At 37.7% G+C, this 72,089-nt stretch overlaps 1 protein-coding gene and 1 long non-coding RNA gene across 2 annotated transcripts; both read left to right on the top strand.

Annotated features, from left to right (window-relative positions):
- Positions 1–28,916: 28,916 nt before the first annotated feature.
- LOC149247434 (uncharacterized) lies at positions 28,917–67,683 on the top strand (the record flags this gene model as incomplete). Its single annotated transcript, XM_089444252.1, has 5 exons — positions 28,917–29,242; positions 30,138–30,492; positions 30,596–30,848; positions 31,204–31,248; positions 67,385–67,683. Coding segments are annotated over exons 2-5 (879 nt in total), but the record flags the coding sequence as incomplete, so codon positions are not given.
- On the top strand, positions 67,643–68,369 carry LOC149247433 (uncharacterized). The gene is made up of 2 exons (XR_016266627.1): positions 67,643–67,818; positions 67,957–68,369. It is a non-coding gene; the product is annotated as an uncharacterized LOC149247433 (long non-coding RNA).
- Positions 68,370–72,089: the final 3,720 nt, after the last annotated feature.

Here is a 72,089-nt window from a genome sequence, read left to right as displayed (position 1 = left end):
TTACCTTTTATACATGTAGCTGCAACTGTTGTTTCATCACCTAAGTCTGACCCCAAATCTTTCTGTATAGTAGCAGCAGTCTTCTTCTTCTTGCCATCAAACTTCTTGGGTTTCAGCTCTGGATGCAAAGACCAGTAGTGTTCATCATAGTGTCCACCCTTCTTGTAGTGAGTGCATGAAGGTTTGTCTTTCTGTACAGCGTTTGCCTTCCTCTCTTTCCATTTTTGCTTCCTCTTTTCCTTGTTCTTGCTTGCAATGGGTTTTGATGATCCCCCAATCTCTAGGTTCACATTCTTGCCTCTAAACTCCAGATGTGTAGCCTGAACGGGTACCTCATCTATGCTAGTAGGGTTAAACATGAGAATGGTGTGCCTCAAATAGCTGTGTAGACCACCTATATACTTCAACAAAGGTTCAGGTGAGTCTAGAGAAATGCCTAGAATTAAAGCTCTTTTTCTAAATTCCTGGGTATAGCTTTGTACACTTTTCCCCTTTAATTGGCAAAGAGTTTGCCAACTCATCATCGATTGCTGCATATAAGCTAGTGGATAAAACTGTTTTTTAATGGAATAAACAAATTCACTCTATGTAGAAATAATTTTACCATGCTTCTTCAAATCAGCATGTGTCCTGCCTTCCCACCACACTAGGGCAATTCCTCCAAGGTGAAGACTGGCCAGTTTAATCTTTCTCCTTTCTGAATTGATGTTCTGCACCCTGCAATATACATCAATCTATCTAATACAGCTATCTAGATTTTCTGCATTTAATTCTCCATAATATATTAGCAAATCAAATTTTACATCTAATTTAATCAAAGGGCTAGAAGGAGGTGTTGTTAGACGAGGCTCTTTTCCTTTCCCTTTGCCTTCAGAATGGCCATCTAGAAGAGGTTCCTTTGTCCCTTTGTCTTGTTTGGAGGTTGAAGAATCACTTCTACCTTTGTTAAATTCTTGATACATCTCTTCTACCATCCTCTCATGGTCATGAAACTGTCCATGAACTGAGAGTCTGATTCCAAGGGACTTTATTCTACCATTTTCCTCCTAGGATAGACTCTTTATATTTTGGGTTAGTCTCAACTAGTTCTCCTTCTCCTAATTTGAGTTTTGACCTGTTGGGTTGTGTTATTTCTTTCCATGACTAGCCCACGTAATTAACCAGGGAGTTAGAGGGGGGCAGCCCCCACCTTTGTTGTGCCGATTGGATAGCGGGGAGGTCGCAAGGGGTTTTAGGGGTGCAGGTAACCCCACTCTATGGGGTCTGGGGCAACGCCCCGGAAAATTTTGGTTTTTGAACCTATGTTAGGTTGGGCAGACCCACCTATGGTTTTGTGCATGTTTTCGCACATGTTTTTTGGACACGACGGTTTTTGGTCCATGGTTTTGGACGCGATGGTTTTCGGTTCATGGTATTGGACGCTTCGACATGTATAAATATGTATTATAACATTGAAAGGAACATAATGAAAAATCAAGTTGGTAGTCCCAGTTTTGGGATCCAGGGGAAAATCTCTATGTATATGTGTTTTATGTGTTATGCTCTTGCATTGTTTATTTTATGTGTTTTAGAATTTGTATGCAGGTAATTTATGTACGGGGTTAAAACCTACATTTGGTATCAAAGTTGTTTTGGCTTCAAAGGGATGCCTTTGTTGCGAAGGGGTTTTGCTTGGGCCTGTGGTAGACCCTGTTCAGTGGGAGACCTGCAAGATCGATTTTGGTGGTGAAAGAAGATGGCGAGCAGTGAAAAGATAGAGATAGAGAAATTTAATGGTCAGAGTTTTGAGTTGTGGAAACTCAAGATGGAGGATCTATTGGTGGATAAAGATCAGTGGATCACGGTAGATCCGGGTACTAAACCAACGAGAGTGTCCCATGAAGAATGGAAGAAGTTGGATCGGAAGGCAAAGAGCACAATACGATTTTGTGTCTCAGATTCAGTATTGCTAAATGTATCAGGGGAAGCTACGACGAAGGCTTTGTGGGACAAGTTAGGGACTTTGTACCAATCTAAGTCTTTGGTGAATAAACTGTCCTTACGGAAAAAGTTGTATAACCTGAAGATGAAAGATGGAGACTCAGTGACAGAGCATCTGAATGCATTTAATATTGTGGTAAGTCAGTTAGCGTCTGTTGATATTAAAATTTCAGATGAAGATAAGTGCATGAATTTGTTGTGTTCTCTACCAGATTCATGGGATAGTCTGGTTATTGCAATAGGTAGCAATGTAACTGCCTTGCAGTTTAATGAAATAGTCTCATCCTTGCTGACAGAGGAGATGAGACGGAAAAATATGGAGAGCCAGAATGGTGATGCCTTGTCTGTATGATGACGGTCCCAGAATAGAAACAAAAATAAGTCATCGAGTGGGAGATCTAAATCTAGATGGAGATCTAAATCTCTAGGAAAACCTATAAAAGTGGTGTGCTGGAAATGCGGAAATGAAGGGCACTACAAAAGGGACTATAAATCTAAAGCTCCTGATAAAGGAAAGGTATCTGATGATGCTCCTTCTGTAGAGGTGAAAACCACCTCAGATGAGGGTGGGAATGTGTACTTGGCTTCTTCAAGTACACATGTAGATCATGAGGCATGGTTCATTGACTCAGGTGCATCCTTTCACTTCACTCCCCATAGAGAGTGGTTCCGCGAGTATGAGAAATATGATGGTGGTGATGTCTTCTTAAGGAATGAGAGGAAGGCTATAATCGTTGGTCGTAGAAAAGTAAAGTTGAAGTTGCAAGGTGGAAAGGTTAGAACACTTCCAGGTGTTCTGCATATTCTTGCATTGGCCAGAAATCTGATTTCTATAAGCAAGTTGGATGATGCAGGTGTAAAAACAGTGTTTGAGAAAGATACCTACAAGATGGTTTGTGGAGCAGTAGTATTGATGCGGGAGTTCGGATTGGAACTCTGTACAATCTACAAGGTAGCACAGTTGTCGATGGGTGCAACAGTTTTGTGGTTCTTGAAATTGGAGCAGAAATTCTAGTGGTATCTGGAGAGAAGACCATGTTGTGGCATTAAAGGCTTGGACATATTGGAGAGAAGGGCCTTCGAATACTTCATGGTAAAGGTATGGTAGAAGGTATGAGTAATAGCTCTATGGATTTTGATTTCTGTGAAAATTTTGTATATGGGAAGCAAAATCAGGTGAGTTCCCTCTCTGGTGGTAAGAGGGCGAAACAGATATTAGAGCTTGTGCAAAGTGATGTGTTTGGACTTGTGAAGGTTCCATCACTGGGTAAGTCTATGTACTATGTATCATTTATAGATGACTTCCCAAGGAATACATGGATAAATTTCCTTAAGAAGAAATCTGAAGTCTTTGACAGGTTTAAAGAATTTAAGGCTCTGGTAGAAAACCAGACAGAGAAGAAGATAAAGGTGTTGAGGACAGATAACGGTGGAGAGTTTTCCAGTAAGGAATTTCAAGAATTCTGTAAGAAGTGTGGTATAGTACGACAGAAGACTAATCCATATACACCTCAGCAAAATGGAGTGCAGAAAGAATGAACAAGACGTTGATGGAAATGGCAAGAAGAATGCTCAGTGGTACCGAGTTAGGACTAGAATTCTGGGCAGAGGTGGTGGAGACAGCATGTTACCTGGTCAACAGATCACCTTCATCAGCGTTGGACGATAAAACTCCACAAGAGGTATGGACTAGTAAGAAACCCTCTCTTTCACATCTGAGGGTATTTGGATGTGATGCATATGTACATGTTCTGAAGGAGAAACGAACCAAGTTGGACAGTAAATCTGAAAAGTGCATCTTTATTGGGTATAAGGATGGTTTAAAGGGTTATAAGCTTTGGAACCCAGTAACAAGGAAGGTTGTATACAACCAAGATGTGGTGTTCAGAGAGGTGAAAGATGTTATTAAACATGAAGTTCAACCAAAGGAACCTGAGAAGATAGATTTTGAGCTAAAGGAGGAAGAATCAGACTCTACAGCAAAGGAGGAATTAGAAGATGAAGAGCCACAAACTTCGGGTGTGAGAAGATCAGTTCAAGAAAGAAGGCAACCAGAAAGGTATAGTCCATCTGCTTTCTATTCAAACTTTTCTTTATCTATTACTGATGATGATCCCAGAACTGTGAAGGAAGCAATAGATTCAGAGGATGGAAAACTCTAGAAAGAGGCCATGGTTGATGAAATGGCATCTTTGCACAAAAATGAGACTTGGGATCTGGTGGAGTTGCCGGCTAGAAGGAAACCCATTGGAAACAAATGGGTATTCATGAAGAAGGCAAATGCAGAAGGAAAGGTGGAGAAACACAAAGCTCGGTTGGTAGAAAAAGGTTATTCCCAGGTGTCGGGAATTGATTTTGGTGATATTTTTTCTCCTGTTGCCAAGATAACTTCTATTAGATTACTTTTATCTGTTTCTGCCACTTTTGATTTGAGGTAGAACAGATGGATGTGAAGAGAGCATTTCTTCACGAAGATTTGGAAGAGGAAATCTACATGAAGCAACCTAAAGGCTTTGCGGTGAAGGGTAAGAAAGAACTAGTATGCAAGTTAAAGAAGTCTATGTGTGGGTTAAAACAATCACCAAGGATGTGGTATTAGAAATTTGATACATTTATACGGGGACTTGGCTTCACGAGAAGCAAAGCAGATCAATGTGTGTATTTTAAATTAATTGATGACTGTGTTATTTATTTGGTCTTGTATGTGGATGATATGTTGTTGGTTGGAAATGACAAAGAAATTATCTAGGATTTGAAGACCCAATTGTCCTCCAAATTCGACATGAAAGATCTTGGTGCTACAAACTATATTTTGGTCATGGAAATTAAAAGAGATTGGGCAAAGACGAAGCTTTGGTTAAACCAGAGGAAGTATGTTGAGACAATATTGCATAGATTTAATATGCATGATAGTAAACCAGTGAAGGTTCCTATTGCTGTAGGTGTAAAGTTATCTGTTGAACATTGTCCCAAGACACAAGAAGAGGAAGAGGACATGTCCCGTGTTCCATATGTAAGTGCAGTCAGTAGCCTGATGTATGCAATGGTCTATACTAGACTAGATATTGCACATGCAATGAGAGTATTGAGCAGGTTAATGTCAAAACCAGGAAAGGAGCATTGGACAATAGTGAAGTGGGTTTTCAAGTATTTGCGTGCCACTAGTGATTATGGTTTGTGCTACCAAGGAAGACCAGGATTGGACAGAGTGTTGAATATTCATGGCTTTGTTGATGTAGACTGGGCTGGAGATTTGGATCAGAGAAGACCTACAAGTAGGTATGTGTTTAATCTATTTGGAGGTGCAGTCAGTTGGATGAGTAAGAAATAATCTGTAGTGGCACTATCAACTATAGAGGCAGAATACATGGCAGCCACTCATGCAAGCAAGGAAGCAGTTTGGTTGCAGAGATTGTGTTCAAGTATGGGGTTAGTACACGGAGCTATAAGGATAGACTGTGACAGCCAAAGTGCAATTTTCTTGGCAAAGAACCCTACATATCATTCAAAGACAAAGCACATTGATGTTCAATATCACTTTGTGAGGGATATGATAGAAGACAAAAAGTTGTTACTGGTAAAGGTGGACACTTTGAAGAATACTGCAGATGCATTGACAAAATCTGTGAGCTCTGAGAAGTTCTCTTGGCGTAGAGAAACAATGGGCATTGCAGGGCTGGATAAATGACTAAGCTCTCTTGTGGCCCCCTGTGGAAAGAAAACAACAAGTCGGAGAATGTTGGGTTGTGTTATATTCTTTCCATGACTATCCCACATAATTAACCGAGGGGTTAGAGGGGGGGGCGGAGCCCCCCCTTCATTGCGCCGATTGCGTAGCGGGGTGGTTGCAGGGGGTTTGATGGGTGCAGGTAACCCCACTCTATGGGTTCTAGGGCAGCGCTCGAAAAATTTTGGTTTTGGAATCTATGTTAGGTTGGGCGGACCCACCTATGGTTTTGTGCATGTTTTTCGCACATGTTTTTTGGACGCGATGTTTTTCGGTCCATGGTATCAGATGCTTCGGCATGTATAAATATGTATTATAACCTACTGAAAGTGTTGCTCATCGTCTGAGCAACTTAGTCCATCTCCTCATCTTTCATGGCCCTGGTGGCCTCCCTAGCATCCCATGCTTCTGATGTGGTCTCCTCTTCATTGTCATAGAATCCTGCCTTCCTATCTATCTCTTCCCACTGTTCTTGCTGCTCTTCTTCTCTTCTACCTTCCAGAATGCCTAGCAGTAGTGGGGGACTCAATTTGAGGCCAATCCAATTGACCTTAAGCCTTTGCATGGAGCACTTATACATGGGCACTCTCCTTAATGCCTCCTTCATCCTCATGGGAGAACGATATTCTCTTATCTGCAGACTGTGTGGTAAGGTGTTCCATCTCCTCATACATGCATGCACACATTCATCCCCAAGTAACCTTTCCACATCATCAAAGTGTGCTATGGCTTGTGCCTAGTCACTTATATATCTCGGGGAAATCTGAGGATTATTGGCAAGCAGGTTATGTGTGCTGATGAGTGCCATGGGGTCTGATGGCTCAGCTTTGATCATTAATGGCTCATTCTGCTCCTTTATCATCAACCTTCTTATTTTTTCTGCCCTTAACTCTTCATGGTTCTTCCATGAGGCCATGTCCATTAGTTGCAAATCCCCATTAAAAGGAACATAATGAAAAATCAAGTTGGTAGTCCTGGTTTTGGGATCTAGGGGAAAATCTTTGTGTATATGTGTTTTATGTGTTATGCTCTCACATTTTTGTTTTATGTGTTTTAGAATTCGTATGTAGGTAATTTCTATACGGGGTTAAAACCTACATGACCTAGTTATCATTCACCAATCCAACACAAGCTTGTCTAACCTTAGCAAACCTAAAGCTCTGATACCACTTGATCTGATAATGAGATCTAAGACAATTATTAAGGTATTACAGACTCATGTGCATGGATATGCCTATGTTACTTTGTGCAATGGATCGATCAGATTGCGAAATACATAGACAATGAAGCAGTAAAAGAAACATAATAGACAACACACATAAACACATCAAGTTTAATAAGGAGTTCACCCAACACTCCTGGGCTACATCTCCTGGTCTAGCCTTCAGTGGTGTCCTCTCTATTATTTCTTCAAAATAGAGTTTTATAACAGTGAACTCAATTTGAGCCTCACACAACAGATACAAAACAATAAGGCTTTACTTGGATCCCCCAAGTCCCTTTTGAGTACACAAACTCTCATCTCTGACTCTCTATCTCTGTTGCTCTGTCTCAGTACTACCTTCAATACTGCCTACCTTTGTTTCTGTCGGTCTATGGCTTTTAAACCTAATTTGCGTTGTCTGTTCATTCTCCTTCTCGGGCTCTCTGGCTTCCCGACCTCTGTCCGCTCAGATCCCCCTCTGAGCGTTAGCAATCATTGCTAAACGCTTTCAGGGATGGTGGCCACCTGTACTATAACGGAATGGGTCATCGAGCCTTTGAAATCCCAAAATTGGTCATTTTCTGTTAACACAGAGAAACGCTGCAAAAACACAGAAAATCCTCCAAAACACTATTCATCGGATTTGAAATATTATGAATCCGCTTTATAACTCCTATCAGATATGTCTTTGTAGCGATATCACATCTCCACTGTTGATCTGGGAGATCCAGATCCAACGGTTGTGGTCTATTTCAGGTGTCCCTTCCGTAAGGAGGTTAACCGCTCGATGAGGGTGGTTTTCTCTCTCCTCGGCCTGGACACGTGGCAACCAATGTATGGGCTCGGGCGGAGCCCGAACCAAACCACTTATCGCTTTGTTCCTCTAGAAATCCCATTTGTTTTGTGGATTTCCTTTACATTTGGAAAATACATTAAAACACTAAAAAATCCTGTAAAAATGGCTTTGGGCGAATTTGAAATATTATTCATTTTCATTCCCCAACCCTTTCGGGTCCACTTTTCATCACATCGACATTGCTATTGTATTTTCTTTAATAAACAAAATACATGAAAATAGATTAAGAATGTCATTTGATGGATCTCAAATCTTATGAAACAGCATTTATATTTTTATCGGGTCAAGTCTATGGTAGCCTTAGTCATAATCAGCCCTGCTCCTATGCATAGCTCCGATGCGATATTGCGATATCACAATCACATGTCGTTGATCCTCCAGGGCCGTGGTTAAGTCCATATGTATATATATATATATATATATATATATATATAGATATATATATATATATATATATATATATATATATATATATATATATATATATATATATATATATATATATATTAGCGATATGGATAGTACGATTGACTCTAGACCATTGATCTGCGTGCATAGATCAACGACTCTCGTTTGATCTCACTGCCTTCTATCGCACTTCGCATATAGCCGCCTCCGATAGCGTCCAATAGCCTTTGCCGATTGTGATTTTCCGATCAGATCTGGACCGTTTATTGGCCAGATCCGACGGCTCTTGTGCATCATTCCCTTGACTACCGATAAGCCTTTTTTCCATTGTTTTCTTGGTGTTTTTGCCTCCCGGTAGTGTAATCCAACTTTTCCATAGGTTTTCCTTATGCGATAGTTTTGATCTTTTGAATGATTTTTAAATAGTTAGAGAGTATTCTAGGATCCATTTGGATCAAGCTGACTCATGGTCTCTTCATATTGCAGTTTCTTCAACATCTAGCTTTGGCTATTTTTCAGGCAAATGTTTTTTGAGGATCAACTTGAGAACTTGGAAGATGGTTCCTTGTTCGTTTTGGATTTATCATTGAGGGGGAGAATGTTAGCCTCACTCTCTTAAAAATAAATAATAAATCTAATTATTAAATTAAATAAATAAAATCATGAGTATTCCTCAAACTAAGGAGTCTAGTTTGGATGAGAGATTCTCTCCAACTAGCTCTCCAAAATTAGTGTGTAAGTTGAGAAATTGTCTCAACCAAGTGAGTTTAAGATAAACGCACTATCTTAAGACCACTTGCTCATGTATTTAAATGTATTATTAAATTATTTGGATAAGAGAATTACATGAGCATGAGAGACCACATGATGGCTCTCTACCTTTTCCACCATGTTTGGTTTCTATATTTCTAAGTATTTATTTTATTGAGTTTATTTTATGTGTGTGAGTTTCCATCAAGGAGGGCCTTTTCGAATGGTCGTTTATGCCTTTCGGGTTGATGAATTCTCATACAACCTTCATGAGGCTGATGGATGACATCTTGCAGCCATTCACCAACTCATTTGTAGTGGTATACTTGGATGACATTGTGATCTTCAGCCAAAGTTAGGAAAAGCACCTCTACCACATCTGACAGGTTCTCCAAACACTGCAGCAATATAAGTTGTGTGCCATTTGGAGAAATGCACTTTTTGCATGACCCAAGTTCAATATCTGGGATACATTATTGATGAACTAGGGGTGCACATGGATCAAACCAAGATCCAATTCATTCGGGATTGGCTAGCCCCAACCACTATGACAGAGCTCTGCATCTTTCTAGGTCTTGCCAATTTCTACCACAGGTTCATGCTGGGGTTCTCACGTATCACTTGGACCTTGAGTCAAGTCACTAAGGGAGGAGCGAAAGACAAATTCTTTTGGTCTGAATCTCAATAGAAGGCATTCGCAGAGTTGAAACATGGCTTTTGCTATGCACTAGTGTTCACATTACCGGAATTGCAAAAACCATTTAAGATCGAGATAGATGCCTCTGACTATGCTATTGGGGTAGTCCTTACTCAAGTAGGGCATCCAGTCACATATCACAGTGAGACAGTTTTAGACACGGTCTGAAAGTATCCCACTTGTGACAAAGAGATGTATTCCATTGTGTGGGCCTGACGAAAATGGAAGCATTACATTTTGGGGAAGGAAACGGTCATCCACATAGACTACCAACCCCTTCAATTCATACAGATGCAAGGGAAGTTGCAGAATGATTGCCATCAGAAGTGGTCCACATACTTGCAGCAATTCTATTTGAATATCAAGTACAAGAAGGGTAGCACCAATAATGTTCTAGACTGCCTCAACCGAACACCAATCATGGCGTTAACCACCGTGCTCAACTCTTGTGGGCATGAGACTTCTGATTGGCCACTTCTCTACAAAAGCAACCTAGAATTTGGCCACACATACGAGACACTCTTGCATGGTCACCAAGTTCCATATTTTCACCTCCAAGATGCACTGTTATGCCACCTAGGACACCTTTGTGTTCCTTCAAGTGAGAGTGCCAATATGATTTGGGAAGCGAACTACAGTCGAGTCGATGAGCATTTGGGGTCAAGAAAATGGTGGCAATACTACAGAAGTATTTCTATTGGTTGAATATTCAATAGGATGTCAGGAAGTACATCAGATCCTGCTCTGGCTGTGCCATTTCCTAAATGACATCAAGAAGAAAGGCCTCTGTACTCCACTGCCTAACCTTAGTCGACCTTGGTAATCCATCTCCATGGATTACATGTCGAGCATTCCTTCTACTAAGCATGGAAAATACTGTGTTTTAGTGGTTTTTGACAAATTCTCGAAGATGGCCATTCTGGCAACCTGCAAGAAGAATATCACAGTAGAAGCCACTACTAAAATATTCTTTGAATGAGTGCGGGTACACTTTGGGATCCCAATGTCTATCATCTCATATCAGGACAACATGTTCCTCAGTACATTTTGGTCCATTCTCTACTCGATGCTGGATAGTAAGCTCACTATGTCCATAGCTTTCCATCCCCAAAACTGATGGTGAGACAAAGGTTTTCAACATGATGATCATACACATTCTACACATGTACAAATCAAAGCATCCATGCACATGGGATGAGAACCTCCCCTATGTCTAGCATAGTTATAACTGGACTCCCCACAACTCGAGTGGACACAACCCTTTTTAGGTTGGCATGGGATTCCAGCCACTATGTCCCATTTATGTGGCCACACCATTTGCAGGATCTTAGGCAGATTCAACTCATGTCCAGTCCAACGTCGACAAGATAAACAACTCCATTAAGCACATACAACATATCTACCAGCATGTCCACAACATTCTGGAGAAATCAAATGCCAAGTACAAGCAACGACATGATCAACATCGGGTACCACACAAGTTTTAGGTGGGCGACAAAGTTTGGTTGCGTTTGAAGAAGGAACTCCTTACCGAAACCTATCGGAAACTTAGACCACTCTGATATGGTCCTTACACCATCACCAAAATTGTGGGAGACAATGTATTTTAGCTCAACATTCACCCATTCCTTTGCCTGCGCCTAGTGTTCAATGTGGACTGCCTTCGATCATACTTTCAACCATTGATGGACACATCAGACATTGCATAATAGCTCACACCTACAGAGTTAAATCCAGACTGCTTGGAACAAGTCACAATTGATCGGATCATGGACATGCATATAAAAAATACCTAACAACAAAGGATCCAACTATATTGAGTTGTCAAAGCAGGCCAACTCCTTCACCAAGGCAAGTGGCTTCCTAGTGACGAAGTTCAACAGAAGTTTCCTCATCTCATGGAGGAACTCAATGCAATGGGGACCATTGCTTCCTAAGGGGGGAGGAATGATCCAGGAGGATATTGGTAGCCACCCACCTATTCCATTTGGACACCCACCATTGTTTCTTTCAGTTTTTTAGTTTCCTTATTTGTAGCACAATTTACTATTTTTGGTAGTTTTTCGGGTCCTAAACTTCCGAAGTCGTTTTGAGGCCCTAAACGACGTGGTTTTGGGAAAATGAGGGCCAACATGTGTGATAGACCAATGTTGGCTACTCAAAAGTGGTATTCCTCAGATAGATATTTCTAACGAGGTATTTTACGCTTCAAACAGAGATCGTATGCCAAAGTTATGACCACGAGAAGTTGATGTACCAATTTACCCAAACGGGGCCCATAGTTTGGCGCTTCATCTCCTAGGGTTAGGTATTTGAATGTTTTGGGTTTTCAATTGTTTATCAATAATAAATAGGCCTTTGAGCCTCATTGTAACAAAGTTCAGAAGCATGTAGCCACCACATCTCTTCTTATAGATAAGCTACCATCGCCCAAGCTAGTCTTACTTCCATTATGTTTGTAAGCATACTTCAGTATTTGATATTAGTGGAATGAAGTGTTATTTCTGCTGCATCTCTGTATTTATGGTTATATCTGTAATTTTTTTTGTTCCTGTTTAAATTCAGATCAAAGATATATATTTTCAAGGGTCTCTTTCTTTTTCAGACTGCATGAGAGTCTTCATATCTTCCATGGAGATATCCTAGTCAAATATTCTTGGTCTTTGGATGTTGATAGCCTTCTTTCATGGTTACATATACCATGATATCTTCCTTCCTTTCTTCCCACATTTCATTCTTAGGAGTTGTTGGGTTGTGTTATATTCTTTCCATGACTAGCTCCCCTAGTTAACCGGGGGGTTAGAGCGACAACGAAGCCCCCCCTTCGTTGTGTCGATTATGTAGTGAGGGGGTCACACGGGGTTTGAGGGGGGGAATTAGCCCCTTCTACGGGGTCCAAGGTAGCAGCCCAGGGAAACTTTTTTGGACCCTATATTAGGTGGGAGGACCTACCTATGGTTTTGTGCATGGTTTTCGCACATGGTTTTGGGTGCGATGGTTTTTGGTCCATGGTATTGGATGCTTCAGCATGTATATATATGTATTGTAACATTGAAAGAAACATAATGAAAAATCAATCTGGTAGCCCTGATTTTGGGATCCAAGGAAAAATCTCTACGTATATTTGTTTTATGTGTTATTCTCTCGCTATTGTTTATTTTTTGTATGTAGAATTTGTATGCAAGGTAATTCCTGTACGGGGTTAAAACCTACATTTGGGATCAAAGTTGTTTTGGCTTCAAGGGGATGCCTTTGTTGCTGAGGGGTTTCACTCAGGCCTGTGGTAGACCCTATTCAGTAGGAGATCTGCGCGATCGATTCTGGTGGTGAAAGAAGGTGGCAAGTAGTGGAAAGATAGAGATCGATAAATTTAATGGTCAGAGTTTTGAGAAACTTGAGATAGAGGCTCTGTTGGTATATAATGATTAGTCGACCGTGGTAGATGCAAGTATTAAACCAATGGAAGTGCCCAATGAAGAATGGAAGAAGCGGATAGGAAGGCAAAGAGCATGATACGATTATGTGTCTCATATTTAGTATTGTTGAATGTATCAGGGGAAGCTACGACTAAGGATTTGTGGGACAAGTTAGGAACTTTGTACCAATATAAGTCTCTGGTGAATAAACTATTCCTACGGAAAAAGCTGTATAACTTGAGGATGAAAGATGGAGACTCGGTAAAAGAGCATCTGAACACATTTAATATTGTGGTGAGTTAGTTATTATCTGTTGATATTAAAATTTTAGATGAAGATAAGTGCATCAGTTTGTTGTGTTTTCTACCAGATTCGTGGGATAGTTTGGTTATTGCAATAGGTAGCAATGCAATTGCCTTGCAGTTTGATGAAATAGTCTCATCCTTGCTAACGGGGGAGATGAGATGAAAAAATATGGAGAGCCAGAATGGTGATGCCTTGTTTGTACGAGGATGGTCACAGAATAGAAACAAAAATAAGTCATCAAGTGGGAGATCTAAATCTAGAGGGAGATCTAAATCTCCAGGAAAACATGTAAAGGTGTGTTGGAAATGTAGAAAGGAAGGGCACTACAAAAGAGACTGTAAATCTAAATCTCCTGACAAAGGAAAGGTATCTGATGATTCTCCTTCTGTACAAGCATAAACCACCTCAAATGAAGGTGGGAATGTGTACTTGGCTTCTTCAAGTACACATGTAGATCATGAGGCATGGTTGATTGACTTAGGTGCATCCTTTCACTTCACGCCGCATAGAGAGTGGTTCTGTGAGTATGATAAATATGATGGCGGTGATGTCTTCTTGGGGGATGACAGGAAGGCTAGAATCGTTGGTCGCGGAAAAGTAAAGTTGAAGTTGCAAGGTGGAAGGATTAGAACACTTCTAGGTGTTCTTCATATTCCTGCATTGGCTATAAATTTTATTTCTGTAAGCAGGCTGGATGATGCAGGTGTAAAAACAATGTTCGAGAAGGATACCTACAAGATGGTTCTAGGAGCACTGGTATTGATGTGGGGAGTTTGTATTGGAACTCTGTACAAGCTGCAAGGTAGCACTGTTGTTGATGGGTGCAACAGTTTTGTGGTTCCTGAAAGTGGATCAGAAAATCTAGTGGTCTCAGGAGAAAAGACCATGCTATGGCATCAAATGCTTAGACATGTTAGAGAGAAGCACCTTTGAATACTTCATGGTAAAGGTATGGTATAAGGTATGACTAATAGCTCTCTGGATTTTGATTTCTATGAAAATTGTGTATATGGTATGCAAAATCGGTTGAGTTTCCTCTCTGGTGGTAAGAGGGCGAAACAGATATTAGAGCTTGTGCATAGTGATGTCTTTGGACCTGTGAAGGTTCCATCACTGTGTAAGTATGTGTACTATGTATCATTTATATATGACTTTTCAAGGAATACGTGGATATATTTCCTTAACAAATCTTAAGTCTTTGACAAGTTTAAAGAATTTAAGGCTTTGGTGGAAAACCAGGCAGATAAGAAGATAAAGGTGCTCAGGATAGATAATGGTGGAGAGTTTTGCAAGAAGGAATTTGAAGAATTATGTAAGAAGTGTGGTATAGCACAGCAGAAGACTACTCCATACACACCTGGGAAAATTGAGTTGCAAAAAGAACGAACAAGACGTTGATGGAAAGAGAAAGAAGCATGCTCAGTGGTGTTGGGTTAAGATAGGAATTCTGGGCAGAGGGGGTGGAGACTGCATGATACTTGGTAAACAAATCATCTTCATCAATGTTGGAGGATAAGACTCCAAAAGAGGTATGGACTGGTAAGAAACCCTCTCTTTCACATCTAAGGGTATTTGGATGTGATGCATATGTACATGTTCCAAAGGAGAAAAGAACAAAGTTAGATAGTAAATCTAAACAATGCATCTTTATTGGGTATAAGGATTGTTTAAAGGGTTATAAGCTTTGGAGCCCAATAACAAGGAAGGTTGTGTACAGCCAAGATGTGGTGTTCAAAGAGGTGAAAGATGTTATTAAACATGAAGTCCAACCAAAGGAACCTGAGAAGATAGAGTTTGAGCTTAAGGAGGAAGAATCAAACTCTACAACAGAAGAGGAATCAGAATATGAAGAGCCACAAGCTCTGATTGTGAGAAGATCAGTTCGAGAAAGAAGGCAGCCAGAAAGGTATAGTCCATCTTCTTTCTATTCAAATTTTGCTTTATCTATTATTGATGATGATCCCAGAACTATGAAGGAAGCAATAAATTTAGAGGACAACAAAATATGGAAATAGGCCATGGTTAATGAAATGACATCTTTGCACAAAAATAAAGCTTGGGATCTGGTGGAGTTGCCGACTGGAAGGAAACGCATTGGAAGCAAATGGGTGTTCAAGAAGAAGACAAATGTAGAAGGAAAGGTGGAGAAATACAAAGCTCGGTTGGTAGCAAAAGGTTATTCCCAGGTGCGGGGAAATGATTTTGGTGATATTTTTTCTCCTATTGCCAAGGTAGCTTCTATTAGATTACTTTTATCTATTGTTGTTGCTTTTTATTTTGAGGTAGAACAGATGGATGTGAAGACAACATTTCTTCATGGGGATGTGGAAGAGGAGATCTACATGAAGCGACCTGAAGGCTTTGCGGTGAAGGGTAAGAAAGAACTGGTATGCATGTTAAAAAAGTCTTTGTATGGGTTAAAACAGTTACCGAGGATGTGGTATCATAAATTTGATACATTTATACGGGGACTTGGCTTCACCAGAAGCAAAGTAGATCACTATGTGCATTTTAAATTAATTGGTGACCATGTTATTTATCTGGTCTTTTATGTGGATGATATGTTGCTGGTTGGAAATGATAAAGAAATTATCATGGATTTTAAGACCCAATTGTCCTCCAAATTTGACATGAAATACCTTGGTGCTGCAAACTATATTTTGGGAATTGAAATTAAAAGAGATCGAGCAAAGAACAAGCTCTGGTTAAACTAGAGGAAGTATGTTGAGACAATATTGCAGAGGTTTAATATGTAGGATAATAAACTGGTGAAGGTTCATATTTCTATAGGTGTGAAGTTATCTGTTGAATAGTGTCCCAAGACACAAGAAGAGGAAGAGGACATGTCCCGTGTTCCATATGAAAGTGCAGTCAGTAGCCTAATGTATGTGATGGTCTGTACTAGACCAGACATTGCACATGTAGTTGGAGTATTGAGCAAGTTTATGTCAAAACCAGGGAAGGAGCACCGGACAACAGTGAAGGGAGTTTTCAGGTATTTTCTTGGCAATAGTGATTATGTTTTTGCTACCAAGGAATACCAGGATTAGACAGAGTGTTGGATATTTGTGGCTTCGTTGATGCAGGCTTGGCTGGATATCTGGATCAGAGAAGATCTACAAGTGGGTATGTGTTTAACCTATTTGAAGATGTAATCAGTTGGATGAGTAAGAAACAATCTGTAGTGGCACTATCAACTACATAGGTAGAATACATGGCAGCCACTCATGCAAGCAAGGAAGCAGTTTGGTTGCAGAGATTGTGTTCAAGTATGCGGTTAGTACAGGGAGCTATATGGATAGACTATGACAGCCAAAGTGCAATTTTCTTGGCAAAGAACCCTGCTTATCATTCAAAGACAAGGCACATTGATGTTCAATATCACTTTGTGAGGGATATGATAGGAGACAAAAAGGTGTTGCTGGTAAAGGTGGACACTTTGAAGAATACTGCAGATGCATTGACAAAATTTGTGAGTTCGCAGAAGTTCTCATGGTGTAGAAAAACAATGGGTATTGCAAGGGTGGATAGATGACTAAGCTCTCTTGTGGCCCCTTGGGGAAATAAAAAAACAAGTGGGAGAATGTTGGGTTGTGTTATATTCTTTCCATGACTAGCTCCCCTAGTTAATCGGGGGCGGAGCCCCCCCTTCATTGCATCGATTGTGCAGCGGGGGGGTCACAGGGGGTTTGAAGGGGGCGGTTAGCCCCCCTCTACGGGGTCTGAGGTAATGCCCCGAGGAAAAAAAATTGGACCCTATATTAGGTGGGCGCCTGTAGTTTTGTGCATGGTTTTCGCACATGGTTTTGGGCGCGATGGTTTTCGGTCCATGGTATTGGATGCTTCGACATGTATATATATGTATTGTAACATTGAAAGGAACATAATGAAAAATCAATTTGGAAATCTCGATTTTTGGATCCAGGGGAAAATCTCTGTGTATATTTGTTTTATGTGTTATGCTCTTGCTATTGTTTATTTTTCGTATCTAGAATTCGTATGCAAGTAATTGTAGCCACCACATCCGTAATTTTTTGTGTTCCTGTCTAAATTCGGATCAAAGATATATTTTTTCAAGGGTCTCGTTCTTTTTCAGACTCCATGAGAGTCTTCATATCTTCCATGGAGATATCCTAGTCAAATATTCTTGGTTTTTGGATGTTGATAGCCTTCTTCCATGGTTACATATACCATGCTATCTTCCTTCCTTTCTTCACACATTTCATTCCCAGGAGCTTCCAATCAGAATTCCTCAATTGTAGTCAACCACCTCATACTTCATATGAGGACATATTATGTTTATTTTATCTAGTGAATGTGTGACCCATGCATTTATGCATTCCTTCGAAGGATGAGATCCTTCCTTTGATTATGCTTTCAAGATAGAGCAGTGATCCATGTTACATGCAACCATACGACATGACTTATACAACATCAAATGTAAGCACACATACATCATTTTTCCTTTGGGTCATCTAGACTTCCTGCAACAACTTCCTTCATTGAAAGAGCTTCAATCCCTTGATTTGGTTCACTTTTATGTCATCATACCACCATCCCATGAATCCCACAAGTTTTGAATTCTTGATGAAACACTTGCTTCCCCCCGTGATTGATGAACCTTTCAATAAATATTCCATCAGAGAATATTGAGGATCTAAAGTATCCTCATTAGCAGATGTTTCCTTTTGAAAAATGTACGGTGAACCTTGAACTAGATGACTTTGCCACTTATGTTTCCAATGAGATTCCCAAGAACTATATCCTTGAATTCCATAGATTCTAACCATCTTTCATGCTCCTCTATGATGATGTCCCGAGCTTTTGCTTCCAATGCTTCTATGGTTCCTTGATACATCCATTTAGTGAATCATGATAGCCATATTTTACAACAAAAGGCTTAGGAACTTGAAAAGAACTTAGGCAAGGAAGACTATCTCAGTCATAGTAGAGATCTCTTACTTCCTCTATCTTGGACTTCTTTATTTTAGCTTCTTCCACTTCTTTGGTGATATGAGTTTCATCTCTTCCTCTTTTGTTATTTTTCTTCTTTACCTAAGGACAATATCTCGTGTAGTGTCCATATTCTTGACACACATAGCATTGGATCTTAGCCATGTTCCTTTTCCTTTTCCGAGAATTATACTTCCCAAATTTTCCTTTTCTTCTTATCATTGTAGCATAAGCTTGATTTTTTCACCTACTCCCACATTAGATTTGACCTTTATTCTAGATTCTTCAATCTTTCACAATGACCATAGATCTTGGAATGGAGTAGCTTCTTTATTCCCATAAATAATTGAAGTAAAGCTACCCCAGCCCTCCGACAGTGCATTTAATACAACTGTAGTCATTTCTCTATCATACATTACTTCTCCCAGATCTTGTAGTAGATCCCAGATCTAAGATATTCTCATAAATTATGAGGCTATTCCATCTTCCCTTGACATCTTCAATTTGTATAGTTCTTGCCTTAATGAGATTATTTCTCCAGCAGTGCTTATGGAATATAACTCTACCAGTTTGTTATAGATTTATTTTGAAGTTTCTAGTTTAGATAAATATGGGATGAGGGGATCCTTGATGGACTCTATGAGAATCCTTTGAGCCCTAACTTCCCCTTTAATATACTTGGAAAATAGCTTGAGAATCTTCCTTTATCAGTTTAGTGATAGAGCCTTTGACATGTTCCATATCCTCATTTTCAATGAGATTCATATTTGTCCTTTTCTTCCATGCAAGATAGTTTGAAACCCCAACCAATTTGTTTCTTTCCTTGAAAAAATACATTTTGATAGATTCATATGTGGACATAAATATACTTACTTAATAGGATTCTCCTTATTATTGTTTCTTCCTTGGATTTGATGATGATATAGAGGATAGAAAACTTCTCCTTGATGAAGGTATTTTTCTTCAAGAATGATCCTTGATCCCATAGGGAGTGAGATGACATTGCCTTTTGATCTAGCTTCCTTTGGATTAATAGTCTTCAAAACACTTTAACTTGAGTAGATGTAGGGTTTTGACCTTCTTTTCTTGATCGTGATCTCAATACTTCTTTGCAGACTTCTTTGATCTAAGATTAAGATTCTTCCTTTGACTTCAAGATGATCTTTGCTTTGATTCCTTCCATGAGATTTGATCCTTGAGTGTCCCTTGATAAGATTTCCTTCCTTGACTTAGTCACCTTATCTTTGAAACCATGTTGAGAAATCTAGGGCATAAGAATTAAGTGATTTCCCTTCTATTAGTAACTGCTTATGAGTTATTTTTACTTCTTTAGATTAGGATCTTATTTTACTTAAGTTATTAGTTTTCTTCTTCATCAAAAAACTACCAATACATAAACCATAAAGGGACAAGAGACACAAAATATAGGCTATAATCTAGGGCCAAAACCTCTCACTCTTGAGAGGAAAACAAAAACAAATTCTTCTTATAGAGATTCCATTTGACGAATACCAAGACCCTTGACCTATTTGCCACTCCAAGACCAAGTCACAAAGGCTTCCTTGTTTAACTTATGCTTCCTTGAGTCAATGATAGTCAAACTCCTTCCTCCTCCCACCTTCCTTGGCTAATCTTCAGATTTTGGCCCTTAGGTCAAAGCTGCTCCTTTCAACCATCCTTTAGAAACCCTAGTTGCAGTACTTGACATCGTTTTATATCTTGATCTCCTTTGCTTGGATAGAAGAACATTCTACTACAACTCGACATGACGATTGTCTTCTTTTCTTCCTTGATTCAGTATTGGAACACAACTGTAACAATTCGGCTTCCTTTTACTGTAGACTGTACTACTCTTCTTTGCACACATGGGAGGAATTATCTAAAACAGGTCCAAGATATTGCGGCTACTCTTCCTCCACTTCTTTGCTATAATATAGGTTGCTTCCTTCACATTTCTTGTATATTTCAGATGCTTGTTATGCTCTACTTGAAGTGAGGCAAAGCACCTCTATATATAGTGGTTAGTCCATGCATAATAGGTTGACTTACTTCAAGACTAGGCTGACATTACTTTCTAGAGCCATTTTCATTTCCTTATGCTGACCAACTTGGAGGAGGACTTGTGACAAGTCTTGGAGGGCTAATTATACTTATCTAATGACTCATACAAAATGTAACAAGCCCAAGAAGGGTACTTCATACATGACATAGACTCAAATTGACTTTTATGACTAGATGACAAAACCTAAAGGCTCACAATCGGAGCCATCACTAAAATAAAATTCCTTGCTCATGAAACCCATGAGACAAGCATTACAATAATATTTTTTTTTCTTCTTTTCATCAATTACATAAAATCACAATTACACATGTCATTATGAAGATCAAACCTCATTACACTTTTCAACAAGGAGTAAGTTTCATTGGTTGAGTTGCTTACATTAATGGGTATCATGAGTCACTAAGGATGAGTCTGTTTGAGGCACTATATGAGCGGAGTTATAATGCTCGCATCTGTTGGAGTGATCCAGTGAATAGGGTATTGATATGACCAGACATGTTGGCAGAGATGGAACAGGAAATGTGGGTTATCAAGAAGAATATGAAGGAAACACAAGACAAACATAAAATTTATGTTGATCTATAAACCGTCATGGATATTCCACTAGACAGTTTGTCACAACATATATGATAATATTATATTAAAAATATAAGATTCTACACTATTATAGTTTTATTAAACTTTAAGATCTATAGATTTAACTGTAATTAGTGCATGCATGCAAATGGAAATTATGCAGAAAAGTAGAGAACGACAAAATAAGCTTAGACACACACATAAGACACAAGATATTCTCTCTGGGAAACCCTTTTGGGAGAAAACCTAGCTGGAAGGTGAGGTCACTTCACTCTCTTTCTTTGTTTATAAATATGGATGCAGGTACAAATAAGTAATGCATGTGGCCCATGTGATCGAGGTGGATGTTGGTGGCCACCCATCTATTCCAATGGGACCCCCACCACTATCTATTTTAGTTTTTCAGTTTTCTTAATTGTAACACAGTTTAAAATTTTTAGCAGTTTTTTAGGTCCTGAACTTTCAGAGTCGTTTTGAGGCCCTAAACAACGTTTTTTGGGAAAATTGGGGCCAACAAGGGTCATTAATTGTTTTTGGTCACTCGAAAGTTATATTCCTCAGATAAATATTTCTAATGATGTATTATACATGTCAAAAGGAGATCATATGCCAAAGTTACGACCCTAGGAAGTTGATGTACCAATTTACCCAGACAGGGCCCATAGTTTTGGCGTTTCACCTCTTAGGGTTAGGTTTTTAGATGTTTAGGGTTTTCCATTATTTCTCAATAATAAATAGGCCTTCAAGCCTCATTGTAACATAGTTTAGAGGCATGTAGCTGCCACATCTCTTCTCAAAGATAAGCTACCATTGCTCGAGATAGTCTTATTTCCATATTATTTGTAAGCACATTTTAGTATTTTATATTCATGAAATGAAGTGTTATTTCTGTTGCATCTATGTATTTATGGTTATATATGTAATATGTTGCATTTCTGTTGAAGTTCGGATCAGTGGTATTAAAGTGGTCTGCTCTTTCTCTATTTTTCTTTGCATGTCCCCAACGAAGTCGGGATATAAGGAGTTAGGGCTTGAACTGGCGAACCTTTGCAAGACCAGCCTCGCAAATCCCAAAGACCTATGCCAGAAGAGAAGAAAGACGAGAGGGTAGGAGATCCTTTCAAAATCTTGCTTGAAGAAGCCCTCAAGCGACATAGGAACACGATGATGGACAAATTTGCTCCAATCCTTCAGTGGCTATCCAAGGGCGACACATCTCCTTCCAACAGCTATTCTGGAAGCGCCACACCCTTTAAGGTACAAGCTAAATTTGACATCCCCATATTTGAGGGTCAAATAGATGCAAACGTCGTAGATAAATGGTAAAATCTGTTAGAAGGATATTTTTTTTGTTCATGATTTTTCTAGCCGAAAAGAGATTACTTTTGCACTTCTCAAAGTCGCCCCCCATGTCAAGGATTGGTGGGAAACCTATTGTGAGAAGAAGGATGAAAGTACGCCCTCACTATTTTCATTTGCATCCTCTTGGAATTCGTTCTGGGATGCCATCAAGGAGCAGTACTACCTTGTTGGGAGCTATGAGGATAAATACATAAAGTGGACCATGTTGCGGCAATGAAGGGACCAAGACGTGTCGGATTTTACCAATATTTTTCATACCCTTCACACAAAGTTGGGTATCAAGGATTCTGAGTGGAATTTGGTACTCAAATACTACAGTTGCATATGCAGGTACATCCAGGATGAGATGGAGTTCCTAGACATCTCCTCACTCAGCACGACATACCGATACATTTTCAAGATTGAACAGAAGTTTAAACAAAAGAAGCGAGACTTTGGATCTATGAATCCAAAGCAAGGGAAAGGTGCCCCCAAACCAGAGAACAAAGGATAAATCCATGCCAGGGTAACCCAGGACAACCCATCAAAGCTGCAAGAAAAGAAAAACACCACAAAGTCAAAGAAGGACACTAGAAAGTGGGGTGAGTTTTATAAGAGCCCCAATCACAACACGAGTGTCGGGCCAAGCAGTTGCTGGTGGCCGAGGTGAAGGCTTGAGAATTAGATGCATGTTCTGACTCTAAGTCAGAACTCAATAAGAGGAATGAGAAAGGGAAGCAAATTATTGATGCAGAGCCCAACACCATTGTTCCCACCACCAAGATCCATAAGAATGAGCCTGAATATCCAAAGGAGAGGGAATGTCTCTTCCACTCATAGATGTGGGTGAAGGGTTCGCCGTTGCAATTCATTATTGACAGCGGGAGCCAAAAGAACCTCATTTCAGCAGAGGTCATGAAGCGTTTGGGCCTACAGACCACACCACACCCACAACCATTCAACATTGGGTGGCTTCACTAAGGACGAGGTCTCCGAGTCAACTAATAGTGTCGCCTTCCCTACAACATCAAGCCCTTCACAGATGATGTATTGTGTGATGTTTCTCCTCCTTACGTTTGTGATGTATTATTATTACAACCATACTTATGGAAGTGACATGTTGTATATGAGTTGAGACCTCGCTCTATTATTATTTCTTTGGGTAATACCTTATGTCGAATACTAGAGGTAGCTTCGCCTACCGCCATCTATTTCATCTCTACTAAGAAATGCAGTAAGATCGTCTCCCAGACTAGGAAAATTTGTTTCTTTTTTATTCTCTTGCAAAATAGGGGGAAGAGCGTAGCCACATCCATGAACCCCAAGAAAGGTTCCTCCATGCAGTAGAAGCAAGTGGATACGATCATGGAAGAATACATGAACATCTTCTCCTCACCCACAGGGATACCCTTAAACTGTTAGGTCAAACATTCATTTGATCTGATTCCCGAAGCACCTCTACCCAACGGGCCGACATATCACTGCTCCATTATGGAAAATGGCAAGTATAAGTAGCAACATGATAAACGTTGAGTGACGCACAAGTTTCAGGTGAGTGACAAAGTTTGGTTGCATTTATAGAAAGAACGCGTTATCGAAGCCCATCAAAATATTAGACCACCCCAATATGGTCGTTAAACCATTACCAAGGTTATGAGAGACAATGATTTTGACATCAACATTCCCCCATTCCTTGGACTACACTATGTGTTCAATGTGGACTGTTTTCGACCATACTTCCTACCAATTTTGAACACATAAGACATTTTAGAACTATTCACACCAACAAAGTTGAACCTAGACTGCATGGAACATGCCACAACTGATCAAATTATGGACACATAGGTCAAGAACACTCGCTAGTAGAATATCCAACTATATCGGGTTGTCAAATATGGACATCTCCTGTAGCAAGGCAAGTGGCTCACCAGGGACCAAGTTCAACATAAGTTTCCCCATCTCATGGAGGCACTCAACATAATGGGGACCATTGCTTACTAAGGGGGGAGGATTGATCCAGGTGGATGTTGGTGGCCACCCGCCTATTCCACCAGGACACCCACCATTGTCTCTTTCAGTTCTTTAGTTTCCTTAATTGTAGCACAATTTACTATTTTTGGAAATCTTTTAGGTCCTGGACTTACGGAGCCATTTTGAGGCCCTAAACGGCATTTTTTTGAAAAATTGGGGCCAACAGAAGTCCTCAATTGGTTTCGTCTACTTAGAGTTTATATTCCTTGGATAGAGCTTTCTAACGAGGTATTGTGCGCATCAAACGAAGATCGTATGCTGAAGTTATGACCCTGGGAAGTTAATGTACCAATTTACCCAAATGGGGCCCATAGTTTTGGCGCTTCATCTCCTAAGGTTAGGTTTTTGGATGTTTAGGGTTTTCCATTGTTTCTCAATAATAAATAGGCCTTTGAGCCTCATTGTAACACAATTCAGAGACATGTAGCTGCCACATCTCTTCTCAGAGATAAGCTACCATCGCCCGAGCTAGTCTTATTTCCATTATGTTTATAAGCATATTTCAATATTTGATATTAATGAAATGAAGTGTTATTTCTGTTGCATCTCTATATTTATGGTTATATCTATAATTTGTTGCATTCCTGTTTAAGTTCCGATCATCGTGGGATGCTACAGTTCACAAATCCTCTCTGTGTGCTCTACCTCCCATCTCTCTTGGCTATCTTTGCTTAGCTATGGAACAAAATGCACTTGAAAGAATGGAATGCCTCTTCCTCCTAGTGGCCTGGTTATAACAAAGCTCGATAGCCTACTAATGATTAATTTTTACTACATCAACTCTTAACTAGAGTTACAATATAGACTCTTCTATATTCTTTTACATCATAATCACATGGCTAGCTTTTCCATGAATAATGGGGGCTGATGTGGCTTCCTCCCGAACTATAGGTGTGAAAACAGGAAGGTCAACTTCTAAGTGTCATAACTTTTGCATGCAAACTCTAATTGACGGGCTTCTAGTGTCGTTGGAAATATCTTTGTGTGTAGAATAACATGAAATGGTGCTACATTAGAGCGAAAAAGTTTTACCCCCAAAAAACGTTCTTTGATGCCTCAAAACTCTCCTGGAAGATTTCACGCCCCGTTTTTCCAAATTGAGTCTTGCTGGTAGAAACAGTCCCATGAGCTAATTCCTCCAATTTTTCCACTCTGAATGCATCGAGATGGATGAAAAATAATATAATGATCCAATCCGGACCAAAACCTTAGAATAGGTGGAAGAGATTTTGAGAAACTCAATAATGGCTGAGTTCTCAAAATTGAACATTATGAGCTTTAAAGACATGAATCTCTTGAATTGGAAGGCCAACTTGCATATTGTAAGCTAAGGTGAATTTTTTTAATAAAATATAGGGAGCTAAGAATGTTCTTAAGGTCTTGGAACCCCTTGGATTTCAAGTCTACTTATGAGGGTTATATAGGCCCAAGCCTAGAGTTTGTATGAAATTAGTATATTACTCCCAAGCTTGATCAAATTTGAATTTAAATGCCCAAGGCTACTTTCCAACCTTGTAGAAGTCTAAGGGAAACCCTAAGGAAGTGGTTTTTCTTTAGATAAAACACTCAGTAAAACTCAAGAAAAATTTAGATTCTTTTTGTTTAAGGCAAGTTAAGTATATTTATTTCACGTGAAACAAGGCATATCACATGAATATTCCCTAGAAAGACTAAAAAAAGGACCTAGAACTATTGGAGGCGGGTTCTTTATCGTAAAAACAAAAAATTCCCAAGGTGTGATGTATTGCATCGAAATATTTTTGATGTGATATGTTGTACCCAAACTCTTTTTGGTGTGACTTTTAGTAGGGGCCAAGTTTTTTTTAGAGATGTGATCGGAAGAAGGAAGGAGAAGAAAAGAAGGATGAAAGAAAGGGAAAGGGAAGGAGATAAATATAAAGGAGGAGAAATAAAATGGTATGAAGATGCACATCACACCAAATGAAATATTTGTGCGACGTGACATACATCATGAAGATAAACTCCGTGTGATACACCACACAATTTCAAATAATGTGATAACCAAAGATGATTCCATTATATAGGAGAAAATTTTTGATGGCACAATGTGTTGTGTTATAAAATTCCTTGGCATGATATGTCACATGATAAACATGATCAAGGCATGACAAGAAGATTGTTGGAGGTGCAAAAATCACTCCAAATAACTTTTTCTAAGTTGTGATAAGTTGTAGAGAGAGTAAAATGCCTTGATAAACATGCATTGAGGGGACATTCATCCAATTGCTAAGGTGTCATTATATGTAGCCACATCAACTAGTACATGTGGAGCCACGTATGCATGATGACATGGTAGAAAAGTGAAATCCATCGGTATACTTTAGAAGGTCGTAACTTCTTACTTGGAGTTGAGAATTGAGCGAGAGTACAATCATTAGAAAGCTTTTGATGAGTAGAATGCCTTAGTAAGCGTAGAAGTGATCTTAGAATTTTGTTTAAGAGGAAAAAATTGAATACCCAACCTATTTAATATTGTCCAAGGGATTGGCTCTGTGTCAAAAACACCTAATTGAGGCCTTATGTGTTATTCCTTCCAAACCGATCAAGCTCACATCTAGACCAACTATCATTTGTACTAACCCTAGGTATCCCTAATACACTTCTTTTTCCATTTTTATGATCCCCACATAATCTCCTTTTCACTTGATAAGAATTTTCAACTTGAACTAACTTCCTTCTTATCAGTAGGGATCTCCTCCATGCTCCAAACCAATGTAGATAGCTTCTCATGACCTAGTCCATTTCTCACACTCATTGCCACATTATCAAAGTGAGGGTTTCCAATATGCTCAAATCCATAGCTTAATTAATCAAATCAAATGAGAAATGATGTATCCCTAATAGAATCATCTTGATAATTCTCTTTTTCCTCAAATGATGTTAGAGTTGCATCATTGTTTACCTTATTTTTCCCTTTGATTGAAGTTCTTAATTGGTGAATCCCATCCTTGGCTCTTCCTTCGAATGCATACCTTCCACTTAGTTGTTGACCAATATTTTATCCACCTCAATTGGAGATTAACCTTAATTCAGACATTTTATCCTTCCCCAAATCTCTACAAACTTCTAATGTGACTTGAAAACCAAGATATAGCTATAAACATTGTCTTCTCTTTAGTCAACCATCTCAAAAGTGTTCCTCCATAACCATTTAAAACAAAAAAAATCTTAAAAATTTAAATTAATTTTAAAATATCCTAAAATAAAATACAAATAAACCAACCACAAATTATTTATATGATTCATATAAAAAAAATTAAATTAATTTTAAAATATTCTAAAATAAGATACAAATAAACCAACCACAAATTATTTATATAATTCATATCCAAATTATTTGATATACGGCATAATAATGAGTAAAGACAACGACAAGCATCATTTCCATATCATTTGATGAGCGGCAAAACGAATCAATCACAATTAAAGGATTTCGTAAAAGACGGGAAGAAACACATAAAGTACAAATTATAAAAGTAGTTATTAGTTAAACTTTTAATGCTAATTATTAAATAATTTTTTAATAAGACGTAAAACTACTTTTACAAAGATACTATTTTATTTGTTTTAGTTTTTGAGTGTTTTTGTCCTATTTTCTGGTTTAATTTGTCTAACATTAAATTGGGATTTTTTTAATGGTAAGTTTGAGTAGTAAAATCTTTATAATTTTAGAAAATTTCATAATTTTAATGTTTTAGAATTTTTAGGGTGTTAAATGTATATATAATAAAAAAATTTATTTTAAATGATTAAAACTAAGATTTGGTTTAATAAATATTGTTGGATTTATTTAAAACTCCAAAATATAGTATGTTTAACGAATGCTTTTACAAATATGTAATGTTTTTAGTTTTTTTGTTTATTAGGTTGTGTGAGTCTTCAGATCACTAACACTTCTAACCTATGGGTTAAGTAGTTACCTCTTAAAGGCAATTAAGTAGTGAAAATCACCTAAAATAGCACCCTACTTAGACTATACGAGCCCTTAGCATAACTAGATTTTTGCTCAAAAAATTCAAACGAGTAACTGTGATATCACATTGTACTTTGACAAAAACACCTTATCTACTACCAAAAATAATTAATATTTAGATTCACAATGAAAAAATAAATAATCAAAACTGTGAATAGAATTTGGAATAATTTAAAACTAAAAAATAATTAAATATATGATTTTTCTTTTTAATATCATGTTTAAAATTGAGTTTGGTGCATTTGAATGTTGGTGTATTTTAAATTGTAAATTTTGAAAATCAAAAGCTTTAAATAAACATATTTTAATTTTTTAATTAAACAAAAAGTTCAAGATTCCCATACGGACAAAAAAAAGAATATCTAACTTTCCTTAAATGCAAATATAAATAGGATACATAACTTTCCTTAAATGTAAATATAAATTTTAAAGACAACCCTCATAAAGTTAGAACATATAAGGAAATTTTGACTAATTTGTCACGCAATGAATTATAGTTTTCTCATTAGTATATTTGATTGTGGAGCGATCGCTCACGACATGACAGGGTAATGGCAGGCATCCTTTTTACAGTAATCGAAGTTGCAATATATTATTATTTTTTAATAATAAACGACGGTGTCTATTTAAATCCGAGACGGGGAGGGTTCGATTGCTTGCTGCGTTCCACGTAGCGAAAACAATTAGAAGAGGTGTTAAAAGTGGAGAGGTAGGGCGTGGGAGCGACGAGTCATCAGGAATCGAAAGCGGAACCTTCTGGACAGTCGCGATGCTTCATCACATCAAACGAGACGAGGTGCTACGTTGAACCTTTTGAACAAAGGCGCTAACCCATCAAACGGCTGCTGTCGGAACAGGAAGAAAAACAAGATTGGGAGTGTGTTTTCTACGCCACAGGGAACTTTGTTTCGGTCGGACTCAAGATTTGCTGAAAGCACAATGTAAGAATCAAATTTCTGTGCCTGTTTTTGTTGCAGTTTTCCATCTTCTTCCTTTCCGAGTATTTCTTGAAGTTTTGGCTAAATATTGGACTGGAATCGGACTTTGGAAAAGCTGCTGGAAAAATTTGGTTCAGGATTTTTCGCCCTACCATGAAATTTCAAGTTTTAGGGAGTTTTACCTCAGTTTGATTAGATCGGTGTCATTTGGTTCAAATGTGCACAGTATACTGGTTTCTTTTATGGTTTTTGTTCCAAGATTGAGATTTGCTTCAAATATTTCTTAATAGAGGGCAATCTCTGTTTGAAACTTTATCCTTTTAACAAAGGCAATATTTGTTTAAAAATTATTATTTCCTCAGGCGTTTTATTTGGCACGATTTTGTTTAAAGTACGGAATGTCTCAATACCAGGAAATTTAAATTATGCCCGGGCAATGCATTGAGAATCCATTAAATAATCAAAATCTGGCAGATGTGGATCATTTAAATCTCCATAGAAATGCATTTAGAAAAAATGTTAAAGTATGCTCGGGGTATGTATTTTTTAAAATGACGAAGTAATAGAAAGTGAGGCAATGAAATATAGTTCATCTGGTAGAAGGCTCTCGCTTAAAAGTTAAAAGTCTAAAGATCTTGATAAAATGTCGCTCAGAATCTATTCCAGATTTCTGATGTCCTAACGAAATTCTAAATATTGTATGTTCAGTATACAAAATTCTTTGAACGAGTGAAAGCAAATAATTTTACAACGAAATGTATAAATTTATTATTTTGTAAATTCTCGAATTTCAGTCACAGGACGTTCATATGCTCGCCGAAAATAGGTTCATTTAAATAGCTCATATATTTCTTTTCTTGTATCGCAGGTTAAGTCATTTAATTATTTTTCTGTGCAGATTTCAAGGAGTTTTGACTCTTGTACTCGGCCGTTCCCCTCAAATTTATCTGTTGGAGTATCCGTCTTTTGAAATGTCCGAAACAACTGAAAAAAAATCGCCCGGCTGTTCCCCGTTTCAGGCCTTTGAAATGGAAAACAAAACTTCTATAAAGCTTGAGCAGATTCCATCCCATGCAGAAATGGAGGCCGGTACTACGATTCCAGCGCAAGGTAACGAAGTAGCCTCCATCAGGAAGCAGGTGAGGAGTAAAAAGAAAACTGCTGAAGCTGAGACCCCCGACTGGTTTCCTAAAGGATGGATAACGGAGATAAGATACCGAGAATCTGGCGCGACAGCAGGATCAAGTGATAAGGTATATTTTAGGGTTGTGATGCCTTTGTAAGAAAACCTAGCTTATAATGGATAAAAAAATGTCTTATTTTAATTTACACCAATTAAAAGGTTGTTTTCTGTAGTATTATGTCGAAGAAGCTACCGGCTATCGATTCCGATCTAAGCGGGAAGTTAAATCGTACCTAGAATCTGGCAAGAAGCCCAAGCCGAAGTCTAAGTTGCTGGGAAGTGTCAAAGATGAAGCATCTACTGCTCCACCGTCAACAAATTCACTGATTTTTAGAACTCCTGATTTAAATGCTCCTCCCCAAAGAGAGCCAGAATTGGAACATGTGAAAGCTCTAACGAAATCAAAGCAACAACGTCCTGCTTCAGGTATGGTCTCAAATCTAATGAACGTGGGATCTGTTCTTATCAATGTGTAAGATATTCTTGTGTTTGCTGCAATTTTAAATAACTTTTTTTTTGGCTCCAGATGAGGCTTGGTACTTCTTACATGTGTAGATGCTGCGTGTCAATATATATTAGTATTTAGGAGTATCTTGATAAGATTTTCAAGTTTAAAAAATGATGCTTGTTTCTTGGACAAGATTTGAGCATTTTTTTTCTTGGCGAGCACTGAACTTTAGTTGCGTAAAGAAGTTTCAAGCTGTATTTAGGCATAGCTATAATTAGTTCTAGATAGGAAATGGGATAGGCTTTTGACCTTTGATATGTTATCATGCCCTAGGTTTTACTACCCCTACTATAACTTTTGGAACATCCATAGATACTGGTAATTCATCTCCCCCTATCTCTTTTCTTGTACTCATGCCAATCTAACCTTCTTGTCTTTTCAGCTGGCATATACGTTTAATAAATTGAGTTAGATATGTTTAATACATTAAGTTAGATTAGCGAACTTTATTCGTCTGATTGATTTCCAGCTTTACGTTTAATAAATTGAGTTAGATATGTTTAATACATTAAGTTAGATTAGCGAACTTTATTCGTCTGATTGATTTCCAGCTTTTTTCAGATAAGTCACTAATAGACTAAACTGTAACCAGCTACTATATGTTTTTCGTGCTCGTAATGTATCTTGTGGGCAGTTAAAGTCACAAACAAAAACTATATGTTTTTGTGCTCGTAATGTATCTTCTGGGCAGTTAAAGTCACAAACAAAAAAATGTATCTTGTGGGCAGTTAAAGTCACCAACAAAAAAGGGACGACTGACAGACGAATCCAGCCATCACGCACTCATGGACAAGTATGGGTAGAGCCATCTTCCTGTGATCGCGTTTGTCTCTCAAAGAAGAATTAATGGAATAGAATGTGTCTGTCTTCAACACATTCCTGAGTAGTCTTATTTTTTGTGTTATTTTTGTTTTTGGCGCGCATCCCATTAGTGCTGTATCATATTGTATCAAACCGGTATGCCTTAGGCTTCCGTAGCCAATCAAGAAGAAAAAAGTATCCTACAGGCTTCCGCAGCCTTTCACAAACAAGCAATGGCTCCCTCTACATGGGTCAATGGTGATTTACTCCCTTTATAACCAATCAATAGGGATCTGCTCCATTTATAGGATTTCTTAACCCAGGAACCAGGGATTTATTCCCTCCCCTATAAGAATCTATAGCGTATCTCACGCTAGAATCCGGTCCCTTAGCCCAAATTTTATACAAGGGGTAGTGCTACTTTGTGAAATGAAAAGCAATATACCATATTAAACATTGACCCCATGCGGTGTTCCTGAACCCTTGAGAATTGAGACAAAACCAGATATACAGAGAATTAAATAGCAGTGACCACAAACAAGAGACAATAAAATGAAATATGTAAAGAGGCCCTTGTACATATATAATGCAAAGAAGAATACATGTTTACATGACTCTTAAGAGGACAAGCTGCTTCGAGTGAGGAGGAGAGCTCTAGATACACAAGGAGAGCTGCAAAGACACAATACTAAAAAAATTCCACAGTGTTGTATCTCTTTAAATAACTTTTCCATAGCAACACTAATGGTTAACAACTACATAGTGGATCTTATGGATCCTTCTACATTGAATAACCATCCACTACTATTCAATGGGCTTTATCTTTACAATGAATAACCATCCACTACTATTCAATGGGCTTTATCTTTACATTGAATAACCATCCACTACTATTCAATGGGCTTTATTCAAAGATGATAAATGATGATTTGCATACAACAATTAAGGAACTCCTATGTAGCTTGAAGTAGGGAGGGTAGGTTGAACCTTGACATACCCTTGCCTTTCAAATTAGTGTTGTCCTTAAGGTTGAATATGAGGAGATTGTTTCCTACCCTTGGAAGTCCCATTATAAAATCCATAATGATGTTAACCCATCTACCTATTGGGATTAGTAGTCGATGCAATGTCCTTGGTATCTTTACCATCTTCTCTTTCTTTCATTTGCACGTGTCAAATGTGGCCACATGTCAGTTTTCATCCCTTCCCAAAAGAACGGGTGTTAATTAGTACATATGTTTATGAAATCTAGAGTGACTTGTTGTAGGTGATGAAGGAGCTTCCTCTAAGATTGTTTGTTTCAAGGAAGTATTCTTTACTATAACAATGCAACCCTTTTAGCAATGTATCTAGCTACCATGTATACCCCTTGGGATCTTCCTTATGCTCATGGATGAGTTGAAGCATACTTTCGTTGGTAAACATTCTTGATGGGCTTCGTCAAGCCAACTAATAAAAAGTAAAGATAAGGTGAAAAGGTATCCATCCTCCTCAAATTGCCAAGATAAGGCATTCCAAAAAGAGACAATCTTTTTGAGCCATGAGGCTAAGGGAGTTACAATTTTTACATATTTTTTCACAAATGTGTGGTAGTATCCTATCCTCAGGATATATTCAAGCACTTTAGGGCTTTGGGATAGGGCCAACCATTCATAGTTGCGAAATCAAGTCATACTCTCTCATGGCTTACAATGTCAACCAAATATTCAACCTTTGAAGTACTAAAAGAACATTTGAAGTGTTTTATAGATTATTGGTGGTCCTATAGGAGTTTCAAGGATTATCAACGTTCTTAATGTGGCATATTGATATTTTGCCATAGATCAAAATATCATTAAAGAATCCTCACACAAGAATCCTAGAAAAAAAACGTAGAGGAATGGTTGAAAGATGTTGTTTATGAGGCTCTAGAAGGTTGATAAGGAATTACAAAAACCAAACTTGCATCATAAAAACTCATAATGAATGTCATATGTATGAAAAGTGATCTAAGGGATGTCTTCCTCTTTCATCTTTATCTAGTGGTTTTTAGAACAAAGGTAAAGTTTGGTGAAAAAATTGGTTGCATGAAGTTCATCCAATATGTCATCAATAATTGGGTTAAGGAATTTGTCCTTGATCATAACTTATTTAGAGCCCAAACTTTAGGACACAAAAGCCAAATATCTGCTTTAAATTCATGATCATTGGTGATCAATAAGGGCTAGTATTGGGATGACTCCAACAATTCCTTAATGATACTTCTAATTTCAGTTTTATGTGCAAAAGGGAGCCTATATGGACACACATTGGGTGGTTGACTAACTTTTTGGAATGAGGGGAATCCTATGGTCATACCTTCCATGCGAAGGTGGTAAATCTTGTGGCTTTTCAAAGACTTGTTGATTGTTAGAGAGAACTAATTGCAAATTAGGGTGAATCTTTGGTGGTGTGGTGTCAACTTCCTATATGGCATCAAATTGTGTAATAACAACCAAGTGGCCTTTATTTAATAACTTCTTCATATGATTAGAGGTTGAGGGAACCTAATGTAAGCCTTGAGGGTATGTTTTAGCACTTGTTGTGAAGCTCATGTTTAAAGTTTTGGAATCCATGGTGCTTGGTTGTAAAGTGCATAACCATTCTTCCAGAGGAACTATCAATTTTTTCCATTTCAATAGAAAACATGTGATTTTTGAGACATTTGTAGTTTTTCAATTTCGCATCTGCCCCTGCATTTCATCATGTCACCATTAGAAATCATAATTTGAAAATTAGATATGGGATGTACATAATAATGGGTGTCTTGTACCACCCTCCAATGAATAAAATTGCGTGTTTCAACTTTCCATTGTCAATTAACACAATCACTTTGTGGTGCTTGAAGTGGCCAATTAATTTCAAGGTTTGTGGTTTGAGAAACTTGATAGGGCACACAGAAATTTGGGGTTCCTCGGAAGGTGTTTGTAAAGGGGCTCCATCTTCCTTGGTGTCTTCAAAAGCTTGTTCATAAATATATCTTCAATAAGAATGTCCTCTAAGTAGTGATGTGGAGATACATACATTTGTAGTAATTTCTATTCTTACATTCGTGCCCCTTTAAATATCACTCATCACAATTATAGAAAAGATGGATGTATTTCTCTTTGGAGATAACTTGTGGATGCAAACTAGTTGTGAGTTGGATGAGTTAGGGGTAGTTATCATAAGGGGCTTAGGGCGAGTTACAAATAAATGTTTTCTATATTTTGCATTGATCACTATATCAAAATCATTATCTCTATCATAAGCTTCCAACCATGTTTGTTAAAATTGGAAAATAGGGCCAAACTCCATGTGGGTCATCATATTTATGGCAGCTGATATTTTTCCTTGATTCTTCTTATCAAGAGGTGTAGGATTGATTTAACGATTATATGATTCTGACAAGTATCTATGGAGATGTGAATTTATTTGTATTTACTTGACAAATTGTCTAGGTCAGCCAACAGTTAAATGTGTGGCACACATGCTTAGCATTTCATATAAATACAAGTGAGGTTGAGGCATTATTCAATCATCTCACCTCTCACACATTCTTCTCTCCTTAGCTGATTGGGTTTACACACAAGGAAGAGAAGCTCACATGTGGGAAGGAGGAGGACACAGAAGGGCAAGGAAGGAGGACGCAGGAAGATGTAGAAAGAAGGACACAGAAGCTGCAACAAGACATTTTGACCAGCGTTGACCAAGCGTTGACTTTTCAAGAGTGCGGTTTTGGTGTGGTTGGCTCTCCTAGGTAGGCCGTAGTTTTTGGCATGCAAACCGAGGCAATCTGACCTCTGGTTTGACCAGCGTTGACTGCCCTAGTTTGTGGCAGTAGGTTGACTTCAGTTGATTGCAGTTTGACTGTGTTTTTCGGATTTTTTATGGGTTACCTCTTCTTGCTGTTAGAGGCCTAGATGACTAGGAAATTGACCAAGCATATGGGAGGTCAATTTCATCTTCTTTGACCAGATTTGACTTTGTTGGTTAGGGTTTATTGTTGTTGTCATAAAATTACATATTTACGTATTTGTATTATTTCTCTATGCTGAACTATTGAAGATTAAAGAAGAATTGATCAAAGGGTTTCCCCACATTGTGGTTTGTCCTTGGCTAGCCGCCACTCTGGTGTCCCTTGTCTTGGCTTATTTTCTATCGATCTATTAATGTTTTATTTGCATTTTACTATATGTTAATGTGATTGCTAAACAATGGCTAATAAGAAGAAATTGAAGTAAATTGCTCTAAGCATAGAACATACCATAAATTAACATGGTATCAGAGCGGAGGTGAAGACAAAGCCCAAACAAGAGCAAGAGCACGAGCAATCACCGAAGGCTATTGAAGCAATCCTAAAGACTTCATGGGGTCCTCATCACACTTCCCCGTCAAAGACAAGCTCTGTGAGAAGTCCAACTATCACGAATGGAAGATGCCTCTCGATCTGACATTGGAAGAGCAAGAAGGGTTGGACCATGTGAGAGGCAGAATCATTGAGCCTCCATCAAATGCATTTGTTGCTACAAGGAACAAGTGGACCAGGGGAGAAGTCAAAGCAAAGAAGATCATCCAGGACTCTATCGACAAGCGCTTTGTGGCCTATGTTTTCGAGCTGACCACCTCCAAGGAAATATACGAAAGACTGGTAAGCTTATTTAAATTTAATGATGCAAATCAAGTTTTGTTCCTTAAGAATAAGCTGAAGGAAATTAAGAATGGAAAAGATGAGAGTATGCAAGCCTAATTCTTAAGGATCACCGAGATAAAGAATGATCTCCTATCAATTGGGGAAATCATTCCTGATAGGGAACTGACCATCACTACTCTTGGAGGGCTCCCATCTGAATGGTATATACTCAGAACGATTCTTCTCAACAATAATGTAATCCCAGGATTTGAGGAATTGATGGCGAGATACATTAAAGAAGAAACAAGGATGGATGAGCAGGAAATGCCTACACTTAGAGGCAATCCCGCTGCATTCTCCTTTCATGCTAAAATGAGAAATAATTCCGGGGGGGGGAATCTAAGGGAAAGGTCGGACCGAAAGGTGGAAGGAAAGGTAGATGTTACATTTGCAACAAAATTGGTCACTATGTGAGGGAGTTCCCTGATAGAAAGGACAAATCTCATGACGATGATTAAAATCACTCCTAAGGAAATTCCAACAACAATCAAAGGAAGGGCAGGTTCAATGGCAAAGTAAAGAGGAATGCCAGAAATCAAGGAGGTTGTCAACCCTCCAAGAAGGCAAGAAACTCCATGTATGAATCTAACATTGTTAATAATAAACAAGATGAATATTATCTGATATCGGCCCTCTCTACTACTTCTCCTCTGGACTCGTTGGGCAATTGGCTTATTGATAGTGGTGTCTCAAGGAACTTCACTGGTTACAAAGAAACTCTCTCTAATCTAATAGAGAAGGAGACCAACTTGGAAATTATTCTTGGAGACAACTCCAAATATCCCGTGAAAGGCATAGGGAATGTTTCTCTTCAATTGAATCAGGGTAACACAATTCACTTGCAAGAAGTCCTATATGTACATGATCTCAAGAAGAACTCGGTGTCCATTTAGGCAATGGAAGACAAAGGCTACAAGGTGGCCTTCATCGATGGCAAGGTACGTGTATGGAAAAATAATTTTAAAGATGCTTTCACCCTTGGGTTTCGAGTTGACTCTTTATATCAAGTCAGAGGAAGTTCGCTGGGCATCATGCCTTGTGACACATCTCTTTAGTCTGAACTATGGCACCAGAGGTTTGCTCACATTCATTATAAAGCTCTACCTGATGTGAGACAAATGGTTATAGGGATGCCTGAGTTTAAAGTAGAGCAAGAAGGTGTATGTATGGGATGTGTCGAAGGAAAGCTCAAAAGGGGACCATTCCCCTCAAGCCATAGCAAGACCTTCGATATATTGTAGTTGGTTCACTCCAACATATCTGGTATGATTCCTGTGAACTCCTTGGGAGGATATTTATATTACCTCACTTTTACAGATGATTATTAATGCAAGACTTGGATATACTTCTTGAAAAATAAGGATGAAGTGTTCTCCTGGTTCCGTCACTTCAAAGCCTTGATCGAGAATCAAACTGAGAAGAAGATCGAGAACTTAAGGACTAATAATGGGACCGCATTTGAATCCAATAAGTTCCATGACTTTTGTAAGGAAGCTGGCATTAAGAGGGAGACCACAACACCATACACTCCTGAGCAAAATGGTGTGGCAAAAAGGAAGAATCATACGATTATGGAAGTTGTTCATTCCATGCTCCATGATGAAAGGCTTCCGAAGTTTTTATGGGCGAAGCTACAAATATCGCCGTATATGTTCAAAATAGATGCCCTCATAAAGAATTGGATTCCAAGACCCCCGAAGAGATGTTCATTGGTAAGAAACCTGATGTATGTCATTTTAGAATTTTTGGAAGTCCTGTTTATTTTCATGTGCTGAAAGAGAAAATAAATAAATTGGGTGCATTTGGAAAGAAGGGAATCTTCGTGGGCTATAGTGAAAATACTAAGGGCTATAGAATATATGTGGTTGGTCAAAGGGAAGTTGAGATTAGCCATGATGTCACCTTTGACGAAGATATGGCTCTTAGCAATGTTGAAAATCTTCTTATACTAGGAAATCTGGAGAAGTTGCCACCAGCAAACCATAGGAAAAGCAAGATGAAACGATGCCCAAAGTGGATAACCCATGGAACCTATTGATCCCCTCCACAAGAGCCCTCCTCTTCTAGGAGGAGTCCCTCATGGCTTAGGGGGGCACTTGATGATGCTGAAGGACACATTGCACCCAGAGGGACTTTCCGGGAAAGTAAGAAGCCGACCAGGTATCATGGATACTTAACCATTATGAGCATGATCATTCAAAATGAGCCCTCATAATTTGCAAAATATGTGAAGCACAAAGTATGGAAGGATGTTATTACTAAGGAATATGAGTCCATCATGAAGAATGATGTTTGGGATGTGGTCCCCACCCCAAGACAAAACTGTTGTCACTTCGAAATGGATTTACAAGATAAAGCATGGAGTTGATGGAAGTGTTGAAAAGTACAAGGTTCGTTTTGTCGCTCGTGGCTTCTCTAAGAAGGAATGTATAGACTATGACAAGATATTTGCACCTGTTGCTCGATACACCACCATCCACTCGATCATAGCCCTTGTTGCTTCATATGGATGGAACCTACATCAGATGGATGTCAAGACTGCGTTCTTGCATGGTTCGATCAAAGAGGAAGTCTATGTGGAACAACCCAAAGGATTTGAGATTCATGATTGGGAATCTCATGTGTTTAGGTTGAAAAAAGCCCTCTGTGGGCTGAAGCAAGCACCAAGAGCTTGGTATGAGAGGATCGATAGCTACTTGTTGAAGCTGGGATTCACTAGGAGTGAAGCGACCCTAACCTTTACGTTAAGGTTGAAGATGACAAACCTCTCATACTGGTGTTGTATGTTGATGACCTCTTTCTGACAGGTGCAGACCCTCTCATTCACAAATGTAAGAGGGTGTTGGCATTTGAGTTTGAGATGAAGGACATGGGGCTGATGCACTATTTCCTAGGACTAGAAGTCTGGCAGAAGCCAGGGGAGATTTTTCTATCTCAAGGAAAATATGTGGTGAAGATATTGGAGAGATTCGATATGGTGGACTGCAAGCCTGTGACTACACCGACGGAGCTCGATTTCAAGAAGTTAAGCGGTAGTGCTGTCAGACCTGTTTTGCAAAATGCTACTGAGTATCGTCAACTCATTGGAGCATTCATGTTCTTGGTGAATATCGTCCGAGTATATGTTTTGTAGTCAACACGTTAAGTCAACATATGGTTGAGCCTCACCACACACTTTGGATTGGTGGTGCCAAGAATCTATTGAGATACCTTCGTGGCACAATCACTCATGGGTTGAGATACACTGCCAGAGATGTGAGACTACATGGATATACTGATGTTGATTGGGAAGGCAGTGTGGTGGACCAAAAGAGCACTTTCGGGTGCTGTTTCTCTTTGGGATCTACCTCGATATCCTAGATGAGCAGGAAGCAGAAGTCAATGGCTTTGAGCACCGCTGAGGCAAAGTACATTGTTGCAAGTATGGACTCTTATGAGGTTGTCTGGTTGCGGAAGCTCCTCAGTGAGCTGTTTGGATTTACATTGGATATTACCGTGATCCCATGTGACAACTAGAGTGGGATTCGTTTATCAGAGAATCTCGTATTTCATGATCGCTCCAAGCATATCGATATTAGGTACCACTATATCTGGGATATGGTGCAGCGGGGAGCAATAAGGCTCCAACATATCGATACAGATGAGTAGGTCACCAAAATTTTAACGAAGCCCCTGGGAAAGGTCAAATTCCTGACTTTCTGAGAACGACTTGGTGTCGTTGAGAGACCCTCTTATGAGGTTCGTGTATGATGCATACATTGAGCTCTGGGAGCTTCGAGGGGCTTAGGGTACTTCTTGGAGCGACATGCGACCACAGGGCGACTAATCCTCCCCTAGTGGTGAACTATGTATAGGGTGAAAGGCTCAACCTTCCCTTGTGATACCCTGTGGCGACTTATGGACAAAATTATAAGTTCTCCTGTTGAGGCATCCTACCCATGCAGTCTAGGACTCATGGGAAGTACCTCTCATCTGATCAATGAGTAAGGAAATGGGGTTAGGCACCACAGTAGTACTATCGATGGACACATCATTGTATCTATTGTACTCCCTATGCTAGGATGACCTCCATTGATCTGGGATCAGTGAGAGTGGTATGATGCACTCTCTGGGACTGACTTCGGGTCAGTGGAGGATGGTATGATACATCCTCGACCGTTTCTTCTTCTTCATATGTCAGCAAAGCAGAGCAGAACACAACAAAGCAGATCCAAGTAGTGTAGGGCAGTGCATTTGATGGCTGAGATAGTACCGATGGTCAGACAGATTAGCAGATGGAATTCTCCCTAGTTGAGAGGGAGTGTTAAAATTGGAAGCTAGGGCCAAACTCCATGTGGGTCATCTTATTTATGGCAGTTGATATTTTTCCTTAATTCCTCTCGTTGAGAGGTGTAGGATTGATCTAACAATCATCCGATTCTGACAAGTATTTATGGAGATATGAATTTATTTGTATTTACTTGACAAATTGTCAATGTCGGCCAGTAGCTAAATGTGTGGCACACATGCTCAGCATTTCATATAAATACAAGTGAGGTTGAGGCATTATTCAATCATCTCATCTCTCTCACATTCTTCTCTCCTTAGCTGATTGGGTTTACACACAAGGAAGAGAAGCTCACATGTGGGAAGGAGGAGGACACAGAAGGGCAAGGAAAGAGGACGTAGGAAGACACAGAAAGAAGGATGCAGAAGTTGCAGCAAGACGTTTTTACCAACGTTGACCAAGCATTTACTTTCTAGGAGTGCGGTTTGGTGTGGCTACCTCTCCTAAGCAGGCCATAATTTTTGGCACACAAACTGCGACAATTTGACCTCTGGTTTGACCAACGTTGACTGACCTAGTTTGTGGCAACAGGTTCACTGCAGTTTGACTGTGTTTTTCGAATTGTTTATGGGTTGCCTCTTCCTGCTACTAGAGGCCTAGATTATTGGGAAATTGACCAAGCATGTTGGAGGTCAATTTCATCTTGTTTGATCAGATTTGACTTTGCTAGTTAGGGTTTGCTAATGTTGTCATAAAATTACGGATTTATGTATTTTTACTATTTCTCTTGTTGAACTATTTAAGATTAAAAAAGGATTTATCAAAGGGTTTCCCCACATTGGGGTTTGTCCCTAGCTAGCCACCACATCTGGTGTCTCTTATCTTGGCTTGGTTTCTATTGATCTATTAATGTTCTATCTGCATTTTAATGTATGTTAATGTGATTGCTAAATAATGGCTAATAAGAAGAAATTGAAGTAAACTGCTCTAAGCATAGAACATATGATAAATTAACAATGTTTGTGGGAATTGTATCATGACATGTGCCTTACTTGGACCTTTGAAATTGAGAATGAATTTTTTTGTAAAATGTAAATTAGATTAGGTATATGAGTGGATTTCCAATTTCTTTAAGGCAGTAATATGTTCCATAATTGTGCTTTCCTAGTGTAATTTTGTTAGGTGTCCCAAATGGTGAGTGTCACATTGATAACATGCATAACATACTTGCACAAAATGGGTCCAAGCAATGCAATCTTTATAAGCCTTCCTTTACCATTGCTATCGCTACCAACATACAACATCCAAATATAAGACCCCCACATTTAGCTTTTATAGGTCATCAATGATGTCATGGAGAGATAAATAATGTTCCATTTGGGTACACACCCTTAGAGATTCAACCCATAAAATTTTCTCATCTCAACTTTTGGAAAATGATGCCATGAATTGTGATCCTTAAAGTGTGAGTGGTGATTATCCTAAAACATGCTTGTGACCAATATTTCAGGGGTAGTAAATTTGTCTTTGGTTGTGACCAATACTTTAGGGATAGTAAATTCCTCTGTGATTGGATCAATGTTTGGATCTCCTACATTTATATTCAAATGGTCACCACATATTTTTATGGTACCTATTTGTTGTGCCATTTTTCTTTTATAAAGTGTAGATGCAAAGTTAGCCACTTGTCTTCTAGTTGTAAGCACTGAGCCTATTGTGTCTATTATTCATTCTGAGATGGTGGGGCTTATTGTTGATTCTTTGAGTTGGCCATGTGAGCTTGAACCATGGGACTACGAAAGATTTTGTGGGTGTGTTATCCTCCACTTATCTCATCACAACCAATAGCTTGAAAGGAGTCCTTTTACATATATCTTGAATCACTATATTGTCAAGCCCACCTAACAAAATATTATTTAAGAGGTATACCCCCATGATAAACACAATGGAATAAATATTTTGAAATAGGTCTCCTATAATGGTGCTGAGAATACCTAAACCTTTTTTTCCCCTAGGTTTGTAGGGTCCAAGAGATAGAGGAGTGTCAGATGCTATGGCTCTTTGAAATACTTGTGGCTCAAAAGTGGTATTTGGCCCAATATATTAGTACACTAAGGGGTCTTGATTCTTCCCTTATCAATAAGAACTTACAACCTAGGTACTAGATAATGATCACCAAAGTGTTTTCCTTAGTGTACTATAGCAACAAGATATATGATTGGTTTATCTAGGGTTGGTTTTAGGTCTACCTAGGGGTTTTTTTATATGAATGAAGTTATGTGGAAGTGAGATTATATATATAGGTTCCATCTAATGCAATACTACTCAAAGGGGTATCAACATGGGTTATAAGGGCCTCCAACAATGTGATTCTATGTGTATTCTTATCCAATTGTGGCTTTTCTTATTGAATGACAAATCATTGTATTAATTAAATATGCTAGAACACATATCTAGCTTGAAAAACATTTTTTTCTACTAAATTCAAGGCATGTTGGTAGGAAAGAGCTCTTATATGTCTTGTAGTCTTCATTAACCCTTGAAATTCAAACACAACTGGGTATATAGAGTATAATATCATTGCATTTGCAATTAAGAATCAATAAGATAAAATATGAAAATATGCTCTTTTATATTGATAGTATGAAGAATACAATGTTTAATTGCCTCTTAAGGTGGGGATAATTTCATTGAGTAAATCTCCAAATACACAACACAAGATGAAAATTCCAAACTCTCTCATCTCTTTGAAAAGCTTTTCCATAGAAAAATTCTAACTAGTTGTGGTCCCATTACTAATGGGTGCCAACTACAAAGTGGGACTTGTAAAGTGGATTTTTTTACACCGAATAACTATCCACTAGTATCAAACTGGCCTTTTTGAAAGATGATGGCTTCATACAACAATTAAATAACTCCTATGTAGCCTAAAGTAGGGAGGTTAGGGTAGGACCCTAACAAAACATGTTGGTGCGTATTGGTGGTAGAAAGCTTAACGAAAAAGGGAAGTCTTCTTTCTACATAGAATTAGATGATGATGCACTCACACCCACTAGCTCTAGACCAATCATCTTTTGGCATATATTTTGTGTAGCTCTAGAAGAGAAATTTTATCCATTGTTATTATGAAGGGTTATGGGCACACTAGCTACAACATAAACAATTTTCAAGCTAGAAATGTAACACTACATTGAGCTCTTTTCTTGACTTCGAGTTTGGCTTTCCATCTCAAATGCATAATAAATAATTATTAATTTTAACTCTAGATTGTTGCCTTGTATATGTAATGAAGTGGCTATGGTTACTAGCTCTAATATTCATTGTCTTTTAACAAGCTCATGCAATATAATGCAAGTTAGGCTAGAAACCTTTCTCTTTAGGTAGATCCACTCGTTTATAAATACTCACCACATACACACTCTTTGCCAAAGGCTCACCCTATTTTCCCCAATGCTCATGACAACATTGCAAAATACATAGAAGAACCACTAACTTATAGCTAATTGTTGAATATTATAACATCACAAACTTGTGATAATATTTTTTTTTGAACCATAAAATGCTTCCTCTTCTATGCTTAATGCACATGTATGATTGATATGGATAAAATCAATGGCTATGATTGATGTGGATCAAACCACTAAATTAGAGCTAATCTTAGTCCTCATGGCACATGATTATTGCCCTATGGACTGTGAATTGTAGTTTACCTATAACTTCTAGGTTAAGGATCACATTGTTGGCCTCAATTTGGATAATAATAAGCATACGAACATCATTTCTTTTCCTTGAGAAAATACTTATCATTATTTATCATTGTTCATGCTACACCATATGGTCTTGGCTATGACAATGCAACTGCACAATTGTCAATTGTTGGTATTTCAAACATGTTGCCTTACTTTTTCCATTAGAACTCACTTTAAAGGCACCATCACGTACAATGTTACTCCACTTAATTCCTTGATCCTACTCTTAGGAAAGCCCTATAGTTATCACTAATATGATGGCCACCATAATAGCTATACACTCACAAAGGAGGGCTAACATTTTTTCTTTTTCTCATTGGTTGCTTCATCTTAGGTCATGATGTAGTTCACTAGGTCACCCTACACAAGTGTTTTCATTTCTGCATTCTCCAACAAGACAAACTAGACAATATAATCATATCTACCATCCCATAATCTGCATCTTCATCATGTTATTATCATTCAATTTTATCCCCTCCTATCCTTCAAACATGAATCCATTTATTGATATTATATATGACATATTAGATATATGTTGTATCTAATCAATAAGAATTTGCAACACTAAACTTAGTTCAATAGGCTCTCACCATGTGTGATTCCATTCTCATGATTCTCCCTTACCTGCTTTTGCATGTCATGGATGTAACATACCTGCCTTTTTACCCTTATTTTTGTATATGTGATCACAATTTTGAAAGCCAGTGTGGAAGCCATAACTAGATGGGACAAATCTTATAAACAATTTAAGTATCAAATTATTTTCTTGAAAATAATACAAATATGAAATGTTGGCTTGAAGGGAGGGACCCACGTATCCAAGTTTGAGGGAGAATGTAGAAGTGGGATAGTCGAGACATGGAGGATGAAACCCTCACCCTTGAAGATGGAGGAGGTGGCATAACCAACCAAGCCACTACTTGAACAATGACAACATACATGATTAGATGGGGGGGGGGGGGGGGGGGGCATGACAATAGCCTTCTTGTTCACTAAAAAAATGGAAAAGAGTCAAAAGCTTTGCATTCACACACACATATGAAGAGATGCAAGTAAAAGATAATAAAGAAGGAAAACAAAGAGGAAAAAGGAGTGATGGTGAAAAGGGGACACAACGAGAGAAATATTTCCCTTGGACGCTGAGCGTGGAGTTCAAGCAACAATGATGGAGTTGTCGATGATCCCTATGCTCTGAATTTAGGATGTTAGCCCCTCTATTGGTGTCATGAGGTCATTGGAGTATGTACAAACCTGACTTTTTAGTGGGAGGCTTAGTGGATGACTTAAACACTTTGGTGTTTGTTGTATGGATATTATCCACCTGGACAAGGAAATCTGAGTCATTGTGGTGCTTGCTGGAGAGATTTTCTAACCACTTAGACAATGGACTGTAGACCCCTTTGGTTTATGGTATGAAAAGAAAATTGGGAGATCACCCAGAGTGGATTCAACCCCTTGGATTGAGCAATGCCCCATCTAGACTTTGGGTAATGTCATGTGATTAGACTTAGATAAGTAAGTGAGCCACTATGGTGTTTACTGCCAGAGGGTAGTTGAGAAACCACCTAGACAGTGGATTCCATCTCTTGAGAGACTACCAAGCTTGGTGTGAATTTTCCCTTAAGTAAGATTCCCCTTAGATCTTGGATCCGGATCAAGGGTGGTTAGTTGCAAGAAAGTTGTAGTGTAGTTGATCTATGGTTGGCTGGAGAGTTTAAGTCCCTTATGATCTTATTATTTTTGTTCTAGAAGTAGTTTTTTGGAATTTCCAATTTCCAAACATCTTTACGCATTTAGATAAGTCAAATTCATTGATATATTGAGTGATGAATTTCAATGTTCCATGAACTGCATGTATCTGAATGAGCTCTTGTATACTCCTAAATATTAATGAATGCTCAAATGATGAAGATCACTGCTATGCTCATGATTGACATGTTATCTTGTATGTTGTGAATTTAATGAATGTTTAGACTATGCTATCAACTAACTTGTTCATGGTTAATATGATAAATGGTGTATTTATGCTCATTCACCTGACTGTTATGGCTGGGAATTGTAATAGTCCAGTTGCTTAGAGGACTTATGTTGTTTTTTAGAAGGTTTTCATTTCTTCTTTTATTGATAAATACATGCTTCTAAATCAATAGTACAACTACTTGTAGGTAGGTTGTAGGTTTGAGTGATCTACTAAGGGGTCGAATCCAGGTACAAACTACGTTTTTAAGAAGTCTTTGCTTTTGGGTTATAATACACCTTAGGAATTTTCTGTATTTCCCCTTTTCTTTAGAGCACTGACTAAATTCGTAAATCTAGAGGTCTAAAGCTCGCAAAGGAGAAGTCGCTTTTTTAATGGCTCAGGGCCAAATTTCTTTCTAAGTGGAATTGCATCTGGGGGTGTCATCACTCGTGGAAGCCATAATTTCCCCTTCTAAGTGTTGTTCATACTTGGGATTCGAGATTCCAGGGGTTGGCAAGGGTCGCACCTTTGCGTAGACCTGGATTTCTCTTGGACCAGTTTAAACCCCAAGCTAATCCATATCTAGGGATTGGGGGAATTTGAGGGTGGAAAAGGATGCACACTTCTTAGAGGCCCGAATATGTCTGAAGCCCAAATAAAAATCTTCTAGCTTTTATATGGGACCCTCTTTGCATAACACTGTTGGGGATCGCACTATTTATTTTATATAAGGATTAGATCCGAATGACAAAGAGTGCACATCTTTTGACAACCTAGATACAATTGAATTTAGGCTTTTGTGATCCATATCATGAAAAGTAAGAAAACTTTCAGTAAAAATCACATTGTCAGAGTTTTGTCAACGTGTTTCGAACCATCCAGTGTGGTTCATCACCAAGAAAAGATGAAGAACCAGATCTTGACATCAAGTTAAAATGATGAAGAGAAAAAAGTTTTTAGTTGTTATAATATAACAACTAGATTTGTCTAAATAAATATTATTTATTAAGGAAATAATTGTGAGAATATAATTAATATTGAATTAAGGAAAATAATTAATTAAAAGGATTTTTTTATGAAATGAATATCTAACATAAAAATAGTATTTAGGTCCAACCTAAACCAAGGTCTAGTTCTTCATTTTGTCTTGACGATGAACCACACTGGATGGTTCGAAATGCGTCAAAAAAACTCTGATGATGTGATTTTTACGAAAAGTTTTCTTACTTTTTATAACTAGGATACAATTAGATTCAGATCTTGATCTTAGTGTTGGAGGGATGGCCCATCAGTGAAACTTTTCCAAAACAGAACCTTTCCATAGACTATTTGGAAGTTTAGGGGTTCAGGGGTGGCAAATGACTACACAAATGTGCAGGCTCAAATCTAGCTAAGGTCGGATACACTCATAGTGTCGCAAAGGGTTTTGTGGACCCTATGTTGTGTTGGTTTGGACATGCTATGGGAGCTAGATAGGGGACACATGGATGCCATGTGGTAATATAATGAAAATGTGCTTGGTGATGTAGCTTGGTGGTGTGGCTTGGGGATGGACCTTAGAGGGAATATGATGGTTTCGACCCATGTTTGAGCAAGGTTAGAAATATTTTCAATAGGGGGAAATCACTCTGATTGTCCCATCTACATGGGAAGTGGTATAACCTTTTTTCGTGTGGAGTTTGTGTTAAACTATGTGGAAGTTACTGGGCAAAATCTCTACACAACTCGGATTGATAGTTGAGATCCATTGAGGCGAACCCCTCATGTTTGAAGTTTAACAAACTGGGGTAAGGAGTGGTTGGGACCACCCTCCTTCAATTAACGACTTTGATTTAATGAGGGCACCTCTCCCTAAATTCGAAACCATCATTGGTGGGGTTCATGTTGTAGAAAATCCTGTAGATAAACAAGCTAATGCAATGTACTAAATCAAAGGCAAGAATCTACTTCTACTTTCAACCAGTGGAAGCCAATTGATCGATGAAAAGGATAATTGACAAGATGAAGATAATTAAATACGCATATCAAAATAAATATTTGGGGAAGGCCACAACTCAAAACCCCATTATCTATATTTCATATATCAGAAATCCAAGATGATAATGCAATGCTTGTTCTCACAAGAACAATCCAAAAACTCAGTATAGTCTATCCTCAGCTCACAAGTAAACTCTTGGCAAACACTTAGCCAATTCTCCATATCTCCAAGCCCCTATTTCCTTACTCAATTCCTATGGATGATTAACCCATATTAATGGGAAACCAGTGCATCCAATACTGTGCAATCCATTCTAGGTTCAGTTCCTGATTGCATGCATGATCTATACAACTCAGTAAATCATACAATTGATAGTACACTATCCCTGCACTCTAGTCTCAACTGGGTCTTTCTCAGAATCGACATGCATGAGTTTCTAATGAAAGAATCTTCAGTTAACTTGAGTAGCACTAGTTAATGCATTAGTGCACCAACTGACTGTTAACTCACTATTCGTTCCTCAAACAGTTTGGAACTAATTTAACTTAACTGAGTAAACTAAGTTATCTAATTACAACTCACAATTAACTCATATTGTGCCCTTATAATATAGGGAGAACATATACATTATAAAGACTTCCAACTTGAAATTCCCAAGATAATTAAGTTAATTAAACTTAATTAACTATTTACAAGTTGTTATGAGAATAGAATTCGATTTTAGTTCTCAGTTTAATTCAAGGACAAATTAAATTGGAATTTCTTGTTACCATTTCTCAACACTCCCTCTCAACAAGAAAGGGATTATTAGCTACCCCGATCCTGTCTCTGTGAAACTCGAATTTACATCTTGACAATTCCTTTGTCTAAATGTGAGCATATTGCTCCTTCTTGGGAATGTACTCTAACAAAATAATCCACCTCAATACACAATCTCTGAGATGATGATATCAGATATCAATATGCTTGGACCGATCATGAAAAATTGGATTTTCAAAGAGTTTGATACAACTCTGATTATCACAGTAAATCACAGTTGGATCCATCTGCTGACCAAACAAACCAACCAGGATCTTCCTCATCTAGATGGCCTCACATGCTGCCTGACTCGCAACCATGTACTCTGCCTTTGTCGAACTGAGTGCAACCGATCTTTGTTTCCTATTGTACCAAGAAACTGCCACTGACCCAATACTGAAGATCCCTCCTGATGTGCTCTTCCTGTCGGATGGACTCCCTGCCCAATCTACATCAGTGAAGCCTTGAAGCTTCACTCCCTCTATTCGTCTATACCATAATCCATACTGAGAAGTGCCCCTGAGGTATCTCAACACATGCTTTGTCGCCTTCCAATACAACTTGGTAGGCCTAACCATCACTTGACTAAGATGGTTAACTACATAGCACATATCCATTTGTGTGTTCACCAAGTACATGAGTGAACCCACAAGCTTCCTGTAAATAGTATCTTCCTCTACTTCCCTTGAAGTAGCATCCTCCTTCCTCTAGTTACCTGCTACATGAGTCTCCATGGGTTTACTGCTCTCCATGCGGAATCTCCTGAGTATCTCGTTGGCATACTTTCCCTAAGACACAAACAACTCCCCATCTCCTTGCCATACCTCCATGCCAAGAAAGTAATGCATGAGCCCCATTTCCTTCATATGAAACTCTCTTGCAAGGTCCTCCTTATAATATTTGATCAGTTGATCATCACCTACCAGTATGAGATCATCAACATAAAGTACAATGATCAACAATTTACCTTCCACCACTATGTGGTATAGGTTCACATCCGCTTCACTCTTTGTGAAGCCCAACTCAATGAAGTAGCTATCTATCCTGGTGTATCAAGAAAGGGGTACTTGCTTCAACCCATACAATGCTATCTTGAGCCATCACACATGCGACTCACAGTCAAAGGTTTCAAAACCTTCAAGTTGCTCTATGTACACCTCTTCCTCAATCATGCCATTAAGGAAGTTTTTCTTCACATCCATCTGATGTATCTTCCAACACATATGTGTTGATAATGCCAATATAGATCTGATTGACGAGTACCTTGCAACAGGAGCAAAGATCTCATCATAGTCAATCCCCTCTACTTGTGAAAAGCCACGGGCCACAAATCTAGCCTTATGTTTCTCCACACTACAATCTGCAGCTTTCTTTACCTTGTAAAGCCAACGAGAGCTCACCACTGACTTGTTCTCCAGTCTCGGGACCACATCCAAACACTGTTACGAACTATGGAGTCATACTCCTCCACCATGGCATCAACCCAAATCGGTTGCTCCATTGCTTCCTTAAAGGAAGATGGCTCTATCACAACACATTTGCTTGTAAGAGCCATGTATCCAGTGTACCTCTCAAGTGACCTCCTCATCCTACATTGAGAAGTGGGTGCTCCCACATTCTCCCATGCATCATCCAACAATTTGTCAGCCTCTTTGGTGCACTTTCTTCCCTCTCTAGAAGACTCTACCTGAGTAGATGTCTCCACTCCCGAATCCTCTGCATGTGGCTGCTCCACATCAATTTGAGGCTCCTCAACCTTAGGAACTAAAAGCTCCTCATTTGCATGTAGCTCAAGCTCCCTCTCAAGGGAAACTCACATGGCCTTCTCCTCATCGAATTTGACATCCCTGCAAACCATTGTCATCCTACTGGTCGACAAGTACACCTGATAGTTGTGAGGTGTATTAGTGTACCCCACAAATATCCCCAACTCTGATGTCGGCTCAAGCTTCTTCCGTGCATCTTTGGTCACATGGAAATATACCGATGATCCAAAAATCCTGAAGTGACCAACATCTGGCCTCTTACCAGAATAAGCCTCATGTGGTGGCTTCATCTCAAGTGTCTGATGTGGGCTACGGTTCTGAACATAAAACATTGTGTTGCATGCCTCAACCCACAAGTGTAGTGGTAGGCCCTGATCATGCAATGTTTCCCTCGCTGCCCCTACTATGCTTCTGTTCTTCCTCTCGGCCACCCCATTCTGTTCTGGGTTATGGGATGTCATCAACTCTCGTTTAATCCCTTCCACTACACAAAAGTTCTTAAACTCGTTTGAGACATATTCACCACCGCTATCACTCTGTAGAGCTTTAACCTTCTTGCCCAACTCTTTCTCCACCAATTCTTTAAACTCACAAAACTTTTTGAAGTTTGATCCTTTTTCTGCATGAAAAATATCTAGCATTTACGAGAATAGTCATCAACAAATATAACATAATACCTGTTTTTGGTTGTGGATGCTATCGAGAATGGTCCACATACATCTGAATGTACTCCCTCTAGAATAGCCACTACTCGATTGTCTTTGTCGTGAAAGGAAGAATTGGTGTATTTTCCCAAAGTACACCCCTTGCATGTATCAACTTTCTCAAGCGTACCTTTGGGAAGATCGATAGAGATCTCCTGCAATATCTTCAAAGCCCCATGATGCAAGTGGCCTAATCGCCTGTGCTACAACTTGCCAACATATCAGCTCTGTACCCTTTCTTCTTTTCAGCTCAAATCAACACACTCCTCTTCCTCCAACTTATAGAGATTCTTCACCTGAGTCACTATCTTCTTTACCTGACCTGTGGCTATGTGTCGAAGGAATGCCTTTCCTTTCGAGAAGATCACATCATAGCCTCTATCCTCAAGCATGGCAATGGATACCAAGTTCTTCTTCAGCTCGGGCACACACATAAAATTCTACAAGGTGAGTGGAGCCCCATGCCCCCTCTGAAAAGTAATCGTGCCCAATCCAATAACATTATACTTCCTGTCATCATCCATCTCGATATGCATCTGGGGATATTTCTCCTCCAGGTCACTGAATAACTCTTTGTTGCCATTCATGTGGAATGAAGCTCCACTATCTAAGTACCATACACTTCCTATCATTGATGACACCATGCATGCAATGAGGGAAAGTCTAATTCGAATTGAGAGGCCAAAGCCTCACCCGCCACTCCTCCTAAGGACTTCTTCTTCGACTTCTTGAGTGGACAATTTGTAGCAAAATGGCCCAGCTCATGACAATGAAAGCATTTAACTTTCGTCATGTCTTTCTTCTTACTTCCATGATAAGAATCCAATTTGGAATGGGAAGCTTTCCCTTTCCCCTTCTTCGTCTTAATCGCTAAGCCACAATTCTCTTCATCATCAGTCTTTGATGAAGATCCATCCTTGATGTTCCTCCTAATCTCATCCTGCACCAAATCCGACCATAGTCGTTCCCAATCTAGCAGCTTCTCTCCTGATAACTATGCCAACTCTTTGGGAGTCCTAGAAGAACAAGACTCACCATATCTTCCTTGGCAACCATGATTCCAACACTTCCAAGTTCATCAGAACATTGAATGAACTTGGTCAATTATTTTGGAATAGTCTCGCCTTTCTCCATTTTGATTTTTTGAAGTTTGTCATTCAGTGCCAATTTCCTTTGGTCACTGTTGTTCTGATACAAGTCCGTCAATGTTTTCCACATATCATACAGACTTTCCTTGCAATGGATACTCGAGACAATGTGGTCTCGAACTACCTCAAGGATTATTCGCCTTGCCTTCGCCACACACTTCTTCCATTTGGCCAAATTGTGTGCATACAATGCTGTTGGCTTAGGAATTTCTTGATCAACAAATTCCTTCAAGCCATTATCTTCTAGCACAGCCTCCATTCTGTCCCTCTAAGCCATAAAATTCGAGTTGCCTTCCAAGGCATACTCAAGCCGCAAATTGTAGAACGCCATTTGTCGATCTTGAAGTATGTATTGCAAATTTGAATTTCACCTGTAACCCAAAACTCAAAACTTCGAAATCTCCTCTAGTATATTGTTACCAGCTCTGATACTATGTAGAAGATCCTGTAGATTCATAAGCTCATGCAATGTACTAAAACAAAAGACAAGAATCTACTTCCACTTTCAACCAACGAAAGCTAATTGATTGATGAAAACAATAATCAAAAAGAGGAAGATAATCAAATACACATAACACAATAAATATATGGGGAAATCCACAGCTCAAAACCCCACTATCTGTATTGCATGTATTAGAAATCCAAGATGATAATACAATGCTTGTTCTCACAAGAACAATCCCAACACTCGGTATAATCTATCCTTAGCTCACAAAAAAACTCTTGGCCAACACTTAGCCAATTCTCCATCTCTCCAAGCCCCTATTTCCTTGCGCAATTCCTATGGCTGATTAGCCCATATTAATGGAAAACCAGTGCATCCAAAACTACGCAATCCCTTCTAGGTTCAGTTCCCGATTGCATGCATGATCTATACAACTGAGTAAATCATACAACTGATAGTACATTGTCCCTGCACTCTAGTCTCAACTGGGTCTTTCTCAGAATCGACATGCATGAGTTTCTGATGAGAGAATCTTCAGTGAATTGGAGTAGCACTAGTTAATGCATTAGTGAACCAACTGACTGTTAATTCACTATTAGTTCCTCAAATAGTTTGGAACTAATTTAAATGAACTTAACTCAGTAAACTAAGTTATCTAATTACAACTCACAATTAACTCATACTGGACCCCTTTAATATAGGGAGAACATATACATGACTTCAGAAAGACTTCTAACTCAAAATTCCTAAGCTAATTAAGTTAATTAAACTTAATTAACTATTTACAAGTTGCTATGAGAATATAATTTGATTTTAATTACCATTTTAATTCAAGGACAAATTAAACTGGAATTTCTTTTTGTCATCTCTTAACACATGTTAGCAGTTGTTTCAATCAAGGCTTGGTTGAAGCATAACGAAAGTGTGTGAAAAATAAGGGAGTGGGACTAACTCGAAACCTTGTGTTTTGGAAGTACACCATTCACCCAAAGTGTTGTGTGAGGAAAAAGCCTTGATGCTGAGACCTTGATATGATGTGGGCCAACAGGTGCCACCTTTGGCACATAATATGATGAGTGGAAGCATGATCTCATGACATGCTAACCTGAAACCCATCCATGGATGGTGTGGCAATGTCATGTGAGTAGGGAGGAAGGCATGTGGGTGCCACATGGCATCCTTGTGATGACATGACCTTCCATGGATGGTGTGGCAATGTCATGTGAGTAGGGAGGAAGGCATGTGGGTGCCACATGGAATCCTTGTGATGACATGACCTTTTTAATAGGGAGAAACTTCTAATGGGCTTAACTTTTGATCTAGAACTTAGATTGAGGTAAGTTTTATATTGTCAAAAATCTCTCAATGAGCTAGTCACAATGTTAGTGTCAAAATTAAATTTTAAAGACACAAAAGTGAAGCTTTTTCTAACCTCATCTCCATAACAGGCCTTGGGGATCAAGAGAAATAAAGTCAGACCTTCCTCAAATCAATAACCTTCAAGGTATTGAAAAGGAGGGTGTTACAATGGATATATTCTTAGGGTTGTTGGTGGCTTGGTGATGACACATCATCAACCTAATATGGCTTGACACAATAATCTTGAGCCACTAGTTGTTTAGTATCAAATGATTAAATAGAGAAAGTAGGTTCCTACCACATTTTTGATGACATTAATGACTAGACATGAAGGTTCCAAAAATTTGGTCTCTAAAACAAAACCAACAACCTCTTTAACACATAATTTGACAACAAAAAGTAATCAGGATGTGCACTCAAAATCTCGGCCAAATATTTTTTTCCGTAAGAATGTTTTAAGCATAGTATATGGAAGTACCATGGTTGTCTTTTCGAAAATTTGTAGAATTGGATATTCAAATTCTCTTTTGTCAATAACATTGCATGTCGGCAATGGTGGATGCTCATTATCTAAATTTGTAGAATTGGATATTCAAATTCTCTTTTGTCAGTAACATTGCATGTTTGCAATGGTGGATGATTATTATTTATAGGAGATGTGATGGATTCGTTTTTTTAAAGAAATGTTCTTTTATTAATGGTGGATGATCATTATTTATAGGAGATGTGATGGATTTGTTTTTTTAAAGATTGGCTCTCACATATTCTTAATGGCAACCAAGAGGTTTGGAAGACCATTTTCTTCAATTATGAATTTTCAGGAATCAAGTCTAGGGTTTTATTCATTTACTACACGGGGATTTCCAAAGTTCCCCAAACTATTCACAAATCTCTAGTTTTTTGGCGATAATTCTAGGGTCAAATTCAAACATGTGTAATTCCATTAAATGGATCATGTAGGATTAGTTCACCAACTAGTTTTCACTTTCAACCACAAGTAGAGAGACTTGCTATTGAGGAATCAATACAATATTAAGTTATCATGATTTATGAGCTTATCACGGTTTATGAGCACACGAGTAGGGAAAGATATTATCACGATTTATGAGCACACATGAGTAGAGAAAGATCCAATAAACAATAGAGGTTTACCTCTTCAATAGAGGAGTCTAAATATGAATACAATGGAGTTAATATTAATTATTTATGTTGTTATGTTGTTAGCATTTAATATATTTAAATGCTTTGCATTTATCGTCAGCACTATATGAATTTATTTGCCTACACAAGGGGGTTTAATGGAATATAATGTATATCTATCGTCTTCATCATATTCTTGAATAATATTCTTTGTTATATTTTATCGTCTTCAACATATTCTTGAATAATATTCTTTGTTATATTTTATTATTCTTTGTTATATTTTATTTTACATATAGTTCATTAGGGTTGTATGAACTACTTTACATATTGTGTAGTGCTAAGATAATGAGATGATTCTAGGTTGAGGATGAGGGAATGTCATATAGTGTAGTTGAGAAGTATACCATAAGAAGGATTAATAGTTTTATAAGGAGATCTTGTAATAGTTTGAGTCTTGGATGTTGCCACATTAAATATTGGAGATATAGATATTAACAAATAACAAACACTAGCAACATCGACTTTGTTTAATTTAATTCTACTAGCATATATCCATCTAACTCTATTTTTAGGAGAATGTTAGTAATGCTACCAATATCACATTCCCTAATAGGGGGATTCTTGAGAGGCACAGAAAAATAAGGGGCCATGTTTGCCACCTTGGAAATGTTAGGATATTTAATGTCGGGGGTGGTGTGGCCGCCCCCTCGCATACATAAGTATGAAAATGAATTTCTCTTCTAGTAGTATGTTTTATGACTGTGCGGAGCTGATGAATGGTGGTGAAATTTGGTTTGGGCACTTAGACTGATGGACAACTCTCTCCCTACCCCAAGAGATAATTCAAGGAGGAATGGACAATTTCTTCTTGTCACGTCTTTGTCTTCATTCCATCCCATGTTGGTCTTCCTTTGGCCACTCTATAATCAGTGTCTTAAAGTATACCATGTCTAGAAATTGTGCCTCCTCTATCTTGGTGTTGTGTTCTATGAGTCTTAACCCTAGAGAACATTTTTATTGGCTGAAGATGGAACACCAACAAATGCACAACAAGTGTGGGGGAGGGGACCGTGGCCCCCATGGCTGCATTAGAGCTCAACAACAGGCCCAGGAGGTTATTGATAGCTACCATGCAGTGGTCCATCCTCGGCTCCTAAAACCATAGGAGTAGCAAAACACAATGTTGAGTTAGATCCTTGTTGCATGAATGGGACGATAGAGAGTATTTTTCCATTGCTCATCAATCAAGTTCCATATCTCAACTTGTTTGGTGAAATTCTCCTACCCTGTGTACTTATAGTATGATGGATAACTTCTTTCTCTCTATCCTTGGCCTCACATATATAGCACAATATGATGGATAACTTCTTTGTCTCTATCCTTGGCATCACATACATAGCACATTGTAGGCTTGTCACCATCAATGAAGTGATGCACCTTTACCAATGGTTTATTAGTGGTCCACATCTCTTACAATCCAATCCAAAAGCTCTCTTACTACACTAGTAGCACATTGTAGGCTTGTCACCATCAATGAAGTGATGCACCTTTACCAATGGTTTATTAGTGGTCCACATCTCTTACAATCCAATCCAAAAGCTCTCTTACTACACTAGTAGGCCTATAGCTCGTCCATCTAGTTTACTATTTTTACTATTATAGAAACAAGCATGCCACTCATATAGAAGAAACATTATATTCACCTCCAATGTAGAAACAAGCATGCCACTCCTATAAAAGAAACATTATATTCACCTCCAATGTAGAAACAAACATGCCACTCATGTAGAAACAAGCATGCCACTCATATAAAAGAAACATGCATGCCACTCATATAAAAGAAACATTATATTCACCTCCAATGTAGAAACAAACATGCCACTCATATAGAATCGAAGAAACGTTATATTCACCTCCAATGTAATATTCACCTCCAATGTAGAAGTGATCAAGGATTGAAGAGAAATGAAGCTAGCGGTCCACATGATTGTGAGATGCACCAATGAAGAAACGTTATATTCACCTCCAATGTAATATTCACCTCCAATGTAGAAGTGATCAAGGATTGAAGAGAAATGAAGCTAGCGGTCCACATGATTGTGAGATGCACCAATGATTGTGAGATGCACCAATTCCTAATTTCCTATGAAATGTCTCAAGATATCAAGAACATACGTATAATTATGTGCATTTGGCAATGTTCCTAGCTCATTCAATAATGTGAGATGCACCAATTCCTAATTTCCTATGAAATGTCTCAAGAGATCAAGAACATACGTATAATTATGTGCATTTGGCAATGCTGCTAGCTCATTCAATAATATCCTCGATTCTTATAAAAATTTCCCATGTCCTCTAAAATCATATCAATGCAACGGGTGGACAAGGAGTGTGCACAATATTTTAACGGGTGGACAAGGAGTATGCACAATATTTTAATGGGTGGACGAGGAGTATGTACAGTATTTGATATCTTTGTATAAACCACAATATTTGATATTTTATATCTTTGTATAAACTAAATAATTAGTACCATTATTAAAAAAAAATTAACAACATTTTGCATATCTATCTCTTCGAAGAACCCATAATAATAGTGTTTAGTGTTTCTTTAATATATGTAGATGCATAGATATTGTCGTTCGAATAATTAAGATTCGAATAATTAAGAAAATGACAATGGTTTTATCTTTTCCATCTATCTAACTATTTGACATCACAAAGCATCTTTTCCATCTATCTAACTATTTGACATCACAAAGCACTCCTTGATAGATCCTCTCAACTCTTCATAGAAAGAGCCCTTGTACCATAGTACAAAATTTTAACAACATTTTCCATATCTATCCCTTGGAAGAGCCCATAATAATAGTGTTTCTTAACTCTTCATAGAAAGAGCCCTTGTACCATACTTCAATAATAGAAACAAAATTTTAACAACATTTTGCATATCTATCTCTTGGAAAAACCCATAATAATAGTGTACAAAATTTTAACAACATTTTGCATATCTATCTCTGGGAAAAACCCATAATAATAGTGTTTCTTAACTCTTCATAGAAAGCCCTTGTACCCTAGTTCAATAATAGAAACAAAAATTTAACAACATTTTGCATATCTATCTCGTGGAAGAACCCATAATAATAGTGTTTCTTTAATATATGTAGATGAATAGATATTGTCGTTCGAATAATTAAGAAAATAAGAATGGTTTTATCTTTTCCATCTATCTAACTATTTACATCACAAAGCACTCCTTGGTAGATCCTCTCAACTCTTCATAGAAAGAGAGCCCTTGTACCCTAGTTCAATAATAAAAACAACTTCAAACATTAACTAGTAGAGAGCCCTTGTACCCTAGTTCAATAATAAAAACAACTTCAAACATTAACTAGTAGAGAGCCCTTGTACCCTAGTTCAATAATAAAAACAACTTCAAACATTAACTAGTAGACTGGGTTGTTTTTTAATGTTTAGAGTGTTACTCATTTAAAAAAAAATCTAGCCATAATCTTGTTGGCTTATTGTTTTTCTTTTATTTACGTTGTTGGCTTATTGTTTTTCTTTTATTTACGTTGTTCCCTAGGAATTGACCTCCTCACAAAGAAAGGTGAGGTTGTTAGCTCCATTAAGTTTTACACAATTGCTGCCTAAAATTATGGAATTTAAACTGTAGTCTTTCCTTAACTTATGGAAACCAACTGCAGTAGTTTCCTTAAGTTAAGGAAATCAACTACAGCTAATAAATTTATTGTTAGGAGCTACTGAAGTGGTCCATTACTCCCATCTGGAGTTCTCTGCCTTGATCTGTGGGACATCTGACACATAGCTATCAGAAGCTTGATGGAAGCTTAGCTATAAATTCATCTGTTTGGTCCCCAAGCTCATATCTCAATCCCCTTCAGTTTTACACCATCTAGCTGAGATAGCAGAGCTTGGAAGTGCCTTCAGAATTTTTGTGTTCTTTTTCTTTTGCTTGGATTGAAGCTGGAGTGCTGAAGAAGAAGCTTGTGGACTGTGGCCTGCATCAATACATCACCAATGGCTGGAGGTAACTCGTATCCCTGGGCATTAAGATTTAATGATTCTTTTCAGTTATTCCGCATATAAAAGAATCGTTGTAGAAACTGTAGAATATCTAACATTTGGTATCAGAGCCCCTTTACCTCTGCCTTGCTGTGTGTTAGCCAAGAAACGAATTCCTCTCTTAAAATATTTGTATTTCGGCTGGGCTTTATTCTTGCCTATTTCTTGAATAGCCGGCCTCCTTAAATAAATAAATAAAAAAAATAAAAATATTGGAAAATTGGAAATCTGACTTCTCAGAAAAATCATCAAAGCAATTTTATTATTTGATGATTATTTTTATGGGAGTTATGTGAAAGCAGCCTACGTGGATTTAATTAATTGGGTTCTGGTTACACATCCAGTTACTTGAGCTACTGATAATGCATTGAGTCTGAAATAGGAGTAATGTCCTCGATATTTATCATATATGCACTGTTTCTTCCAGAAATGATAACATGTAGAAGCGTTATTAAATTTTATATGTAAGAAGCAGCCTGAATTTCTTGTGCGGTATTGGTGAATCTACTTGAATTCTTATTTGAGGATTAATATTTCTTATTTTGTCTCGATTTTGACTGAGTAGAACATCACCTCATTTATCTTGTAAGGTATTGGTCGAACGGCGTGGTTTTGAAAACTTATTGGAAATTTAGTATTTTGTGTCTTTGTTTTTATTGAAGTGAGTACTGAACCACATCTTTTCATGGCATAACCCTTTTGAAAGACATTGTTGAACAACATGCAAAGTAGACGGGAATTAAAGTGAGTTTTGCTTTTGAATTACATAGCCATCAGAAGTGGCCCTCCTTTGCTTGTTTTTTCTTTCTCCACACTCGCACATTGGGTGCATGTGGTGGGGACGTCATGAGCATATAATTGACATATTTTAATATATCAGACACATGATGGTATAGTCTAGTATTTCTTTTAATGGTTTTGAAACATGTTATATGCGTGTTTGCAAATTAAAAGAAATAGTTATACATTCTTAAATATTTGAATATTTCACTATTTGAATATTTGAAATAATTTAGTCTTTGAATATTTCAAATTTGCAGTTTTATTTCCAAATTGTTTAGAGCCCATTTTATAATTAATTTAAGAATTAGTCTTAAATAAATTATGGGACAGTTAGACTAAGGAATGTAAATTTGATTTTGCTGGAAAAATATTACAGTTATATGGAGTTTATTAAAATGTCATTTTGACTTACTCCTTTCAGTAAACATTATTTTTCTCTCTGGTTAAGTTTTGTTTATACAGCAAAATAATGTCTAGTGATCCATATAATTTTAATTAATTAGAGAATAGCCACAACATCTTTAACTAAATAAAATTATATATTGATTGGCAAGATCACATAAAGAATTAGACATTAAATTGTAATTAATTACACTGAATATAATAAATTTTATCCCACAGGAATTTTTATTGTATTTATGTGATTAATTAGGATAAAATTTCATAATCTACCCACAGGAGTTATGAATTAATAAGTTTTATCATAAGGTTTTATTGAATCTGATTGAATTGAAAATTTAGCCCACAGTCAATTTTCATGTCATTTGATTCAATTCTTTTTAGCATGTTTTACATTGGTAAAACATGAAAGTTCATAAAGTTTATTGAATCTGTTTGAATTGAAAATTTAGCCCACAGGCAATTTTCATGTCATTTGATTCAATTCTTTTTAGCATCATAAAGTTTTATTGAATCTGTTTGAATTGAAAATTTAGGCCACAGGCAATTTTCATGTCATTTGATTCAATTCTTTTTAGCATCTTCATAAAGTTTTATTGAATCTACTTGAATTGAAAATTTAGCCCACAGGCAATTTTCATGTCATTTGATTCAATTCCTTTTACCATGTTTTACATTGGTAAAACGTGAAAGTTCGTAAAGTTTTATTGAATCTGCTTGAATTGAAAATTTAGCCCACAGGCAATTTTCATGTCATTTGATTCAATTCGTTTTAGCATGTTTTACATTGGTAAAACGTGAAAGTTCATAAAGTTTTATTGAATCTGCTTGAATTGAAAATTTAGCCCACAGGCAATTTTCATGTCATTTGATTCAATTCTTTTTACCATGTTTTACATTGGTAAAACGTGAAAGTTCGTAAAGTTTTATTGAATCTGCTTGAATTGAAAATTTAGCCCACAGGCAATTTTCATGTCATTTGATTCAATTCGTTTTAGCATGTTTTACATTGGTAAAACGTGAAAGTTCATAAAGTTTTATTGAATCTGCTTGAATTGAAAATTTAGCCCACAGACAATTTTCATGTCATTTGATTCAATTCTTTTTAGCATGTTTTACATTGGTAAAACATGAAAGTTCATAAAGTTTTATTGAATCTGTTTGAATTGAAAATTTAGCCCACAGGCAATTTTCATGTCATTTGATTCAATTCTTTTTACCATGTTTTACATTGGTAGAACATGAAAGTTTATTAAGCCTCAACATAAGCATGTGATTCTTTATTTTGATGCAGTAGTACAACCTGCAAATTTCTCTGAAATTCATTCTGACATTCCCGAACTTGAGGAAGTAATCTCGTTTGTTTGTTATGAATCTGATATGGTTAATGTTAATATTAACACATGATGGATTGATTCTGGATCAACAATTCACATTTCGAATTCCTTGCAAAGGTTTGCAAAACCTAAGGAAGCTAGTAGGAAGTGAGCAAAGCATCTTATCAGGAAACAAGATGGGCTCGCATGTGGAAGCTATAAGAACATGTTATTTAAGTAGTGGCTTTGTTTTGGAGTTAGAAAAGACCTTTTACGTTCCAAGTTTTTCTAGAAACTTGATCTCAGTTTCAAGGCTTGTACCTTTTGGATATTCCTTAAAACTTTTCAGAAAAGAATCTTTCAGTCTATTCTATAAATCTGATTATGTTGGGAATGGTATTTTGTCTAATGGTCTTTACTGCATTAATTTACAAAACAATGTCACATATGATTCAATGCATGTTCACACTGGCACTAAAAGACGATGGTTATTAACACTTCTTCATTAATAACACTTCGTCATTAATGATTGACACCACTTCTTCATTAATAACACATCTTCATTTATTCCCCTCTAGTCATGGTGAGCAATTGGTTTGCAAGCTCAATAAGTCATTATCTGGTTTAAAACAAGCATCCTGCCAATGGTATTTGAAATTCCATGATGTAATTTCTTCTTTTTGGTTTTGTAGAAAACATTATGGATCAATGTATGTACCTGAAGGTTAGTGGGAGTAAAATTTGTTTTCTTGTTTTATATGTGGATGACCTTTTTGCTAGCAACCAATGATAAGGGTTTGCTACATGAGGTGAGACGATTCCTCTCTAAAAGTTTTGATATGAAGGATATAGGTGAGGCATCTTATGTCATTGGCATTAAGATCCATAGAGACAGATTTCGAGGCATCTTGGGTCTGTCACAGGAAACCTATATTAATAAAATTTTAGAGAGATTTCGGATGAAGGATTGTTCACCAAGTGTAGCTCCCATTGGGAATGTTGGGACGATGTCAGAGTGATCCAGGTTTAGACCACTGGAGAGCTGCAAAGAAAATAATGAGGTACCTTCAAGGGACCAAAGACTGCATGCTTATGTATATCCTGTTTGAGGCTGCTTTACATGGTGTATGGCTTAAGAATTTCATTTCTGGGCTTAAAATTATGGATTCTATCTCTAAGCCATTGAGAATATATTGTGATAATTCAGTTGCTGGTTTTATGGCTAAAAAAGTGGGAGTCGAAATAAACACATCGACATTAAGTATTTAGCTATAAGGGAACGTGTTAAAGAAAAGAAAGTGGTCATTGAGCACGTCAGCACTGAGTTAATGATCACTGATCCTTTGACTAAGGGCATGCCATCCTTTAAATTCAAGGATCATGTATTGAATATGGGACTTGGTTCCATTATGCAGTTTTTCATTGTATGGACAATGTTAATGAAATTCTTAATTATTGCGATGTTTTTTCTCATATTTATGTGCACCTTAAGTTGATTTGAGAAAATTCATTTAAGAAGGACCAAGAATAAACATAGGGTTTATTCATTAAGAAATTGTTGCCACATAAATTATAATAAGAATAAATACATAGTAATACATGGAAGATAATACTCATCATTAGAGGACTTATCGCCATGATTCATGTATCTATTACTTAATACAGATTATCAATGGTTTTTAAGTTGAGACATTAAGTTTGGAAGTATGGACCAAGTGGGAGAATGTTAGCTTCATTAAGTTTTACACAATTGTTGCCTAAAATTATGGAATTTAAACTGTAGTCTTTCCTTACTTATGGAAACCAACTGCAGTAGTTTCCTTAAGTTAAGGAAATCAACTGCAACTAATAAATTTATTGTTAGGAGCTACTGAAGTGGTCCATTACTCCCATCTGGAGTTCTCTGCCTTGATCTGTGGGACATCTGACACATAGCTATCAGAAGCTTGATGGAAGCTTAGCTATAAATTCATCTGTTTGGTCCCCAAGCTCATATCTCAATCCCCTTCAGTTTTACACCATCTAGCTTAGATAGCAGAGCTTGGAAGTGCCTTCGGAATTTTTGTGTTCTTTTTCTTTTGCTTGGATTGAAGCTGGAGTGCTGAAGAAGAAGCTTGTGGACTGTGGCCTGCATCAATACATCACCAATGGCTGGAGGTAACTCGTATCCCTGGGCATTAAGATTTAATGATTCTTTTCAGTTATTCCGCATATAAAAGAATCGTTGTAGAAACTGTAGAATATCTAACAGAGGTCACCATGGATTTTGTGGAAGGTGTAGTCAATTTCCTCGGGGCCCCACTCAAGTGTTCCGATGCTTTAGTTGTAATTTTTAATATGCTTTATGCTTATATTTCCACTTTTATGATACCAAAGATTGATGGTGATATGGACCATTTTTCTACTTATGATATCATGGATGGATGGATAGTAATATAGATGATTTTTGAGGTAGATGTAGGGAAATTCCACTCCATACTAAAAGGTGGTATTTTTTGAATGGTTGATTATGCCATTCATTTCCTTCCCACACTAGTATGTCAACTAGCATGTCAACGTTTGCCAACTGTATCTAAACTTTGGCAAATTTTGAAGTTTAATCGGGTCTCCATATTTTCACACTCGGTCTAATGTCTCAACGTTTTTGCAGGGCATACATTAAACTTAGGAAAAAATAAATGAAAAACAAATAAAAGCATTCTAAATAAGAAACAAATCTTGATAAACACCAAATCTCACATTAAAAATCAACAAATATTCACCATTTTTTTTATACATACTAGAGAACGGTAGATCATAGGAATGGTAGAAACTGAGGAATATTGGAATGGTAAATCCAAATCAATAAAATTACAATCAAAGGACAAAAAGATTGGGCCATGGTGTAATTGACATCGATAAGGTGATATTTAACATCTATCAGCTATAATATCAACAAATATCGCGATATTATCTCCGATAAGAAAATATCAATATTTAAGAATGATAACATCATTATCTCAACCTTAAAAATTATTTTGTTTAAAATCACACCATATTATCGTGACATTTAGGATATTATTGTGATATTGATAACACTAGATCTTAGTAATAGACAATGGTTTCCTAGCTTTTGGGACTTGGTTTACTCCATAAACTACGAAAAGCAAAGCACTAGGAGAATGTAACCTTTTTTAAGATCCATTTTCAAAATTATTAGACACAAAGGATTTATGCTATTTTTTTTAGTTTATTAGCATAACACATGTTACATCTTAAGGATATATCTAAATGAAATGTTCTATATTATTTTCAGTGTTGGAAAAATAGTGATAATACTGTCACATCGAGATTGTTGGAAAAATAGAGATAACATTGTCACATAGAGATTGTTGGAGAAATAGTGATAACATTGTGACATAGAAATTTTTTTAGAGGGCCAAATGTTCTATATTATTTTCAGTGTTGGAAAAATAGTGATAATACTGTCACATCGAGATTGTTGGAAAAATAGAGATAACATTGTCACATAGAGATTGTTGGAGAAATAGTGATAACATTGTGACATAGAAATTTTTTTAGAGGGCCAATTTTATCTGCCGAAAAAATCAAGATGAAATTGTAAAAATCCTTTATCAGAAATGAAGGAGCAATCATATTGATGTCAATGGGACTAGAACCGTAAAATTGTAAAAATCTTCAATCAATCCATAAGAAGAAAGTGTTCATGTAGAAATGAAGAAGAATGTGTTCATGTAGAAATGGAGCAATCATATTAATCTCAATGAGCAATCATATTAATCTCAATGGTACTAAAATCAAGATAAAATTGTAAAAATCCTCTATCAATCCATAAGAAGAACGTGTTCATGTGTTCATGTAGAAATGAAGGAGCAATCATATTAATCTCAATGGTACTAGAATCTCAATGGTACTAGAACCTAGGTAGGGAAGGGGAAGATAATAGGAACTCTTCCCTACTGCCCAAGCTACACCCACACCCAAGGGGAAGATAATAGCAACTCTTCCCTACTGCCCAAGCTACACCCACTCAACAAGGAGAAGATAATAGCAACTCTTCCCTACTGCCCAAGCTACACCCACTCAACAAGGAGAAGATAATAGCAACTCTTCCCTACTGCCCAAGCTACACCCACTCAACAAGGTCATGTTGAAAGTTGTTAGATAATCTTTTGATTTTTTTATGATCTATTTTGTAAACATTACTATTTGGTCAAATTGATCGTGGTTAGATAATCTATTTCAATGATTTAATTGTCTACTTTTTATTATATGCTTAAAAAAATGTGAGTAATTGCTTGATTTAGATGGTAATCATTAATGGACTCTCGATGCAACTTCTATCTTGGTTTAATATGCATATGTTTTAACTTGATTTTCTATCTTGGTTTAATATGCATATGTTTTAATTTGATTTTCCAAATGGTAATAACTCTTCTCTACTGAGAATTTCCCCTGATGCTTTGCTCGCTTTGTGCACCTTGATCTAAAATGATTTTCATGGATTCTTAGCACACCCTTAACCGAATTTTTCCTATGCCTTTACTAGCTATTGAAGTTCCTCTTACTTCTTTTTTTATTATAGTTTATCTCAGGCTTGAGATGATGGTACTTGTAACTTGTGGCTTGAGATTGAGATGACGGTACTTGTAACTTGTGGCTTGAGATGACGGTACTTGTACATTGTGGCTTGAGTAGCAGTGATTTAATCTAAGTCATCAAAATTCAAAATCACCCAGATTTAGGCCACAACATCATAAAATGCTTTAACAAGGTGTGCTCTTACACAACATCATAAAATGCTTTAACAAGGTGTGCTCTTACTTTCTTGCTTTATTTATTTAGTGTTAATACCATCTCTTCACACCATTTCATTTTACTTATCCTTCCTCAAAATCACCCAGACTTAGGCCACAACATCATAAAATGCTTTAACAAAAACACCTTGTGATCCTTTATTCTACTCCCGTGTGCTCTTACTTTCTTGCTTTATTTATTTAGTGTTAATACCATCTCTTCACACCATTTCATTTTACTTATCCTTCCTCTTACTTCTCTGCAGATGGACAAAAACAGGGACAGCACTGGGAGAATCAGAATACAAGTGAAATGTGGGGGCTACATAATTCAGGAAATACAGAGAAGACACCAAAATTGGTCGACCCTGAAACTGAAAAGGCCCTAGATTACGGTTTGGCCAGTTCATTTACACCAGCTAGCCAGGGCGGGTTTCATTTTCCAGAACAAAATGATAATCTTCTTTCAAAACATGACAGATTAGTGTCAACTGGTGAAACAGTGTTTCTTCCAGAGATGGTTGTTGATATTTCGAATGAAAGTCCAGAAAATACTGCTCCCAAGCCTTCAGAAACAGGTTTCAGACCCAGCGAATGGCAGGTTACCAAACAGAGTATGGCGCCATCGGTAAGCGATCAGGCCGGATGCCATGGCTATTTGAATTCTCATAACCAACCGTGCTCCCCTATAATGTCATTGGTAAATGGCCTGTTAAACCCTGGCGATTGTTCTACTATTTTAGGAGGATCACTTAAGGCGGTTCCTTTCTCAGATCCTCCTCGCAGTCCACGCTCTGTTCTTCACCATGATTCCGATATTTTCCACTCTGATTTGCAGGTACAGCACAAGCCTTCCAGAGGAAGGCCAAAAGGTTCTAAAAATGTAGGAAATCCTCGAGAAATGAAAAGGCAGTTAACAGAACAGTTGGCAGAAAGAGGTCGAATGCTGTGCAAACAATACCTGGGAATCGCGAAGAGACCTCCCCCTGCATAATCGGAATCTGAGACAATATCCTGATATTTCGTTGGTGATTCTCTGGGTCAGAGACATTCTTTCTTTCTGTTTAATTTAACGAATAACTATTTTTTGCAAAACATTTATCCATTTTCTTGGCCCTTTTTCTCAAGGATGCGTATTTATTGGACAAATGTGCCGGGAGAATTTTACCACATGGTTATAATTGTACTTCCCTATCATTGTACTTGAAAATTGCATCAAAAGCAGTATGGGAAATTGGAACGCGATTTTAAGCTGCTGGCCATTAAAACTTTTGTTAATATGTGTGTGTTAGTGGGTCTATGTTTCATAAATGCATCCATGGAACTTTCTTCCTTCCCATATGAATTTTAGCTTCACAAAATTAACTATACATTCTAACTAAACCATAGCTAATTTAATAAAAAAATATTATAGTATATGCTATGCCAATACATTAAAATAATGTTATATCATAGCTAATTAAATAAAATAATACTATATGCTATGCCAATACATTAAAATAATATTATATCATAGCTAATTAAATAAAATAATACTATATTATATGCTATGCCGATACATTAAAATAATATTATATCATAGCTAATTAAATAAAATAATACTATATTATATGCTATGCCAAAGAAGAGAAAGAAGAGACAAAAACCCAAAAACCCAAACCTCTGGAAGGAGACACAATCCTATTGAATGCTCATTTGTATTCTCTCCTTCCACAATCCTATTGAATGCTCATTTGTATTCTTAAGAGAGTCTATTTTATTTTTGAGAACACATTTATTTGATCATATACCAAAAGTGGTTACCTTGAATCCAAGAGATATGAGAGAATGCCACATTTATTTGAACATTATATACCCAAAGTGGTTCCTCGACACAGAGGAGACATAAGAGAACGAGAGAACTTGGAGACTTAGTGTTGAAGGGGTGGGGTGTTCATACTCAAATTTTTCACAACTCGCATTAGACCCAAATCATTTGAAGTTAAATTTATGACTAGATTGAAGGTAGTTGTATCCACTTGAAGGTAGTTGTATCCACTTGCATGGTCATTTAAGGGGGAGCCAAAGGGGGTTTGTGTATGTTATTCTCTCTTTGAGAGTGCTAAGTGACCTCTTCACCTAAAAAACGAACGTTTTTTCTTAAAAAAAAAACTGACTTATTTTCTTAAAAAAAGAAATTGGGTTTGTTCTATGATTGTTTCTACTCACTACAAGATTGCATACTTACTGGGTGTTGGTTTCTTTCTTTAAGTTAAGAGCAAAGAGTGGAGACTTATTGAATGCTTATTGGGTGCTAGGAGCAAAGAGTGGAGACTTTGTGAAACAAATGTATATTGGATTCCCATTGCTTACTTCCATTGGTTTCTTTACATTCAAAGCAAAGGAGACTTCACTAAAAACAAGATTGCATACTTACTAGGTGTTGGTTACTTTCTTTAAGTTAGGAGCAAAGAGTGGAGAGGGCGCTAGGAGCAAAGAGTGGAGACTTTGTGACACAAATGTATATTGGATTCCCATTGCTTACTTCCATTAGTCGTTGGTTTCTTTAAATTCAAAGCAAAGGAGACTTCATTAAAAACACGTCTCGTGGACTCCCGATCCTCCATTGATTTTTTTATCTAGTGGATTTCATTAGCCATTCCCTTAGGGACCTAGAGCTTTTTCTTAGTTTTCTCACATGATTTTTCTTTGTTGTTTTCTTAAGGTTTTTCCTCACTCTTATTTCATGTAGTCTAGCGAGGCCACAAATTCACCCAAAAAAATAGTGGAAATTTTGGCATCGTTTTTGCCAAAATCCAGTATACATTTCGAGAAATCTTAGTTACAACCATTAAACTTTAAGATTTTGGGTGCCCAAGGGATTTTTGATGGTACTGAATCCATTTCCACCATCCAAAAAATAATTCAAACACTTCTATGATCAAATTTTTTGAAAAAAAATAACCAGGGCAAAACTAACAAGGGGGAAATCCAAATGATTCTTTTATTAGATTTCTTCAATTGTTCAACATGTTAGAGAATCTAGGGAAAATTAGTATTGTGATGATTCTCCGTGACTTGATAACAATTTGTGAAATATTATTACTTTTTCTAGTTAGCTTCTACTTCTTCTTTATCGTATTAGTGCATATGTGCGTGCTTCATCAAACTACTACCAAAACAAAATAACAAGAACACAAAATTTGGCTCTCTGTCAGGGACAAACCCTCTCCACTCTTGAGAGGAAAACCCTTTGTAAGATTTCTCTTATTCAAGCTTCTTATTTGAAAAACTCCCAAACCCTAGACCCTTGATTAGGATATCCTCCAAGCATAAGTCAAATCCTTCCTCTTTCTACACTGTCACTTCCGACACTTCTTCTGACACTTTGTCTTCTAGCACTTCGTCTTCCAATTAGAGTCCTTTTCACCTTAAAGAGATGGACTCCTTTACTAGGCTTGTGAGTCCTTGGAGGCTTGATCTCTTCACCCAAATTAAAGATTGTTGGTTTGTTTTCATACCCTTGCTGCACCTAGCACATGTGGTTGTTTCTAGCCCTAGAAACAATCTTCTTCTTTCTCGGCTTCCTTTGTTTGTGAGGGTTTCTCCTTCGCTCTAGAGGGAGATCTTGTAGACCTTAAATTCCACCCCAACCAGTGATTATACTTGACCTGAAGTGTGGTTGCAGTTAGGGCTGCAAAGTGGCCTTCTTCCTCCGCATATGTGGTTGTGTTTGCTTCAGAAATGGCTTCCTTCACTTCGTTGTCTTGCCTCCTTATCTCACTGTGCTTGTTTACCATTTTCTTTCCTTGTTCTTCATTCCTTTTAGTCCTCCTCTTCTATGCTGATTTCAAAATGTGATTGTGTGCCAAATGAGGAGTGGAAAACCACTATAAATAGAGGTTTGTCCCTCCTCCTTTAGGCCAGCTTGACTGTCTTCTAGGCTGACTTGATAGTTGCATTATATTTCAACATTTATTCATCTTTTTGTTGCTTGGAGACCACGTTGATGCTAGGAGAGGATTTGACCATGTTTGGAGGTGTTCCCTTAACCTTGTATGATGTTATACATGATGTAACATGCCCTCAAAGGGTCTTATCATAATTACATTTTGACTTTGGCTCTCTAGAAGCACTTCAAAATGTGCTTGACCTATTTTCAATGAGCAAGAAACTCATTGACAAATAATACAAAAATAATTTCTCTTTTCTTGAATAGGTAAAAATATCAAAATTACATTTATGAAGATCGAACCTAGTTACATTTCCTCCAACGCTCCCTCTTAACTAGGGAGGTATTCATACAACATTACAAGGTGTTTGGAAATTTTCAATCTTGAAGAATTCACATAAGAGAAACCGAATTTGCAATCCATCTATTATAGCATCATATTCATCAGCATTGTCACAATGCAAGGCCTTGACTAACAACTCCATCTCTTTACGAGACCATGAGCTACAATGTTGGTGAGACCAATGATTTAAAGACACCTTCATCATTGTCTCTCAAGGTACATACCCACCCGGGTGTTCTCCGAGTATGACCTTCTAGGACTATTCTTATCTTCGGTTCCCAGCCCTCAAAGAATATCGGTCCTTTTGCCTACTCTTGTCTTGGATACCCTACACATCCTCAAAGAATATCAGATGCCATATGATTACCTAATCCTCCCATTCTTTCTTCCTAAGTGAAGACAAGAATGTTGTGTCTATCTTGTGTCTACATTTTCATTCATGGCCTTCATCTAGACTTACGACTGTTAGTCATGGTCTAGTGCATGACTCGTGAAATGGAAAGCACAATTGTCACTCCTTTGTAATCAAGGGTGATCTAAAAAATCCTTGTTGATCAAGGACATGTCAGAGCTCCCTCTTAATTGGGGATTCTTTCCTTCATCAGCAGCTTCTTCTTTGTGGGTCCTTCAGCTGCTTGATCTCCTTTCTTTCTTGATGTCATCAAGTCTTTGTTCGAACTTCTTCTAGGTCGGGCAC

Source organism: Pinus tabuliformis, chromosome 7 (genome assembly GCF_031772625.1).
Source record: "Pinus tabuliformis cultivar Carrire ecotype Pingquan chromosome 7, CPIR1, whole genome shotgun sequence".
Taxonomy (NCBI): domain Eukaryota; kingdom Viridiplantae; phylum Streptophyta; class Pinopsida; order Pinales; family Pinaceae; genus Pinus; species Pinus tabuliformis.
Note: the sequence above shows the minus strand (reverse complement) of the source record. Positions and strands in the feature narration are given on the sequence as shown.